Source organism: Prosopis cineraria, unplaced genomic scaffold (genome assembly GCF_029017545.1).
Source record: "Prosopis cineraria cultivar Desert tree isolate PC_DT_omini unplaced genomic scaffold, ASM2901754v1 PC3, whole genome shotgun sequence".
Taxonomy (NCBI): Eukaryota; Viridiplantae; Streptophyta; class Magnoliopsida; order Fabales; family Fabaceae; genus Prosopis; species Prosopis cineraria.
The window spans coordinates 8,271,954-8,344,042 of NW_026555334.1; the positions used below are offsets into that span (position 1 = coordinate 8,271,954).

General features: G+C 31.1%; 4 protein-coding genes across 14 annotated transcripts in view; 1 reads left to right on the forward strand and 3 right to left on the reverse strand.

Annotated features, from left to right (window-relative positions):
• Positions 1 to 4,009: 4,009 nt before the first annotated feature.
• LOC129305351 (NDR1/HIN1-like protein 6) lies at positions 4,010 to 4,497 on the reverse strand. Its single transcript, XM_054945404.1, has 2 exons — positions 4,168 to 4,497; positions 4,010 to 4,030 (listed from the first exon to the last, which is right to left on the reverse strand). Exons 1-2 carry the CDS (start codon positions 4,495 to 4,497, stop codon positions 4,010 to 4,012), a joined length of 351 nt encoding a protein of 116 aa, XP_054801379.1.
• Positions 4,498 to 11,064: 6,567 nt separating this feature from the next.
• On the forward strand, positions 11,065 to 14,578 carry LOC129306813 (uncharacterized). The gene is made up of 4 exons (XM_054947560.1): positions 11,065 to 11,382; positions 11,598 to 11,724; positions 13,432 to 13,600; positions 14,086 to 14,578. Exons 1-4 carry the CDS (start codon positions 11,146 to 11,148, stop codon positions 14,303 to 14,305), a joined length of 753 nt encoding a protein of 250 aa, XP_054803535.1. The 5' UTR covers positions 11,065 to 11,145; the 3' UTR covers positions 14,306 to 14,578.
• Positions 14,579 to 16,194: 1,616 nt separating this feature from the next.
• LOC129306812 (protein LNK1-like) lies at positions 16,195 to 29,968 on the reverse strand. Of its 11 annotated transcripts, none has more exons than XM_054947555.1 (10): positions 29,808 to 29,967; positions 28,258 to 28,335; positions 27,376 to 27,494; positions 24,592 to 25,124; positions 24,164 to 24,512; positions 19,539 to 20,213; positions 17,896 to 18,041; positions 17,118 to 17,253; positions 16,925 to 17,030; positions 16,195 to 16,466 (listed from the first exon to the last, which is right to left on the reverse strand). In XM_054947555.1, the coding sequence occupies exons 3-9, from the start codon at positions 27,397 to 27,399 to the stop codon at positions 16,938 to 16,940; spliced, it is 1,956 nt and encodes a 651-aa protein (XP_054803530.1). In that variant the 5' UTR covers positions 27,400 to 27,494; positions 28,258 to 28,335; positions 29,808 to 29,967; the 3' UTR covers positions 16,195 to 16,466; positions 16,925 to 16,937. The 11 variants fall into 11 exon arrangements, 9 of the variants coding, with proteins under 9 accessions (XP_054803530.1, XP_054803526.1, XP_054803527.1 ...); XM_054947551.1 differs by having other exon boundaries at positions 27,376 to 27,500; XM_054947552.1 differs by having other exon boundaries at positions 28,252 to 28,335.
• A 40,897-nt stretch (positions 29,969 to 70,865) lies between these two features.
• LOC129307233 (uncharacterized) overlaps positions 70,866 to 72,089 on the reverse strand; it is a 6,080-nt gene continuing 4,856 nt past the window's right edge. The window contains exons 4-5 of the mRNA XM_054948128.1: positions 71,933 to 72,089; positions 70,866 to 71,749 (exon numbers count right to left, since the gene is read on the reverse strand). The exon at positions 71,933 to 72,089 is cut by the window's right edge and continues 102 nt beyond it. Of these exons, the coding sequence (XP_054804103.1) occupies positions 71,642 to 71,749; positions 71,933 to 72,089 (265 nt within the window). The 3' untranslated portion in view covers positions 70,866 to 71,641. The remainder of the gene's footprint in view (positions 71,750 to 71,932) is intronic.

Sequence of the window (72,089 nt, forward strand, 5' to 3'; positions counted from 1 at the left end):
TCCATCATGACAACTATCACTCATGAATTTTCAATGCACATAACTTTTGACTTAAATCTTCGATTGACGTGATTCAAGTACTCACACAAACAATTTCATAATTTAGTTAATGGTTTTGGTCTCATGTCAATTCAACATCAAATGAAGAATTTAGATACCTAGAATCACAATTTCACATTTTGCTTCTAAAACCATCAACTAAATGTCCAAATCTCATACCATAAGTCATTAACCCACATAAGGGCTTGAACCATACTCAGTAAGTCTTAATACATTTGACCAAATAGTCACAAGTATCAAACAACTATTAATACAAGAACTGACCAATCAACCACCATAAGGCACATAAGGGTGAAAATGCAATTCTTTGCATTCAATCTAAATAATCACCCAAACATGTAAAACTCATTTAACTTATCAAAATATACTTATTCAAACTATCTTGGCATACTACCATGGTCAAATTAGGGGTTTGGACCCTACTATAGCCAAGACAATTTGAAAATGTCTAAAATCAATATTTAAGGCTACAATGCAAATGGATTTCAAATGAACATAAGTAAATGTGACAAGCTCCCTAGTTGGCAAATGCTGTATTCAAATTACACATAAAACTATAGACATTACAATTAACTATTTAGTCTCTAGCTTCAAAAGCCTCCCCTTTGCTCTTAGCTTGATCCTCACATATAAACATTAAACTACGAAAGTGAGATAAACATCTCAGTAATTAAGTAATTTAATCAAGCATATTAAAATGTGGCATTCACAACAATTAAGCATATAATATCACATAAGGTAAACTAACATTATTCACAATGCATGATTATAATGTATTTTGCATGATCAAATGTAATCGCCTTATACTATTCTTTATATCATTTGACTAAATCTATAGGCTATTGTCTCATATAAGTCTAGCCCATATGACTAGACTAGCCCTGCTCTCTAATTATGAGGAGTCACCTAGCTAAAAGCTCTCGTACTTACTGTTAAACCATATATTCCCCTTACTCGAATTTTGGAGTGTCATAAGTGCTCGACCCACATTGTCCAATTTAGGATTGGTGATGCCGAGCATCTTATCCAACCCATACCACACCATAGGTTTTTGTAATACTAAGCACATAAAGTAATAAAGTATGCCAACCATTGTGTGCAAATTAAGTGGAGGCAACACCACGTGAATTTTCTGTCATAATCTTTTTACTATGATGAGGTGAACTCCCACTCATTATGGTCATACAAATTTAATCAACATATGCAAATCTAAGCTCATATATATCATAGTAATTCATCATCCTCATAATTTCCAAGATTTGCATGCTTATCATAGTTCACACTACATTATAATTTACAATAGCTTACCATATAATCAATTTATAACTAATCTAGGCCCACAATTTATATTTCAAATACCACATAACATCTATATAAACATAATTATCAAACATTCATCACAAATATGCACATATATTTATCATATCTCTTCCAATATTATTAATTATGACCTTTATCATGTTAACACATTCATCTCAAGTTTAACATCTCATGTTCCAATATTATATATTCATCTATAAGCTCATTTTGCTTATCTTAAGACATTCATAATAATGCTTAAAGTGTAAATGTAGACACAATGATATACTATAATTAAATTTTTGATTATCTCAACTCTTAGTTTACTAACCAGGAGTACCTGTGAATATCAAACAGAGCCTCTAATAAACTTAATAACACCAACAATAGTCAATGTACAACAAACACATCAATAGTCATTAATGACTAATTATTCTTAAGTAGCTTTAATCAATGCCTAAACTTAAAATTTTATTGTGGTCATTTACCTACAACCATATTCATTTTTTAAGTTCCATTAGTTCACTTAGACTCTTATTAGTCTAATCAATAATACTAATAACTCATAACCTCCTTAGCTTGACTAATTAGCTCTAGAGTCTATCCCGAACCTTATTTTGAAATTCTAAAATATCATTAGCATCATAACTCAAAAATTAGACACTTAAATAACCCATTAATCCCATTAAGTTATAATTCTAGGCAAAATCAGAACCCATTTTTAGATTTTCAAAGAACTACCCAAAAATAATAATAAAAATGCACAAGAGAAGAAGAGAAGAGGTTGTGAGAACTTATCCAAGTGATTAGAAGATCTAAATACACTCAATTAGACATCAACAACAAATTCTAATAGAGCCTTCCTCATTCACCTTTAGACTCCCCCTTAACTGTCTAATTTTTTAAGTTAAACTGTGAATCTAGAGACTTAAAAATTGAGTTTTGGTTGCGGCCAAATACCAAAAATCAAGGTTTCAAATATGATCCATCCACTTAGGCCTAAATATGGCCCAATACCACTTATGATCCAATTATAAGCCTTAATTAGGGTTTGATAGACCCATTAGCCATCCACACACGTTATCTTTTAATTCAAGTTAACTCTTAATTATTTAATTTATCCTTAATTATCAATTAACCTTAGGTTAATTTCTTCATGATGTTACAGTTAGCCAGGCAAATAATGAGGGTAATTCTCTCAAATATATTTTTGCATTTACACAAATTTGAACATAAACAATGTTAAATAGCTTTTTACTGCATTTAATTCAAGATATATTTTTTGACAAATCATTGCATTTCTCTTGCATTAAATTAATTTTTATTTTTCCAATGAATTATCAAATTTTGATTGTTCAATAAAATGAAATTGATCAATATCAAAATTCAAAGAAAACATTTGAATTTCAAATTCATATTTACTTAAAAAGCTTTTAGTTTTATATGAATATTAAACCACAGGTGGCATTTATGATGAGGAAGTACTCCTTGACGAACCATGAACATTTGTGATCGCTTTTAATTAGTTAATGCATTGTCAGTTTATGTTAAAAAAAAAAGATCACCTACACATTAACAAAGGTTGGTCCAATTGATAAAGATTTAAGGCATAACTCATAAGATCATAAGTTTAGAATTTGGGCCATAACTTATAAGGTCATGAGTTTAAGTCTCACTGTCGATGTGAGGACTTCATTGGTAAATAACCTATAAGTATTTTTGTAAGTGTTCTTTGAATTTTGAGGCATTCCTTGGTCTTGATAAGCTCCCGACACTCAACTCACTTAAACTTTATGTAATAAGAAAAAAAAAATCATTAGGCAAGTTGAGTGTCATTGAGCCACAAGGGCTTAAGCGCAAAAATAAATCTTTGTTATATATAGTTAAAGAACTTTTATTAAAAAGTTTTTCTGTGCTACAAAAAGAGTTTGTAATCCCCATGGTTTTTTTTAGGGGGGTTAATTTCTACTGTTCAAAGCATAGCAAGGACAGATTCTTATGGTTCAATTAAAATTAAATGTGGTTATTTCAAATTTGGGAAACCCTTTCCCACAGCTCCATTGCGAACTCTAGCTGGGAATTTCCACGGTGCTAACAAGAACCGTGGGAGAGTTTAGTTGGAGCAATATATATAATTCATATGCAGTTCAATGCTTCTCATTTTGTGACAGATCCTAAAAGTGGTGAGCATGAGAGATTATTTTGGCGTTCAAAACATCAGCAGGAATAAGAGAATAAGAAGCCTTCCAGATCTATTTATTATTATAATATTGGCAAAAAAAGATATATTTATTATATATTTGAAATTTGAAATTTAATAATAACAATTTACAATATCTGCTCTAGATCGATCTAATGTTATTAAGTACGCAACTTAAAGTTGTCAATTAAACAGATAGCTCATTGGTTATAAATTTAGAAGGAGCTAGGTATACCAATAATTTAACCACAGGCTTTTACTTATATACACACGCACAGAGTTGAACTTTAATCTCATTAATAAACAGAAATACCTCGCATTATAATGTGCAAATATTCATATTGTGTGGCTTAAAATCATTTTTTCCAGTAGAAGAAACAACATATATGTAAACCAATATGTTTGCAACATTTAGGAGAGATGAATTCTACTAATTAATTAATTTTTTCTTCAATTGTATCTATACGCATACTGCAAAAATTGGGGGGGGGGGAACATAATCACTCTAATTAATTGTAGTATATATTTCAATGTATTGTACTTTTACAATAATAGTGAGGTTTTAAATCTACATTGCTCTGTGACGATGATGATAGAGATATACTTACATCACAAGTGATCTTCATCTTCATCTTCCACAACTTCAATTTTCTAACTTTAACTTTCACTGGTAAGCGAATGAACACTACAAGCGGGATTTTCCCATTTGAATACTTACCAGCATCATCGTCATCCCTCATAATAGTTTCTGCAAATACCTGAGACAATGCTTCTGATGAAGATCTGAGCACCAAATCAAAAACCCTAATCTCCTTCTTTCCATTATAAAACTCAGGAGGCAACCCACGTGCTATCTCTTGCTTGTCATGAGAAAGTGAAGCTCTTCCACCTTTTAAATAATAAAACCCTATATGACTATTAGGGTTACTAGCTTCCATGGACAAGTTGTACGTAACATTATCATCAAAATTATTCTGTGGTGATAAGTATTTTAGAGAGAGACTCTGGATGATGAAGGTGGGGCTTCTAGGGTTAAGTGAGAGGTAAAGTATACAAACAATGATGATGAGAAGCAGAATAGAAGTGATGAAGATGAGAAAGATACGCGACCAGGTGGATGAGAAGCAATGAGATCTGTGATTATTATTATGATCTGAATTGTGATGATCTGAAGAAGAAGAAGAAGAAGAAGAAGAAGAAGAAGAAGAAGAAATGCTGTTGTTGTTATTAGTAGGAGGCAAGACTCTGCAATAAACTTGGTCTGATGGAATCTGGACAATCCTTAGGCTTGTGATTGAAGCTGTGGTAGAGGAGATTGAGGTGATGAGGTTAGACGAAGTGGATTGTAGATGATGAAGGGTATTATTGTTATTATTAATTTTAATAATATTATTATAATTATCATCATGGAGAGAGATTATCTCATGATCAGAGTGAGGAGGAGGAGGAGGAAGAAGAAGAGTTTGATGGTGTTGTTCATGCATGATGATCCAAAATCGACCGGTTAGGGTTGCAGGTCCTCTATTCTGATTGATGGATGAGAGAGAAGAAGAGTGTGTGAGACAGAGAGAGAAGAGCGGGGGGAGGGGGAATTGCTAGTGGAACTACTAAATACTAATTAAAGAGAAGCTATGAGTCCTATAATTGGAAGGTTTTACTTGGTATAAAATTTTTAAAAAAGACAGAATAATAATATTGCAATAAAAAATAATTTTAATTAATATTTTATAAAATCAAAAACTTCTCATTAGATCATTAAAGGTAATAAGTTGAAATTTACTAGTGCACAACAAAATTATTAATTAATAGAAATAAAACCCTCAACCACGGTGAGAGAAAGTCCTTTAATTTGAGCTATATTTTCAGAATCAACTTCTTGAATGTACTTCAATCTCAAATTTTTAACTTTGTTTTAAAGAACTTTTTAAAAGTTTAAGATTGACTGTTAACCTTAATTAACCTTGGTTTTGAAACTGACGTAGAGGCATAATTGATTAGTTTAACTTGTCAAACATATGCTGTGAACATCAATTTTAAGATGGGAAAACTAATCTGTCCATCTTTATAATTTTATTGGATTTTTTTTTGAATAAGGTCCTTTTAATTGTTTTCCTTTTTATTAGATGCTTATATTTCATAGAGTTGAAGCTTTAATTTAGTCCCTTCCGTTAATGAATATTCCAAACGGCATCAATACATGTTGATAAAGGATGACATGAAGGTACCGCTACAATTATTTATTTATTTCTTTTGCCAAACTCACTTTCTCTCTCCCCTTTATATTTTATTGTGAGAGCTCACAACTGTCTCTCTCCTCCTTACTTCTCTCTCAATCTTTTCTCCATCTTTGAATCCTTCCTTGCTGTCGATTAGCTCCTTTAGTTCGTCCCACAATTTTGAACAATAGTGTGGAGGAATATAACCCAACTAAAGAAGTTGATAACCTGGATAACTTGACAGTTAGTTGTCCAGGTTATAATTTTTACTTGTCACGATCCTAAAATGACGTAGTTTTGGGAGGTTTTAAAAAAAAAAACAGAAACCTGAAATGCCTTCTCTTTCGCCTAAATTTCTCCCTCACTCTATCTTGGAAACCTTGCCGAGTCACCATCAAGTCTTTCTCCCACTGTCTAGCTTGTTTGAACTCTACCTCGCTGTAGAGTTTGCAAGTTCATTTTCATAGTCTCGCCATTCAATTTTGTTGTTTTTTTTTAGTGCCTATTGCCCTCATCTCGCTAGAGCTAGTTGCAATGGCTTTAGAACTACCCTTTCCTTAAACCGTGTCGACTTTAACTTGATCAACTTATTAATCTTCACTAAGTTAATCAAACCTTCAAAGTATAGGCAAAGAGGTTAGAACACATGAGAGAATTGAGAACTTGAGAGCTTTATTTCTTTGCTTCCTTGGCCACCATAGTATGGCATTATTAGCAAGGAACTAAGCAATGGTATGTACTTTAGTTTGATCATTGTTTATCCCCAAGGTGTTAGCATATTACTCCATTTTCCATAAGAAGTTCTCAACCTCATTGGCATCTCGTACATCCTTAAATTCCTTTAGGAAGGTCCATCTTCCCTTCTCTTACTTAACTATTTCCATCTAATAGTAGATTCCTTCCTTTTTTTTCCTAGAAAGTCTTGAAAGTGTTAAGTTGTTGCCGCATTGCAGTGATGGTGTGACATCCTCAATTTCAAAATTTTCAATTTCTAAGTGTTAAAAAGGGATAAATTAGTAAGTTTGGATGATTATGATTTAATGGTGTTTTTGAATTGCTAATAAGGTTGTTGGACCTTTAGGCAATTTCAAAAGTAGACTGGGATAAAGTTCGAGTCAATCGAGGTTGAGGGTGGCCAAAATGGCACATTGGCTTGATGTACAACATGCCACCACACATAGCCCGTTTCTAAAATAAATTAGATGTGAGCTAAGTCTAATTTCAATAGAGGAAGGGAAAAAACACAAGAGGTGTAATGCCCTTCTCCAAACAGTACAAACTCATGCACACATGGCAAACTTAGGTAACCAGAAGTCCTCAAGCTTTCGAACTACCAATTAATTATAGAACTTGTATTTGGTGCTCATCACTCGTGTTCATCAATCACGGCGTCAGTCCAAATTGATCTATTTTGTTCATTTAAATTAATTTTTAAATATTTTAAATATTATATTTATTAATATACAAAATGTAAAAAAATTTAAAATTTTAATAAATCAATTCAATATCAATATGACCAGCACATATTTAATCTAATAATCCAATTTAACATTAAAATTTTTATAATTTTATAATTTGACTATCGGAATAGACACTAGACAATTCAAATATACTCTAAATAACCTAATTTAATATTAAAAAATTTATAAATTTTATAAATTAATCATTTAAATGTATTATAAGTAATCTAGATTTAATATTAAATTTTTTATTTTTCATTTTAATAGATATAATATTTAAATTATTTAAAAATTAATTTAAAAGAACTGCAGGGATTATTTTAGGCTGAAATAGAGGCCAGGAAAGCATTGATGAGCACCGAATGCGAATGCTTAATTAGAGTTATTAAAATATAGAAAGTTATTATTATTAGAAAGTAGGGATCCAATAATCTTTTTTAAAACATAGTTTATACACTTAACTATATGTATCTATGCACAATAGAAGCATTAGCATTGCATGAATACCATAATATAAAACACAGGGACAAAATTGTAACTTTTGGTAAACTGAGATATATGTCATGGCATGTGTCACAAACCACTACTATAAAAAGAGCTTTTCACATCACTTTTTTCGGGCATTTCACATCCCTATTATGGAAGACATAGATTTAAGTAATATAGAAAGTTAACTTATCCACATCACTTTTATGAAGGAAGAATTCATGTTGCTTTTTGCAAAAAAAGGAATGTGGTTTCTCCTGAAACAAATATTAAAATAATTTAAATTTAAATATTTTCCATTCTCATTTTATTATTCCAGCTAGCTATAGATTTCACGAACCTAAAAAAAATAAAAGAAAAATAAAACCACATCAAAATTGATGAAGCAGCTAAAGATAATAAAAAAAGCTCAAGCAGAGATCATAAATATTTACAAAGAAGAAGAGTTTGTTGGTGAAAGTGACACTAACCAAATATTTCTTGCTTAGGGAAAGAAGAGGGGAAGCCATGGATCTCAGCCATGGGTCTCAAAGTTGTCTATCAAATGGGAGAAAGAGGAGGAGACGAGAAGAAGAGAGAGTTGTTTATCAAATGCTCACTGTTGAATGCTAGCCTTGGGTCTCTATCCAACTTGTCAGTTGTAGATCTCGATGCTGTGAATCTTGATGCAATGGGAAGGAGAAGACAGAGTTGTTGTGTGGAGAAGAGGAGAGATCTGCAATGGGGAGGAGAAGAGAGACTTGTTGTCGTCGAAAGAAAAGAGGAAGAAGAGTTAGATTTCAAAATACAAAATGATAGAACGTGGGAGGAGCTCAATCTGATTTAAAAAACCGATTGAAATTCACGTCGTTTTTGAAGAAAGTGATGTAGAAAATGTCCAAAAAATTAATAATTTAAAATAATTTATTTTCTACAATCCACGTTCCTTTTTTTTTTGGTAGTAAGTTATCCATGTCACTTTTTTCAAAAAGGGAGGTGAAAAATTTTAAAATTTAATAATTTAAAATAATTTATTTTTTATAATCTATGCACTTTTTTTAAAAAATGAAGTGATAATCCATGTCATTTTTTTAAAAAAGTGACGTGAAAAATGTTCAAAAATTAATAATTTAAAATAATTTATTTTCTAATATCCACATTCTTTTTCTTAAAAAAGCAACGTGGTAACTTACCCATGTTGCTTTTTTAAAAAAGGGATGTCAAAAATGTTTAAAAATTAATAATTTAAAATAATTTATTTTTTACAACCCACGTCCATTTTTTTAAAAGCGAAGTATAAGTTATCCATGTATTCCACGTCACTTTTTTAAAAAAGAAATGTAAAAAATATTTAAAAATTAATAATTTAAAATAATTTATTTTTTATAATCCATATCTCTTGTTTTAAAAAAGCGATATGGATAACTTACCATGTCACTTTTTTAAAAAAGCAATGTGAAAATTTTTAGAAATTAATAGTTTAAAATAATTTATTTTCTACAATCTTTATTTTTTTTAAAGCAACATGGTAAAAAAATAGAGGCGGTGACAATTTTGTAAATAAATGTTGAATATGTAAGACTATCAACGTTACTTTTTTAAAAATGTGATGTGGTAAGTTATGTATGTCACTTTTTTAAAAAAGTAACGTTGATAGTCTTAAATATTCAACATTTATTTACAAAATTGCCACCGTCTCTTTTTTTTATATCACTTTTACAAAAAGTGACGTAAAATGTATATTTTTAATAGTGTATGTTGCAGCATATGATACAAATCCATTAATTCTGGTTATATGTCATGAGCAGTGACATGTCAACATGTGCTGCGGCGCATATGATAGTTTTTCTGTCGTCATGATAGTTCATTAATGTGAATTTTCGACATGCGTTATTTTTAAATATGATATCTGATTAGGGTGGCTTAAGTGCCCATATAAAGCTTGTTTTAAAATCAAACTAATAACACATGTTTCATCACAATTCGATATTTCTTTTTAAAATTGGACACTTGGATGCAATTTGACAACTTAAATGTCATTTTACCACATCCAAGCATCCTCAAATCAAACCTTATGTCATTAGCTGCTAACAAGGAAGCGACTCATCCAATAAAATACTTTTCACCTAATTGACCACACACATCATCAATTTTGTCATTATACATAATTTTGGCCACTTAATTGCCCTTCTTATACAAAAGGGCCTATAAAATATCTCAAAAATATATTTTAATCTTGATTTTTAAACTTTAAGAGCCCCTTAAAAAGTTAGGTTTTCTACAATTTTTTGAGTATCCTAAATATATATTATGCATTTTTTATAATATAAAAATAATTAATTTTAAAATAAAAATTTATTTTTAAAAATGGACAATATGGGTGTTCATGCTAGTCTAAATAAGCTTGAAGAGATTATTGAAATTAGTCTTGGCTATTTGAGCTGTTTTATAATAAACCCAACCCAAAGCTAAGCCCAAATTTACAAAAATTCAAATTTTATTTCAAAATTAGTTATTTTTATATTATAAGAAAATGTAAAACATATTTTTGAAAACATTGCGAATCTTAAAGTCTAAAAATTAAGATTAAATTTTTTTTGAGATATTTTATAAATATTTTAAGTTGAGAGTTTTTTTAACTCCATGTCAACCTATTTTTACCTATTGTAGTTTTTTTTAAATTTATTTTGTTTATTAAAAAGTCCAACTCAGCACAAACTTAATGGTGATGGTGAATGTTAGCAATTTTAATTCTGTTTGTGTGACGTCAACATTTTTTAAAATTATAAGAATCAATGCTGTAAATGAAAAAAAATATAAAGACTTAAAACGCTTAAAAAAGTAGACAGAAAAATATAAGAATCAAGAATAATGTTTTGTCTATTTTTAATAACAACCTTAATGCTTATACGTTTTTATTTGAATCATCAAGAATACTTAAAAAGAAAAAAAAAGCATGTTTTCTTAGTGCCGATGCAGTATGCACAGCCCTCTTTTTAAAGATGATGTTTCACCATGGCCTCTTTATTAAAAAATAGTTTTAATGAAATAAACCTTTTTGATGTTGTATTATATATTTTCAAATTAGTCATCAATATAATAATTACAAGATGCTCACTTTTATTTACTATTAATATTAATATTATTAACATTCAATTTAATAAACAATGTAAAATGTAATATTTATTTATCAATTATAAATAATACTAGTATAATAGAATTGATATAATATGATATAATATTTATAATAATAATCACTTATCAACCCCAAACAATTATTATTAAAACAATTAACAAAATTTTGTTTTTTTTTTTTGGTCTGACCCCAAAAAATGAAATGTCAACTGGACTATCACCTTGTGCATAATTTCTCGCTAGGTCTTCAGTTCTTCAGTAACGCTGTAGGGTTCGTTTTCTGCTAAGTTCGGAGCTTTCCGAAGACCCAATGAGCTTGGCTCTTCTCCAAGGCTATTCTTCGGCCGAAGAAGAAGAAGAACAAGGAACCATCGGTAATGGGACCCATTATCAAAATTCCTCGGATGACGACGGCGGTGTCGGCGACAGCGACGGCGGCGAAGCCTCCGTAGCTGCTCACCCTTCACTCCGCGACAGATCTATGTTCGACCTTCCACAACCTTCCGCCGCGCCCGGACTTCCCTCTGCTTTTGACGCCTTCTCCGAAGTAATTTTGACCCTAATTTCTTTCTTTTTTTAAGGTATCGTTTGGTTGCAGTGAATTATCTGTAAAATGCGGGAAATTGGAAGTTGTTATTGTTCTATTAGGGGGATAAGATACAGTATTTTTGTCTTCTCTTCGTCTGGAACACGGAAGCAGAAAAAGAACCCTTCAATTTTGTCATTTATTGAACATCTGATTGATTCTGTTCCATTCTGGAGGTTTCTGGGCCGCCTCAATTTCTGAACAATAGCGTAGAGGAATATAACCCAACTAAAGAAGCTGATCAACAGCAAGGAAGGCATGGTGGCCGGAGGCATCGCAGGGAGAAGAAGGATTTACCTTCAGGTAAAGTGCAGTATTTATTTTTTGTTTTTGTGGGCTCATTCATATCTCAGTTCGGATTTTGGATTGTAATTTATGTTTATCAGTGTTTCTTTAGTTCTTTATTAGAATGCCTACAAATAGGCTTATTATCGGAATTATTAGGATATCACCCTTGAGTATTTTGGTGTATTGAACTATTGTATTTTGGGTATTTCATTTGTCATTATTCAGTTTCTTTCGTTCCTCTCATACATCACCAGTGCATTGACATGCTTCGCTTCTGACATCTTTACTTCTCTTATTGTGATTTACTTCTACAACGGTGAACTTTAAAAGCAAGTCACTTTGTTAAGCAACTATTAGTTTTGTAGTTATAGCTATAAAAGCAAGTCAATTTATTAAGAAGATATTGATTTCTACGTCCAGATTATGTATTTTTTTCTTAGAGCTTAAAAGTTTTTAAATTAAAACAGTTAAAATTTCAACTGAGATGCTTATAAATCCTTTTACAGGTTCCTGTGTAATAAGCACTCATCTATAATGATTTTTTTTTTTTTGCTAACCATTTTAAAATTCTAGTTGATTTCATTGTGAACCCCAGTGTCCTGACAGTTCTACTTATCTGCCCCTGATTGCACAATTTGGTTTCTTTTCTTTTTTTGAAAAATTATACTTAATATTATTGAGGCACAAAGCACGATACTGGTTGGGTTGCACTCGTGTGAATCAATGTAATGGATTTTCTAGCAAAGCCTACATTTGCTCTATTAGGTCTTAAATTAATGTCAGATTATATTTTCCCCATATAGTTGTGGGATTCGGCTTGTTGGAGTTCTTTTTAATATGCTGTGGATCTTTTCGGACTATTTGGAACGCATTTTGTCGTTCCATTTTTGAAGTTTTGGTTAAAGGAATTCTATGTAGGGAAAATTAATTTGACACTTATTAGAGGACATGATAGAGTATTTGCTGATATTGCTAGAAAATCCATTGCATTGACACAAACATGCCACAATCATATTATCTACAATTTTTCAGATGAAAAATCAACTTGTTCTATCACTAGTAAATAAGTATAATGGTAAATACATGGCAGTTCATGGTGAAACAAACTAGAATTAATAACTAGTTGCGCAAAAAAGTCATTATAGATGATGAGTCATCATAAGATGAACACGTAAATTGGAGAACTGTTTCAAGTCAATATTTTCTTTTGCTTCCTTTGTTTCGTTATTCTTATTTTATTGGGAAGCCTTCAACAAATTTTGAAGATATTGTTTCAAATGCTAAGGAGTTACCCTTGGAAAATGCTTTTGGCGACAATTGCTTTAATTTCTGCTAAATATTTGTGCTATGGATTATGGAAATTGCCAATTGAGAGGGATAGGTTTATTCAACTCTGCCTATGTTTCATAGTTGCCTCTGTTGAGGATGATTGTGTTAAGCTTTCAACATCTAAAATAACTCTGTCAAATATATATGTTATAAATCCAAGACACAACCATGTTGTGAGATCAATCCTTGTAACCAACTTCACTTGGTGAGGTGAAGTTTATTATTGTTGTAGTAGAGAGACATGATCATTTGCTAAGTATTGTTACATTAAAGTGACAAGTTAATTCAGCCTGTACTTCATTAAATACAATGATATTTAATCAGTTTCTCCATTTAGTTATAATTCCTATTGAATTTTCATTGCAAAAGGATACCATCAATGCTTTGTTTTAGGTGCTGTGGTTGAGGCTAAACCTCAGCTTGTTGGAATCCATGAACGAGTAAGAAGTGACATCAATGGTAGTGAACCACCATTGCCAGCTGCTTTGGGTGCATCATCAGGAGGCAAGAAGGTGGCAACTGCAACCAATCCTAATGCCGAAGATGCTGCAGACCTTTTGAGGTAATACATGGTCCCCTTCGTAACTAATGCAATTTTTTTTTTTTTAAGGTTTCTCTATATTAGTGCTGAATGTAGTGAGTACTTAAAGCACTTAGCATTCCTGTTGTGAAAGCGTTCTAAGTAGGCATATTTTGGAGACGACATCATCCCTAATTAAATCCTCAAAAGATGGCATCATCCTTATCACCTTCGTACTCCGTAGATTTTGTTGCTTCGTACCCACGATTATGAGTTGTCTTTGGGGTATGGAATTGATATTGACAGCAACCAAAATAGGGTTTTGACAGCAACCAAAATAGGGTTTTACTATTTGGAGATGCTCAAAATAGACACAGAGAAGACATCGACTTGAATTGTAGAACGAATTGAGGGATAAGCTGAAGTGACGTTTCACTTGTGATCTAGTCTCTTGTTCAACATGCATGCATGTCCGAATATATGCCTCTTCTTTGGCTTCTAATATGAGAACTTGGCTTTTTCTTTAGAATGTGCTTGCAGTGTGGGATTCCCAAGACATTTTCCGGTGCACGAGGAATGGTATGCCCTGTGTGTGGCGATCGCCCTCCGCAGGATCCAAGCGTGGAGTCTAAGAAGAAAGGATCAACTATTAAAGACAAGGAAAAATCCAAAAGGATGAAGGGCCAGTCATCTCATGCAACTTGGAAAAGTGAAACAGAGATGCAGTTAAGACAGCAGTATGATTAACAATATCAAAGGATATCAAGATCCCTACTTAATGTACCACCATGCCACTGAGTCTGACCACATTGTTACAACTGGAATACCATTTGTGGTCAAGAGTGTTGACAAAGAATCGAATGAAAGTAGTTTAGGCTCTGTAGTTTACCCTATGCTTGTGTACCACTAATGATGAGTGATGTACCTTTTCTTGATTGTAGAGTTGCATTGCACATATTGGTTACATTACACCATATATTGGTTTCTGGCTTGATGATATGTCGAGTATATATATATATTTTTTAAAGGGTAAAATATAAGGTTATGGCAATGCTCTATAGAAAAATACCAAACAGACTGCTCTAGGTACTTCTATTTTCTTTATTGATTCATTCCTTTGTAAAGGTGGTATCATAAAATCATCACAATTGTTTGCTTCAATGTATCAGTGACTTTCCAATTCTTGATCAAGAGGTGTCTAATTTCTTCTGTCAGGGTTTGTATTTGACTCCTAACATTGTCTTTGTTAGTTATATTCACTGCTTCAACAGTCACACGCAACCATAACTTTGCAAAGGCCTATTCCCGGCAGAATCTGAGCCCTTGAAGAGTACCATTCATCTCCATGACAAGATGTGTAGCCAAGTTTCTTCGTGAAACATATACAGTTTCCCACTAAATCTTTGACTTGTCTTCCACAAATAACTTCACCGACAAACTTGACAGAACCATCAACATCTAGACAAGCACCATTCCGTGGTGACCGGCTATCTATGGAAGTAGATAGTCATTTCCAAGTCATCGTCTCAGTTCTACATTTTGTTCTTCCCATGCAGCCGGCAGGCATTTGAAGATCAAGGAAATCTCTAAGTGTAGTCAATTAATAAACGCCTGCGCCTAGATTACTTGTTATATATATATATATATATATATATATATTTGTGTTTGGGGGTCTTCCAATAACTCCGGAAATTACAGTGGCTAAGACATATTGGCAAGTCAAATCAGCTCATGCTATTGCTCGACGGAATTTTGTATTTTTTATTTTTTAAGCATGAATAGTAGGCTTTACTAATTGTAGAGTTTATCTCTTCCAAAATACGAGAGCAAATGGTCAATTTTTTTAACTGAATTACTATACTCACAAAAAGACTAAGATTCATGCTTTAAATAACAAAAACCTCCACCACTCATTAATTTTAGAAACATTTGAATGAACATAGCTTAGAATTCTTGAAACGTTCGGTTTGATTAGTAGTGAATTTGTAACTTTTCTGCGTAATATTTATTACACTTTTATAATTATTATTTAATTAATATACTGATGTTTATTTTTTTTTAATTAACGACATAAGTATAATCCCGGTCTCACCCAATTATGTTGGGTTTTATATTTCAAAAAGGTGCACAGCAAAATTCATTAACCAAAAGGGGAAAAGCGGTAATTTAACACTTTTAAAGAGATCAAAGGGTTAGTTAGAAAAAAAAAAAGATCGAAGGGTCAAGTAGGGAACAAAATGTATTAAAGGCATAACTTCATATTTGACCATGAGTGAAATTATTTTTGGAAGAATTACAGTAAAGTTCCAATCCCTAATGAAAAAAAAAAAATTATTTCCCCAGTCCCATTTACAGGTGACTAGGATCGAAGGGTAATTAATTTTCATATTTGGGACCTATATATAATTCTCCCTTAATTTCATTGATAGTCACGATGTTTGTTTGCCTCCATGACACACAGATTTCAACAATCTAATCATGCACTGATATTACATGTCATAATTAAATTACACTTTCAGTTTCTCGAATTGACCCTAAATTAAAAGCATTTGCTGATAATAGATATCATGTTAACACAGATTATGGTTACGAACTAAAAAAATGACGCAGCAAAATATATACCAGAAGTCATACACTTGGACAGGTAAACTTAGCATTGGGACAAAATGCAGAACATGAAGAACACATGGCAAGGTTTGAGTTCCCCCATGCATCTTGTTCAAGAGCAGTGAGTTCCTCAGGAATAACATGTTTTGATGATCCTAAAACTATAGGAAGAATAAAACTCCAAGTTGCCACAAACGTGCGTAAAAATGGAACACACCAAAAAAAAAAAAAATATATGAATGAAACCTGTCAAACCATCAGGTGGAACAGTCATTTGTGTGATCCCCAGGAATATTTGTTCCTGCAATAACGTCCACTTGATTAGTGAAACACAAATAACAGCAGCCTAGCTAAGGGGAGAAATCTGGTGCAATATATGAGGCAGCTGAAGCAGCTTACATGATACCCCTACATATAAGTCTCTTCCGATGGGTCTTTGATTTGAGACCTTTTACAAAATCTAATAAATATTTGACTCAATTCCAAATATGCCCTAATCTCTTTCAGTCAGCTTAAACAATGAAGGCTAATTCTAGAAGTTATAAAATTTATTGATAATTAACTAATTTTAACTAATGTCTTTGATCTCAGTAAAGAAGTTAACAAGGCATCCAAGTATTTGGATGGTTTGTACAACATCTACAGTACAGCACGCGAAATAACACATTAACAAGGCATCCAAGTATGCCAGCACATCATCATTTATAATGACATTAAATAAGACGCTATGCACCACAATAATGATAACACTAATCTCACTTTTCTGTAGGCATTAACCTCCGAAAGTTTTTTGATCCGCTCCATTAATAGCTTCTTCCTGATTCTCAGTCCCCACCGGTCGATTGGTCACTGACGGATGCATCTGCTGTTAATCAAACCCTGGAAATGAGACTAGCAGCAGCCAATAACAAATATGTACCTTATTGAAACACTTCATATACACATGAATTACCATAACATTAGTTTTCAAAGGTAAGGTATCGTCAAGAGGCAACCTAGATGGATCAGAGGGCCTGTGAAACAGTAAGTGTGCTATAGACCGATCAATGGGATTGGTGTCAGTTTCCAAATCCATAAGTCCAGTACACCTGCATAGGGCTATGTGTTAGACTTGGCGGAAAGGGTATTCAATCAACATTTAAAATACCAATGGATATCCAAGCAAACTAGGGAAAAGCATGCAGCAAACTACGTACAAGCTTCCTCCCAGATCAAAAATGTGATTGTGCCTTTTCTGTCCCTTCTCTTGAGAAAATTTTATTTCCCAATGTATCATGATTAGTAAATATACTTCTAAACAAAGTTAGATATGTACCAAATCTCACACTATCATAAACCGAGTTGAGAGGGGTACACTCTTTGCCCTCAATACCCCAAAGAAGACTAGATTTTGCTGTCAGCGGAGACTACTCCTTGTACATCACCAAAAAAGTTATGTATATAGAGTGGCATCATTGAAATAATCCAACACCTGACATTTACTCGTGACATTGTCCTTCCTCAATCTCATACGTGTCATACTCCATTTTATTAAGATTAGTGTGCTATTTGAAATTTAAATGCTACATTTTAAACGAATCACAGGTGCCAGAGAAGCATAAAGAGGAAATCCAGCAAATCAGCTAAACTACCATAACTGGTAATTATGTCGCATCAGTGTTCTAACCATCGTGCTGGTTCTCTAATAGAGGAATATTGACCTGAGTAGACAAGAAGACTTAAGAAACTACCTGCTTGGGTTCTGCACCATAGCTTTGCAAGCTTCAACACCTTCTCCAACGCTACAACTTGTGTTTGCACAAGCATGTCTTTGTTCAGCACTCTTAGCCAAGCGATACAAACTATCTCTTAGGCACATTTTGGTTCTAATATCCAACTGCACTCAAGCAAATTTTGTCATGTACAAGAATATGGTCAACAAATTGGTAAGTTAATATCAGTGATTCTGACGTAGCCAACAAACTGATTGGCACTGCAACATGAAGTACTATCCTAATTTTTTTGCTTTAACAAAATGTAAGGAAACTCTCTTAATGTATATCATCAAGACTAAGACTATGTAAACTGAAGCGCACCCTTTTAGAATAAATTATGCAAAGCAAAACACCATATTTAAACCAGATTGCATAGTGATCAGAAAATAGTTGTTTTAATTAGCTTGCTTCTGTCAGGAGGAAAAGCTTGCTGCAGAGAATTTTTTGCCTAAAATGTCTATATTTCTGTTCCCAAAGCTTTTTCACTGCAATCCTGTAAGGAATTTCCAACGTAACAATTCAACTCCAATTCTAAACCTATTAAATATCAAGGTTGAGTAAGCACACTGACTAGAAAAAATTAACATGCCACCCTCACTTGTACATGGATGATCTACCAACATAATCTGCCTAGTGTTTTCCATGTCACACAAATGGTCTGCAGAGAAAAAATCCATATTGAGATCCCAGTTACACCACATCTCATCAAGGAGAGCAGTCCCTTAACAACGTAGGAATTGTGGCCTCATCTCCGATTTGTCACTAAAGTAAAGAAGCCAAAGTAATGAATCTAAAGGAAAAAGTAACCCCAATGCATTATGGTGTCTTAAAGATCAGTAACTTATGCAGTGCTTCACGTTCAATTGCATCAAGGCTTCTGCTATGCTACAATGAGTGCATTGGCTGGTCCTCAAAATGAAGACAACAATCCCAACCTCAAACACCTATCATCAAAAAATTCTACGACTGGAATTCAACCTCATGCCACTCGACTCAAAAGTGATGAATCCCAGAGAGGAGTCAATCCGTTGAGTTAAAGGTTTGTCTCCTTGATTTTCATGCAAAGCATTGTGATTTTGAGTAGACAATGAGATCTTATAAGCTACAAAACTCAAGGTTTTGGTGAGATTTTGCAACAATAAATTTAAACATGTGCTCCTCAAATACTTGTTCTGGAACAACCATATGCTACAGCAACATTGAGGCCGACTACATAAGTTGTCTAAATTGATGTTCATCTTCACACAGGTTTAAATTTTAAAGAATATCAAGGTTTGTTGTGATTCTTTCTCTTTTATCCTTTACCCCTTTTTCTGATATATGATCCTTTATCTTCAACTTAACAATTCTAACGACAAAACTTATTGTCCAAATTTACAGCCCGCTTAAAAGGGAAGTTCACCAGTGTGAGATGAAATTAAGAAAACCATATTTAGAGCCCCCATCCTTCTTTTCCCCCCTTGATCACCTATAACACATCTTATTTGATCCTGAATCATTAAAATACTGTAGAAGTTAACAGCCCAACATGAAGAATTTCATGAATTCATATTTACAACATTTAAACGGTTGAGCAAAATTAGATTTCAAGTGCAAAGCATGTTCATAAATTTCAGTACCTGATCCATGACCAGTTGTAGCTGACGAAAGCTAGTGGCTTCAAGGGAGATTTCCTCCAGTGCAGAGCTCATGGATGAACTTTCCTGCACATTTGATGAGTCTATTTCCGGCGAAAATCCTATGCTAACTGCTCCCACTACACTATGACCTTCATTCTCATTTTCAAACTGGTGCAATTGCTGTTGAGCTGAACCTGGACTGCTAAATGGTACTACAGTCACCATATTTCCCTTTTTTGAACTCTTAGATAGTGCCAGTGCATCATAGCTGTGGAATAACTTTTCTCCCTTTTCAATTGTTTTTAAGGAAGCACCTTGCGTGGAATGACCATGAATACTGGCCATGTTTGATGCAGATGATGATACTTGTAGAGGAGATGGATTGCCTTCAAGATCAGATCTGGATCCAGATGAAATTGGAAGGAGAAAAGTGTGATTTGGTCCATTATTATAGTCTGGAACTTTCAGGGGAACTTCTGTCTGTGTGCCTGAATTAAGGTTTCGTTTATGTTGCAGGGTGCAAGCATAAGAATTAACCCTACTGGAAGAGGCTTCACTGGCTTGTTTCACATCTCCATATTGAGCCGGAGGAGGAAATTGATGAAAAGAATCACCATTTTCCAGGCAGTCATCTTTTATTATTCTTTCAGATGCCTTGGACAGCTTCCTTTGCATCTATGATTCATGAGATACAAATCAAGAGACAAGTAATAACACTGAGGATTGCTCAAATTAAGCTGACCAGGTATTCAGACACGATCACCGCTAAAAAAATCTACACTGCAAACCAGATAAATTTAACAAAACACTAAAAGAAAAAGGATCAATTTTTTTTTTTTTCATATTACAGAAGATCAAGCCCACTTTCACATTACCAGTTGCCACAGCACAAATGCCAAAACATGAAATGATATAAGCACAGAGCAGAAGGAGTGTTATTGCTTAATTTCCCTTCATGACACCCTACCAATTATAGTTCCAATCAGGATTAAAAATTTCCAGTTATCATAGATCCCGCCTATCATCTCATCAAATACATAGAAAGACTGAATAAGTTAGAAACTGCTGTTGATTTAGAATTTCATACGATGATGGTATTATTAGAATAATTTCACCTATGTTTATAGCCGGTCCTAAACCCACATAAAGGAAGAGGGTTGTGTTAGGCTATCAACAGCCAACATGAAACTTTAACTATCATGAACATGGACAATAGACGTTATAATGCTAATGCTAGGTCGTTGCCAATAAGTAACGCGCTGCATGGCTCGAGTACAGTGATAAGCTAGAGCTGCTGTATCGGCGCCTGGATATAGTGTTAAATGAGTAAGGGCTATTGTATTATTCTAGACGTGCGCGGCTAAAAAAGTTAGTCCATGAGAGCAAGATTAGATTTGGTACTTGGAATGTTGGGATATTGAATTGTAAATCTATAGAGGTTGTAAAGGTTATGATTCAAAGAAAAATCAATATCCTATGCCTGCAAGAAACAAAATGGCGTGGAGAAGAAGCTAGGGATATTCAAGGTTCCAAACTTTGATATACAGGAAAAGTAAGCACATGCAATGGAATAGGCATCATTATTGATAAGGAGTGGAAGAAGAATATTGTAGAAGTTAGCAGAATTGAAGATAGAATTATTTCCTTAAAAATGATAGTTGGACGTGGGATTGTTAATATTGTTAGCGCTTATGTGCCTCAAGTTGGAACAGAAGCTAGTATTAAAGAATTATTTTGGGAGAATTTGGAGGAGTTGATTCAACAAATATCACAGAGTGAAAAGATTTTTATTGGAGGAGACTTTAATGGGCATGTTGGGAGAGAGACTGGTCAATATGCGAGGGTGCATGGTGGTTTTGATTTTGGAGAGCTAAACAATGAAGGACAAACTCTTCTTGATTTCTCGTTGGCATATGATTTTAAAATTGCCAACACTTGTTTCAAGAAAAAAGATGAGCATCACATCACTTACAAAAGTGGAGCTTCAAGATCACAGATTAATTTTTTTTTTAGTTAGGAAAACGGATAGAAGACTCTGTAAAAATTGCAAGGTGATTCCTGAGGATGCTGTAACGACACAACACAGGGTCCTTGTTCTTGATATGTGTATTATGAGTAAAACTCATAAACATTGACAAGTAATAGCGCCAAAGATTAGGTTGTGGCAATTAAAAGGTAAAAAGCAAGATATTTTCAAGCGAAATCTTTTGGATAAAAGAATTTAGGAATCTAAGGGAAGTGCTAACATCTTGTGGAAGAATATGGCTAAAAAGATAAGGGAGGTTATAAAAATAGTTTTGGAAAAATCAAAAGGTTTTGGTCCGAGAGATAAGGAGTCTTGATGGTGAAATAATAGTGTATAGGACAAAATCAAACATAAGAATAATTTTTTTAAAGCCATACATTTGTATAACAATGAAAAAAATTGAGAAAGGTACCATAAAGTTAAGAAGGAAACTAAGAGAGCTGTGAGTGAAGTTCGTTCTAAAACTTTTGAAAAATTTTATAAGAGCCTTAAGACAAAGAAAGGAGAACGAAACATTTATAAGATTGTTAAGAGTAGCGAAAGAAAATCAAGCAATTTAGAACAGGTAAGATGTATAAAGAATGAAGAAAGAAGAATTTTAGTTACAGCTGATGAAATTAAAAATAGATAGGAGACTTACTTTTTCAAACTTTTCAATGATGGAGAGGGTTCGTCTAATAACTTGGAGGATTTAGTAACTCATGAAGGAGAATAAAATTCGTCATTTTATCCAATAATACGTGATAAGGAGATAAAGGAAACTCTTTAAAAAATGGCAAATAGTAGAGCCAACGGACCTGATTGTATATCTATTGAAGTGTGAAAATTTTCAAGTGAAGAAGGGGTGAGATGGTTAACTAAATTTTTTAATGTGATTTTATGGTCCAAGAAAATACCTGACTACTGAAAAAGAAGTACATTAATTCCTATTTATAAAATAAAGAAAATATTCAAAATTATACTAACTATAGAGGATTAAACTCATAAGCTACACAATGAAATTATTGGAAAAAGTAATTGAGCATAGATTGAGATTGGCAACAAGTATTTTCGAGAATCAATTTAGTTTTATGCCAGGTAAATCGACAACAGAGACAATTTATTTACTAAGAAAATTAATGAAAAAGTATCGTTGTAAAGATAAAAATTTACATATTGTTTTTATTGATTTGGAAAAAACATATGACCGTATACCAAGAGAAGTACTTTGAAAAGCCTTGAAAAAAAAAGGAGCATGGATTGCTTATATTAAAGTCATACAAGATATGTATGAGATGGTAAAAACTAATATACGAATGTCTATTGGTCAAACAAAGAACTTTTCTATAAATATTAGACTACATCAGGGATCATCTTTGAGTCCTTATTTGTTTAACTTAATCCTAAATGTTTTGAGGGAAAATATTGAAGGAAAAATCCTCAAATGTATGCTCTTCACAGATGATATAGTTCTTATAGTAAAGACAAGAGAAGAAATTAATTGTAAACTTGAATTATGGAAGAGGACATTAAAATTAAAAAGTTTTCGTCTAAGTAGGAGTAAGACAGAATATTTACATTGTAGATTTGGTAAAAGACTAGTCAACAATAATTTGGAAGTAAAATTGAAAGATCAAATTATATCTCAAGTGAAAAAATTTAGATATTTGAGAGCCATTATTTAAAATAATAGCGAAATTAGTGAGGATATTTCACAAGCTGAGTGGTTTAATTGGAGAGAAGCTAAAAAGTTATTAACAACCGTAAAGTGCCTAATAAACTTAAAGGGAAGTTTTATTGTATTGCTATCACACCGACTATGTTATATAATAGTAAATGCTTGGCTCTAATGGGACAACAAAAGTATAAAGTTGGAGTAGCAGAGATGAGAATGTTATAATGAATGTGCGAACATACACGTAAAAATAAAATTCAAAATGAACACGTACGTGAAAAAATGAAGGTAGCACCTATTGAAGAAAAAAAAAAAAAAAATCGTTTGAAATGGTTTGAGCATATACAAAAAAAAACTGCGGGAGGCACCAATAAGAAGACTGAAACATATAACTTTGAACCCCATTAAGAGGGATAGAGGAAGGCTTAAGAGAACATTCTTGAAAGTTGTTGAACGTGATCTCTTAATTAATAATATTTTTAAAAGCTTGGTAAATGATAGAGCATAATAGCGTCTTGCAATTCATGTAGCCGACTCTATCTAGTGGAATAAAGACTTGTTGTTGTCGTTATTGTTGATGGTATTATTAGAATGCATAAACCAAAAAAACTCATCGAGATGGATGAATATTCTCAGATGAACTACAATGCAATACATAACAAATACCAACATGGTTCTACTGAGATATCAAGCACAATCAGTTCTTCCCCCTTACTTTGTAAAATACATCTGGCCAAAAAAAAAAAAACAGATACTTTGTAAAATACTTGTATTCTCAAGATCTCAATGATTTATTTCACTTTTGGTAACAATTATCGCCATATCAGGGGCATGTGCCAAAATCATTACTTTTAATCCCTTTTAAGAATTGTGCAGGACCCACATGTCTAGTTAAGTAACTATTAGAATTCAGAAAACAGGAAATAAAATGAATTTTGCACCAACCTTATCTTTGAACCTCAAGTTATTTGTATAACCAGAATTCATGTCTAGTTCATTTAACATTGATAATTGACCAGGGACAGCATCATCATCAACATCAATTTGACATCTCAATCTTCTATCAACAGGAGATGGCTTTTCGTTGAAATCAGCAATTGGCGGACCTTCAATATCTGGTTTGGAATCAATTTTATAATCTGACATAATTTTCATTGGATCTGCTTCAGCACATGAAAATTCGAAGTCAGACTTCAATGCTTCATTAGATTCTTCCGTGCTGTGTGAAGATGGGAGCCAGCAGAACTTTTCTTCGTTATTAAGATTCCCCATTCCAAATGTTGAGTCACAACTTCTGCAATTTTAAAAGTGACAATCAAACAGAGGTAAAGGTGATAAAACTAAAACTTCAGTCAAGTAGGAGAAATCACTACCTAAACATCCGGACAACATCTTCAAAGTTTCCAATATCAAGCCACCCATCATTATCAAGAAAACTTAGTTCATTGTCAGTTTGTGATGTGTGGTTGATCAGATATTGACACACGCTATCATCTTCAACTACATGCTTGTCTCCCAAAATAGTATCATCAGCACAAAACTCACTACCATTAGAACCCATATTGCTGCTCTTGACACATCGATCAGACATCCCTGTATCATCTGATGCTAGTCTTTTCACCTCTTCACTTGTCTCAGCAGTGCATGAAGGAAACACGCCTTCAGGTGTTTGAGACCATGAATCCTTTTCCAACATCTTTTCCTTCTGAGACACTAAGCATAATTTCTCCTTATCATGAGTAGTGTGGCTAGTAACATTTTCAGCACTTTTACTATTATGGAATTCTTGGAAGGGTTTCTTGCAGCTATTGCCCTGTATTGCAAACTGTTCCTTACGTTCATCACCAGCATGGGGCACTATATGATCATCATTCTCACCAAATTCATCCCACACATTATCTTCAAGCTGTAATATCACAAGGACAAAACAAATATTTAAAAAATTACTCACAACAACCTGGCATCCTAAATGCTTAAACTATTAAGAATCCAAACAATGAATGGTTAATGTTAAATATTATATCGAAGAAATTTATAGGCCTTCACTTGACAGATAAGCTCCTAGGTTGTTATAGTTCTTCAAAGCCACTAATACCAAGTGGTCATAATTTCAATATCTCCCCCAAAATTCATGTGAAAGAAATCACGGTAGTGGCTTGGCTGAGGTACATCAAGGCACCAAAGGTTTGAGGAAGCGTTAAAGGAGCACACGATGTTGATATTGATGAACCATAAGCAAACTTCTATATGAGCAAATACCAGCAGAAAATTGAAAATTATACGGCTGAACTTGATCCATCTAAAGATTTGACCATAAGCTTCTACCTTGCCTAAAATAGCAGCCACTAGTATGATTTTAAACTCAGCACATTGGATAATACTAAGTATTTCACCAAGTCGCAAGAAACTTCAGCTCAAGAGCTTCAAAATCTAGTGATGGGCTATTGAGAGCCTATGTTCTAATAATTTTACAATGCCACCATAACGCCAAACGATACTTTCTCATCACCATCTGCTAAGACACAATCTCTAGTATTCTTTTAACCTCTTTACAATTTAAGTATTCATTCCCCTTTGATTTTTGAATAAAAAGGAAACCACTTCCAGAAGCAAAACAGGGTTCCTTAGCAATAAATCACTGAAGCAACTTCCGAGGAAGGACACGGGGCATAAAAAAACAGACATGTTGCTGGTGTTCTGAAAAATACATTGTCGGGCATAAACGAAAGAATACTTTCCCAATTAAAAGACATCCTCAAACCGCTTCTTCCTTCCCCAAGGTTATTTCGCCCTCACAAATCATGCTTGAATAGAGGATCTTAGACAAATATTATGTTTATAGCTTTGAATGTGCGATCAACATGCAATTCAAGGAAATCATCATTGTACGTCAATTTCATATATATTTATATAGATGAATTAACCATTGTTATCAAAATAAAACCGAAACAGTCAGTTCAACCAAAAAAATTGATAAATCAATGTTTCAACCAGTTCAAAACCTTTACAGACCCAATCATCTTTGACTTGGCTGGTTCAAACTTTTACTTTAATTTTTTCGATTGTTCATACAAAGTTACATTATTTTTAGGGTAAAAACTTTTTCTTACTATATTCATATGTTACATAAGTATTATTCTCGTACAAATTTATTAACAACAACATGCTTAATGAATACTATGATTATTGATTACTACTTGCTTATTTTGAATTTAATTTTTGATTATGGATGGATATTAACTTGTTTAAATTTGAATGAGTTATGAAATTTCTAATTCATAGATTTTGATGTTTCTTACAAAATATTTATTAGGGAAAATACAATTGTTGGTCTCTATACTATTAGCGTGTTTTCTCGTCATTAGTCTCTATATTTTATTTATTTATTTTTTTTTCTGTGTTGGTCCTAGTCCCTTAAGGCTGATCCATCTACAACTTTAGTCCTTATAGTTTTAAAAATGCCCATAAAGACCATAAACTACTTCCACTATCCTCCCCTTCACTATCACTACTCTCATTCTCCCAATCCATATTATACCTTGCAACAAATTAGAAAGCTCAATAATCCTTCTCAATAGAAAAACTCACTAGGACAAATCTCGTGTCAGCACAGACAAAAGCAACGCAATCACAAAGACAGAGCAATGAAGATGAACTCAAACAACACAATGATTGTGCCCAACAACACGAAGAAAAAATAAACTCTAACAAAAAGATTAACGAAAAATAACGATCAATGGTCATATTTAAAACAACAAGGATCAATGTTATAGATAGGTCAAGCTTAAGGTACTCAGAGCAAAAGGACAAAATTATAGAGACTAATAACAAAAACATGCTAAAAGTACAGAGACCAACCATTGTTTTTTTCCTATTTTCCTACTTATTATATATAACATCAAAATTTAAAATATATAAATTTAATTATGAATAGCTTTTATCATGTTCAAACCTAGTAACCCCAAGCAAGTGTCTTAATCAATCATGACAATTGTAGTTTTATAAACAATGGAATTGACCAAATAGTATCGTGGAGAAAATGGAAATTAAACACGGAAATAGTCAAATGAAAACACATACTTCATACAAAGATTAGATAGTATTTAATTATTCCAACTAAATTCTGGACATCATAATTGAACTGCAATGCTAAATACCTCGTATGAGCAAAAGTTTGACATTCCTTCTAGATCCTCTATCCACCACTGAATACACAATCAACTAGTTGGTCTAAGGCCATGTTTCCTTCGGAACATTCATCAGGAAAGGCGCTTCTCTATCACTTAATCACAAAATATAACAATAATAAGATAAGATAATAAATGTCCGAATTTTAAACAATCAACTAAGAAACAAAACTGCTTGGTTTAATTTGAAAAGAAACACATTCCAAGCTACATGCCTGTTTAAAAATTTGCATTCAAAATCAAAGACATGATAAGTGTGAGTGTTTGTAACTCATAATTCTTGCACAATGGAAAGTTTTGATCTCAATATTTTCTTTTTGTATATATTTAAAACTAACACATTTTTCCATAGAATGCATGGAATAAGGAGAGTGCAGATAAAAAAAGGAAGGGAATGTTTATTAAAGTAAAAACAAAAGAATACATCAAAATGCTTTCGTTCCCATTTCATTCTCCTTCATCCAAACCTACCATTAAGATATGGCCTTCCCTATACCAGTCAGAAGCCACATTTCCACTTTGTCTAAAAATTATGAACAGCAATACCCAATGATACCAGCATCAGTCATCCCCCATTTGGTATTTACAATTGAAAATAATATTGCCCCAGAAATTAAGATATACAAAGTCTACTATGTCCCTATTAATATTTCTCATTACCTTTTATTGGTTTTTTAACCTAAAAGTAAAGGTATCATTTTTCTCTATCTACAAAATCACTCTTTTCTATTCTAATTTTCTTTCCCTTTCATTTCCATTTTGTATACTAAACATTTCAATAACACAACAATTAGCATTTAGCACAGTGTCAGCGTCGTGACAGTCAAATTCCACTAGTAGCATCACCTTTACCATCTTATTGGCAGCATGCAAAGATAATACCACCACATATGTTCATCACCAGCAACATCTTCACCAAATTTGGAAAATCTAAATATGAAAGCAACTAGTTAAATTTACATATAAAAAAAGGGAGAATTACAGCTAACTCCCTCTCAAGAGAATTAATCATGGATAAAGACCAATGCAGAACAGAGTGTTGTTAAAATGCGGCACATGACTTATTTTTGCTTGAACAGGACTTGTTGTTTGTCCTTATCTGTGATTAATTTCTTTGAGAGTGGCTGACTGTAATTCTTAAAAAAAAAAAAAAAAGTAACTAGTGAAAAACGTTCATTTTCAATTTCAGTAAAACTCAGCGCCACCCTTTTTTATTCTAGAATTACAATACCAAACTATTAGTGACTAAAATAATGGGCAGTATGTCTCAAAGTTATTAAAAGAGCCCAAACTCTTCCTGATTAAAAATTCTATACAAAAATCTCTATAGATAGTACGTTATCGAATTATATATTAGGAAAGAATTTAAACATATCCTACTCAAAAGTTCAGAGAAAAATCAGCTTGGCATGCCAACATTAGCTTAAGAAATTTGCAGAACAAGTGACCAACCTTGCATTGGAAAATGAAAAAAATTGGGTCATATCAACTGCCAACTAAAACCTAAGTTTCATCCCTTGATCAGGATAGAAGGGAATCATACAACGCAAAACACTTGTTCTCTTTCAAACGTTAGGCTTGAACTAGAGTCTTTGTGCCCTTAGAAATGATAAATCTTCTGGACCCATTTAGGCAATTACACTACCTTGCAGTGTGCACATCCTAGTGTGAAAGCGGTAGGATGAGAATATAAAAATTTTAATTAAATGACCAATTATCCAAATACACAAACTTGAATAACGCAAAAGCTTGCTCCAAATTGCAAAGATAGTTAACATCTGGAAAGTTCCTCAAGGCAATAAATTCCAAGTCTCAATGTTTACAATTGGAGGTTCATTCTCACCATTTCCTTACAAAATTCTTCTTTTTTTAATTGATATGTCCACGGTTAACGTTGTGCGATTACGAACAAGTCAGATGAATCCAAACGTTAAAACATCCCAACATCCAGGAAGCGGATTATTTAAAAAAAAAAATTCTGATATAAAAACTATCATTGTCTGTCCTTAAAAAATTTTCATTCAAAGACTGCAAATTTTTATTTGGGTCAAAAAGACTGCACATATTGAATTGGTACGTTAAAACGAAAGAAAAGCTATTAAAAATCCCGGGGGGATGGCAAGAGACCGAAATCAAGTGATAAATAGCTGCAGAAAAAACATGCAGTAATGAATCCACTCAACCCTAACTAGTTGGTTTCAACCAAACACAGGTGAGTAAGTTTAAAAACCTCCTTTCAAGTAGAACGTAAAAAGAACAATCAAGAAACTGTTTATAATCAGTTTGTGTTTCTATAAAAACAAAACTTTAAAGAGAGGAGGAAAACAAAAGGAAATGAAAATGATAAACAATCAAATTAATCCGAAGTAGAACGCCATGAAAAGGAAAGGAAGATCTCTCACTCTCTTAACTGCAACCTCAATTCAGAAATTACAGAACCAGAACACAGAACTGATATTCACCACAGAAGAGAGAACAGCTTCAGCTATTTTGACCTCGCTCGAGTAGGGCGGGATTCCTCGGAGCTTCCAGAGCTTTCTTTCCTATCGGATCCAGCAAAAGCCTTCAGAATTTTTTTTTTATTTTTTTTTTTGGTTTAATATTTATATCTATATTTATTTGTTTTTTAAAAATTTATAAGGTATCACGGAGAGACTGACACGTGTGGAATAAGTCAAGACAAAACAAGGCAGATATCAGAATTCGTGGACGGGAGGGGGCGCTAAGATCCGATCAGTTTCTACGATATTATTGGTTCACGTATGAGCAGATGTTCCCTCGGAACACGTGTCCAGGGATCATTCGTCACCGAATGTATTTGCGTGGCGGGTTGCACTGTAAACCGAAATGTAAATGAAATGTTTATTAAAAAAAAAAAGCGATATATATAAAATTAATTGACGGTTGGTCTTTATTTTTCGGGAGAATTTTATTAAAGTTTTTTCTTTGGCTGTAACATAATTTCAATTGAAAGTAATAGAATTTTAAGATTTCATTGCAACTTTGGAGGATTAAAATGAAATAAAATTTTTTAGTTAAATGATTAAAATGCTTTTCTTATAATTAATATTATTAAAATAATAAGTTAAGTTGCTATTTTTACAAGTAATATTATTAGAATAATAATTTAGGTTATAATTTTTATAAGTAACATAACTAAATAATGAGTCAGGTTACAATTTTTATAAGTAATAATAGTAAAATAATAAGTTAACTTATGGTTTTTACAAATAACACTGTTATAATAACAATTAATTTAAACTAGATGCATAAACAATTCATATGAGAAAAATGAATAACTAATGTATCTAAAATAAAAACTTGTTATATGTAAAATTTACAATTCTCATTAACAATATAATATTATTATGGATTTATAACTTTCATTCCACCTACGTTTGTTCTTTATTTTTTCATATACCAGTTGTTTATTTTTCTTAAACAAGTTATTTATATGCCTAGCTTTACTTGTTTATTTTTATAATGATATTATAATATTAATAAGATTAATAAGAGTTACAATTTTATTTACATTAATTATTATTTTATACATTAATTATTTATTTCACCACGCATAATAAGATCATTTCAATCAATTTTTTAATATTATTTCAATTCCACATATGGGTAGTGAAATTTTATAATTTTAAAAGTTTGATTGCAATTAAGTTAGATGAAGGCAGCCTCGCTGAAATTTTCCCAACAATCAAACTAATCATATTTCTATTTTTTTATTTTTAGAAAATTGAGTTGTAAGTCCTTCTAGTTTTAATCTATTTTTTGAATTAAATCACGTACTTTATTTTATTTAATAAATTCCTTATAATTTAATCATTTAAATATTTTAATTCTTAAAAATAATTGATGATTGGTTAAATTCTCCAAAACAAAATTAATTTTAAAATTTATATAAAAATTATTTAATACTTTTACTTGAAAAAACAAAAAAAAAATACTACAACGTTAAAATTTTTCTTAATTTTTTGTAAAAATTATATATATAAAATTTATTTAGAAAATATAACTTAATTGTATAAATCTTGGGTTATAAAAATTATATAATTAATTCTAATATTATATAGAGCTTTAATAAACATATAAAAGTTTATATTTATATTTATTAAAAGGAAAAATTTAAGGATTTAATATTTAAAAATTAATATTTTTAATTAATCAAACTATAAGGGTTTGATTAAAATCAAATAAAAAAAATTAGAAGAATATGCAAATTAATTTGAAAATATAAATGATTTACAACATTGTTCACAAACAACATTACCATATGTATTGATAAAATAATGACTTAAGTACTGCTCAAAAAAATTTACAAAACTTTTGACTTTTTTTAAATTAATGAACTTATTTTAAGTATAATCTATATATCTATATATTTATATAAAAGTAGAACCGCAAGTAACATTTAATGATGATACAGATCTAATTATATTATTTATTTATTATTTTTAAAAATATATAAAATTTTTAAAAATAGATAAAACTACCTTACCTTCAAATATCTCCCCATTATCTCAATTAATCTTCAATTGAAGTATTTATATTAATTTTAAATTTAAAAAATAAATAAAAATATCTCACTTCAAATATTTTTACGTTATCCCAACTTCTTATTAACTTATATAAAATATAACTACAAGTAGCATTCTGAAAATGATGTGTCCCTTATACAATTTTGATTATTTATTTTTTAACTTTTAAATATAAATAAAACTACCTTCCCCAAATATCTATATAATATCCCAACTTCTTATTAATTAATTTATTATAATCTCAAAATTTCTAACTTTAAAAAAATAAAAATTATTTATACCTTTCTCGTCTCAAAAATCCCTCTATCGTTCAAATTTTATAACTTCTTACTCATAATTATCAATTTTAATTTTAAAATTTTCATTTTAAAAATTATTGAAAATTTGAGATTTTACTTGTGAACATTTGTTAAAACTACAACTAGATTTATATTTAAATTTTACAATATTAGTAGAACCATAAGCAGCATTCTCTAAATGACATGTGTTTTTGATGTAATTTTGCTTTATTTGATTTTAATTTTTAAATATAAATAAAACTACCTCACCTCTCTAATATCTCTCCATTACCTCAACTTCTCATTAATTTATTTATTTAGAAATTTTACTTTCTAATATAAAAGAATAATGAAATCATGTATATCCTCCTCATCTCCAAAAAAATCTATCTATTATCCAAACAGACCAACTTCTTGCCCATAATTTTAAATTTTAATTTAAAAAATTTTGATTTTTAAATTTTTTTGTTAGATTTTAATTTATATTTTAAAAATTTCATGAAATTACTCATAATTTAAAATTTAATTTTTCAAAATATTAGTATAATTTTAATTTGATTCTACTCATAATTTAAAATAAATATAAAACTACCTCACTTTTAAAAATCTCTACATTATTTCAACCTGTCAAGCCACATTAGTTTTAAATTTAAAGTTGAATTTAAATTTTTTAATTAATACTAATATGTCTAACATGGGTAGTGTAGTTATATGTGATAAGGTGGTTGCAGAATGAGATGTTAAATAGTGTTAGTTTTACCTAACATGGGTCAGTTGCACTAATTTTCACTTATTATGCAAATTATAAATTTATAACTATCATATTCATTTTATAACTCTTGCAGTTTGAAGGTTGTGGACTACATGCCTTTCTTTTTGTGACCATTGATGGAGACCAGCCATCTTCTATACGTTCAAAGGTAAAATTTTCTATTTAAATTCTCAAATTTCTCTCTCATTTTATCAAACAAGATTTGTTTTTTTACTTTCGATGATTTCGTTTTCCTGTGCAAGTAAAGTTTGTTCTGAGATCTCATCATCTATCATAAAGACTAAAATAAAGATGTCAAAGTCATAATTTCTCAAACTTATTGTGAATTTCCACCATTTTCCTTTAAAATTATGTGACAATTTCCTAATTATAGTTGTTGTTGATGCATTGAAGATGGAGATGAAGATGACAGAGAAAGTACTCAAGCTTTGCATCACATGAATGCATGTCCATCTTATTCTATAACTTTGGTTTTATTTCCATTCAACCATGAGTTTGAAGATCTGGACTTGGATCATATTATTCTTACAAACTTTATTCATATACTTATTTTGTCGATTTACATGTTATTTAAGTGATTGTTAGCTTTGTATTTTGGTCATTTAGATAGAAAAACAAATAAAATTTTTTGCATATTTTGCCACAAATGAAAATGAAGAAATGGATTTTTTATATTAGAAATATGTCTTTTTACTTTATTATCTCTATTTAAATTCATCTTTAAACATTGTTTGTTGTACTGATTCCTTCAAGTTATTTAAACATTAGTAAAAAATTATTTTCACATAATGACATTTTAGATTTTTAATTTTTTAATTATTATTATTTATTTAAATTATTTTTATTTTTTTAGATTTCGTGCATTGCACGGGCCACATACTAGCTTTATTATAACAATTGAAAAATGAATTTATAATGGAAAGAATGACATCAATATGAACATTAGTCAAGAATATTATTAGTCCGTCTTTTAATATTTTGCAGATGTATATGCAATTGTATCAATTTTATATTTTATTCATTTATAATTTAAAATATGTAAAGTTGTGAAATAAATTTATTCAATTTAATTTTAAGTGTTGTCATATATTAGACAGATTTAAATAATAAAATTTACTAAGTGAGCACAATTGTAAAAAGACAATAACATTATCTAGTATGGACGTCATGTGTTGCACAATTTTGAAAACCATACAAATGTAAGAGAAATTTTTTAAAATTTGATCTTAAACTAAAAATTAAAAAATAATTACATGATGAATTTTAAATAAAGATATATTCAAGAACTTGGATAATAATAATGAAATTGCGACATTAGACATATGAAACATTTGTTTGAGTACATCTTTAATTTAATATAAAATGAAGGGCAATTTTCAAGGGATATCAAAGTTTATTAGTTAGATTTTTTTTTACCAATAAAGTTTATTAGTTAGATTTGATTTCTTTGTTTGACACGAAACTTACTCCATTTGACACGCAAGTAATATGTAGTTTAAGAGCTTGACATGAAACTTTCTAGACAATTGTATTTAATATTTGTTATTGTCTGGTTTGAAAGAATTAGGTTTGCATTGGCAAAGGAAGTGTGACGTGGAAGTTCTTACATTGACAATATAGCAACTTTCAATGAGACAAATGACTCGAATGATCTCTGCTTTCCTTTTAATGACCTGACCTATTCGCTTTCAAAAAAGCTGTCTACCAGTTATTTAGGAGTTCTCTAGGAAGAGACGGAGCTTCAATCACAATAATCCAAAGAAAGTAAGATAGAGCTCTAAATGACTCAAGATGGTGCGAATAGCTTGATTTTCTCCATATGGGTAAGCAAATTCTAGACTCGAAGAGTTCAATCTTTATTAATCATGAGTGGATTTTCTCCATATGGATGTGAGAAGCTTTCTTTTCTCCATAAGGGTAAGCACATATGCCTATGAGAATCATACATGCAAGTCTTAGATTTCTGATTTTGATGAAAAATAGGAATAAATGATAGATTAACCATATAAGGAGATATTTCTTCTCTTATATAAATCTCATAAATGTTGATGATAAAGGAATGGATGTGTTTTGAAGCATACAAGTGGGTTTTGAAGCATGCATCTTTCTTGCAGAAATGGATTTGCTTTAAATCTTAGTCTTCAAGATTTGTTACTAAAGAGATATTATATATTAATTTTTTGTATAGATCAAGTTTGAATCATTTAAGGGATTTTAAGTAAAATATGTCAGAAATCAATCATCTAAGACATGAACTAAATATTGCATTAACTAACAGTGATTGGGTTCAATTTTTTTCAACACAGGGGAAACCAACTTTAAAATAGAATTGCGCCAGAAGGTTGTATGATTAGGCGGTACGAAGAGTAAACAAACACCAACTGAAAGGCTTCATTCTTGAACACAAATGTTGCCATTAAGCATAAGGTACAAAGAACCAAACCATTTGAGTTTTAATATAGTTGACTATAAGATAGATAGCTATATCGAGATGTAGAAAAATTTCATTATACTTAGTACGCATGGATCATATTTGAGTTATTAGACTTAATTTCATGAATTCAAGGCTTTGAAGGTAACTAATTTGTTAGTTTAGGATCATGTTTCAAGGATAGGTTTAATCTTTACTAATTATGAGTGGATTTTATCCGCATGGGTGTGAGCAGCTTGATTCTCTTCGTAAAGGTAAGCATATATGACTATGAGAATCATACATGTAAATCTTAGATTTATGATTTTGATGAAAAACAAGAATTAATGATAGATTAGTCGTATAAGGAGATGTTTCTCCTATTATATGCATATGGGAGATGATGATGATAAAGGAATAGATGTTTTGAAGCATACAAGTAGGTTTTGAAGCATGCATGTTTTTTGCAGAAATGTACTCTTTAAATCATGGTCTTAGAGATTTTATACTGAAGAGTACTTCTATGTTAAATCTTTTATGTAGATCAGGTTTGAATCATTTAAGGGATTTCAAGTAAAATACATTAGAAATAAATTATCAAAAGCCCCTCCCTAGTTTTTCTTTTTTAATTAATGTTTTCATCTAATCTGGCGAAGGTAGATGATTAGAAATCATCTCTTATTGTCATTGCAAATGAAAGTGCTATTAGGAATTGTTGTCAAAGCATAAGGAAGGGCAAACTTCCTTTAAAGGGATTTAAATCCATATGATGGATATAAACCTCATCACCTGTTCTTGAATCGTCTAGTGTTAGTCCCCTCATAAAATGGTCTTCGAATGATGTTATTTACAATCTTGTTCCATTGCAAAGACCATTAGCTTAGTTGATAATCAGTATAAGCATGACTGAAACACTAACTTTAAGGGTCAATTTGTATGGAACCATGCCATAACACTCAATTGTATTAAGAAACTCTTTGTTTTATATGTTATCAAAAGAATTTGAATCTTGGTCATCCTTGTGAATTGTGTTTGAACTAAAATATGTCACTTCTTCACCTAAAAATTTTGAACAAATGTAGTTATTTAGCTTAAGAACAGCTTCTAGTGTTGCAGCTAAGATTGCTTGGTCTATGAAAAAATTTTCTTCTCTATAGATCTCTTCCAATGTTGGGTAAGTAGTTTCAACATTTGTCTTTAACAGGTTATGTTATTAAGAGATCATGAGGTATATTTTTTTTTGAAACACCATCATTTGCTCTACCAAATGTTCCATCCCCTATACTAAGAAGCCAATTTTAAAAGGTTTTGATCTTGTCCTTATGCAACGATGAGCTATATGTACTCAATCTCATGTTTTTGTTAGCTTGTATATCTTATAATAATACCAAATATATGAAGAACTTATTGAGACATTAACAACATCTGCTCTATCACCGCCAATTATCATTGGAAGAATCTAACTAAAATCACCATCAAGCACAACTAACTTCCCCTAACTAAAAATTTGATCACAATGCATAATATCTTTCAAACTTTATCAAATGCCTTTAGACAATGTTTTTTAATCATAAGAGCTTCATCCCATACAATCATATTAGTGTTTAAGAGAAGAGTTCTAGTAACTGTACCGTGCATGATATTACATGTAGAATCGTCACTTATATTTATAGGGATGGAGAACCTAGAATGAGTTGTTCTTCCAAAACGTAATAATGTTGCCACAAAGCACTTGATGCAACATTTAATGTAATATTTTTATTAGACCTCATATATACTGTTAGAGCATTCTATAGAAAAGTCTTACCTATTCTCCCAAAATCATACATAAAGAAGAACCCATCCTTTTTTTCCTTTACAGCTTTTATGATGTTATCATAAATTATCCTTTGCTTATCTGTCATTTTGTTCTCAAATGTAGTTCTTTTTTGATTGTATTCATTAGAATTAAAGCTTAATTCTTCCGTTACCAAATGATTTATTATGCTATAATCAGTCACAATAGTAGGCTTAGGTAATGTAGGATAATCATCTAGTGATCTTCCATTTTGAAGGAGAATATTATTTATCTCTAATAGTGCTACATTTTGTCTATCTTCATCTAAGAACATAAAACCTATAATATTGAGATGTATATTAGAAAACTTTAGCCTCTACATGATAGTAGAAGATAAGGTCATAGTAAAATTAAATTTAAATTAGTTAATATTGTAGTTGTTAAGGTATTATTTTTTATTATTAAATTTCAATTTCAATTTAAATATAATCAATGAACATAGGAGGATATTTTATTGGTTTAGACATAATGTATCTTAATCATGTTGACTTCCAATGTGGGTATAGAACATGTCCTCATATATTAGATTGGAAGTTTCCTTGCAAACCTCTTATGGCTAGCTAAGATGATTACTTAGCAATATGTTTGTTAAAAATCTTCTTAGATAATGACCAGATGCTAAAATTGAGACTTCTTTAATTGCATTAGTGTACTCTTAATCATCATCTAGCAGTCTTAAAGCATAGCATGCAGCTTTTTATTTTGGGTATGCTACATCATTAACTGTTTTGATGCTTGAAAAGATGCTGGCCCTTTTACTTTTGTCAGAAGACAGCAAAAGAAAAAAGATTCACTTTGTGACGGCCATGTGTGTGCAATTCTACCAATGGAGAATCCTCTTTAGCGTGACTTCCATTTCTTTATTTTCTTATCGAACACATATGGAGCAGGGAATTCAAAATAAGTTAGAGTTTTTGCCATTATGTCTTTTGAATTTAAGTTTTTCTCCATCCAAGCTAGAAACATGGTTTCTCTAATAGTATTTTTATTCATTAAACTTTGAACACTTGAACTTGCCTTGTATATGACAATTTGCTTGTCTAGAAAGTCGTAACTTAACCTCTCCATAAAAGGGTACCTATGGTAAACGTTGTTACCAAAATTTCTCCATGTTCCCTCACAAGATGAAATATACCTACAATTTAAGTAGTATGATATTTCGTCAAATATTGCTCTAGAGTTGTTGTCATTATTTTTATTGTACATCCCTGCTATGACATGGTGATTCCCTTTGCTAACATATTTGAACAAATACTTAATTGAAGTAGATTGATTAGTCTTCTCAACATTAATATGAGCTTGAAACATCTTCAACAACTTTAAATTGTATGGGACAATAAATCTGTCATCTAACACAACCCCTTTCTTGACAATTCTTCTTCCATCATTCCTCCTCTTGTAAATTAGGTAGCCTTTGTCATCAATAATAGTCAGGTTAATAAATTTTTTAGGAAAGAATTTACTACGTCTTCCTTCCTTCATGCACGGAGATCTTAAATTCATGTATCCACAAGGTTCATGAGTCATGTAGTTGCTAACTAAATCATACAGAATAAGGTCTTCATCTTTATCAAGTATTTCAGCTGAGATGATGTTGTCGACCTCCTTAACAATATTATTTTGTCTTTGTTTTCAAGGAACAGTATAATATGAGCATATGCTAGACCCCTTTCTTGGAACTTAATGGCATACATATATATCATTATTTTAGAAGTTAGTGCATGGTAGGCAAGTAAGCCCAAGCATAGTAGCAGCAGCAACAACAGCAGTAGCAATAGCAATAGTAGTAGTAGCAGTAGCAGTAGTTGTAGGAGGAGGAGTAGTAGTAGTACAGCAGTCGTAGTAACAATAGTGGTAGTAGTAGCAGTCGTAGTAGTAGTAGTAGTGGCAGTGGCAATGGTGGTGGTGGTAGTGGTGGTAGTAGTGGTGATAGTAGTCGTATTAATAGTGGTGGTAGTCGTAGTAGTAGTGGTGGTGGTGGTGTTGGTAGTCGTAGTAGTAATGGTGGTAGTAGTGCTGGTGGTGGTGGTAGTAGTAGTTATAGTAGGTAGTAGTAGTAGTAGCAGCAACAGTAGTAGTGGCAGTCGTAATGGCAGTGGTAGTAGTGGTGGTGGGGGTCTAATAGTAGTAGTAGCAGTAGTAGTAACAGGAGTAGGAGCAGGAGCAGTAGTAGTAACAACAGTAGCAGTAATAATAGTAGTAGTAGGAGTAGGAGTAGAAGGAGCAGTAGTGGTAGTAGTAAAGTCGCAGTGGTGGCAGCAGTGGCAGTGGAAGTAATGGTAGTGGCAGTAGTGGTGGTAGTGGTGGTGGTGGTAGTAATCGTAGTGGTAGTAGTAATCGTAGTAGTAGTGGTAGCAGTGGTGGTGGTGGTGGTGGTGGTGGTGGTAGGTAGTAGCAATAACAGCAGTAGTGACAGTCGTAGTGGTAGTAGTGGTGGTGGTTGTGGTGGTGGTGGTGGTTGTTGTTGTTGTTGTTGTTGTTGTTATCCCTTTAGCCCCTTCAGCATTTGGGTTCATAACATTAACCCTCTTCTTACCCTTGCCATCAGAAAGTTTTAAGAACTGAAGTGTTGTAAGTTTTACTTCATCATCAACCATTATGTAATATGGGTATTTCTTGGATCTTGAAGATTCTGAAGGTGTTCCTACTATACCCTCTGATGCACTATTAGTTGAGAATGACTAAGTCCAAAATGAATCGTTATGTGTGTGATTTTTTATGACATATTTCTACATCATTACCAATAATTCATGCTTGGTTCTTATTTTTATAAATTGACATGTGGTCTTCTTGGAAATAGATAATGAAATGAAAGAATTTTTTTTTTATGTTGGCACATATTTTATAATTGAATTAACAGAAAATCATGACCAAATATAGTACCAATTCATAGGTATAAGTGAATTTGTTTGTGATGTCAACGTCTTCTACATGCTGTGACATGCTAATTCCAGCAAATGGGTTCTGAACGTTGAACTCTATAATGCTGAGTCGTTCAAGCATTTTCCTTTCATTTAAGATGTTGAATATCCTTGGGAAGGAAGTAGACCTCTTTGTTTTGATGGTAAAGAGACTCATTTTTCTAAATTTTTATCAAATAAACAGTTGAAAAGCATAGTAGAATGTCATATAACCTTATTTTTCTTTGTCAGTAAATTTGATGATATTGTCTCGACAATTCTACAACAATCCGATTAAAGAAGACAATAGAACAATAGTCAGAATCGTCACTTACTATGTAATGTACTCTAAACCTATTTAAAGGAAAGAACTAGGTTATTTACTTAATTTGTTAAATACGATATGTCACCACAAGTAATTAAAAATGATAGAGCATCAATAACATGAAATCAAGACTATAATTTAGCTCTAATGTGGATAAGTTTTTTTACATGTTTTGCATTAAGGTTTTTCCTTTTCATTTTCCTTGGGTTTGGCATCACATGGGCCACATCCTTCATAGTGCCAAGTTTGGGAAGTCTTTACTTTTGTAATCTTACATTTTATAACGACTTCACATACCTTATACATATATATGGTAAAGATCAGATGTCATTTAGTGTGTGTTTTATTTGGATTTTTTTGTCTATATATAAATTAATGTGAAAACATAACTGAAGCATGGCAATATAACATTTTAAAAATTAAAAACTTTTACACAGTCAAGGTCCCTCAATTTTCATATAGGAATTCTGATAAGACAAGTGAGAAGATATTCTAGATTGAAGTAGTCTATGTTTTCAAACGTAACTTGTGAAAATGTTTGAGACAATTCTTCAGAGTTTCTTGCATTGTAAAACAATATATGTTCATTAAATAATATCATAGTAGATGTATGTGAAGCAAGAAGATACAGGAATGAGAAGAGAAATATATGGCTAGCAAACTTTCAACCACATCAATAGGTGGGTTAAAGGGCACACGAGCTGCTATTCCATAGTTGCTTAGTTGAAGCTTGTCTAGTTAGAAAAATAAAATAGTAGATGCATAATATGTAAGATATATATAAGGATCTAATGAATGGTATATTTTAAATTATTCTTGTAGAAGCGAACAATATATAGTTGAACGACAACAATTATGGGTGGTTTCATTTCTAACATTTTTTGCATTGAAAGCATTATATGTACTCTCGCCGAATAAGACAACATTAATTGACCTCTCCCTATATTTGTGCTGAAAAGTAAAATTAAGATGAGTTAAAAAATTGTTCATTGGCTAAGATGCTTAATACGAACAATATAGAAGATAGAAAAAAATGTTGTGAATGAAAGTTTCTCACTCTTGATTAGCAGTTGTGAATGACAGCCTCTTTTATGATCCGAAATGTTGCCAAACCCTTGAAGGAAACCTATGACATCAGTACGATTCTCAAAAAAAAGTAACACTAAATTAATTAACATGAAAAATCAACTAGAGATTAGATGCTTACCAACGATACGGTCGATGTTTGTTTTGCATTTTTTCATATTTGCTTTCTTGATTATATCTTTTATAGGGAAGAAGTTGAATCCATAAGGAGGAATTTTTGCATCATTAGCATGGACAAATGCATTTGCATGAAAATTTATCTTCCAAGGATATGTGGTAGTCTTGTTGTCCTCGTTATTAGGTAGAACTTTAAAATTTTCTATGAAGTATACTTTTCGCTCAGCAAGTTCAGTAGGGAAGAAGTTGAATCTATAAGGAGGAATTTTTGTATCATTAGCATGGACAAATGCATTTGCATGAAAATTTATCTTCCAAGGATATGTAGTAGTCTTGTTGTCCTCGTTATTAGGTAGAACTTCAAAATTTTCTATGAAGTATACTTTTCGCTCAACAAGTTCAGTTTCAAATTGTTTGACTTGATTCTTGGTCTAGATAGATGCTTGGACTTGTACTCCATGAAATAACAATGGAAATCAAGGTAAATGTTAGTTTAACTGAAAAAGAGTGAAAAAATTTGTAATGTATGAATACCTTCTCATCAATAAGTAAGAAACATGTTCTATGTGTCATATAGTAGGTTTTTCTGCTTCAGATGCCACTTTCTCAACACTCTCACAAGAATACATCATGTTTCTTGAGAATCACTAATGTCCCTCAAGTAGTCATAATCATCAAATGAAAGATCTTCAACCATATTAATCATAGATAAAAATTAGGCTAACCTGAATGAATTAGTGGCCCTTTGTGTGTGTGTGTGCGCGCGCGCGCGCGCTGTTAGTGCTTTGGGAATAGGCTGTGTGTGAAGGATTAGTGCTTTAGGAATGACAGATTGAAATTCTTGTCAAAATCTCAATAATTTCATTCAAAAAGGAATAATAAACGAATAATAAAGGATCACAAATGATGGGATTTTATCATAAACTATGGGGATTTTTAATGGCTGAATGGAAGAAAATTTGTTGAGAATAAATGTTGATTGTCAACGTGGACTTACTATTACATTCAAGGAAAAAGCACTACTGCTAAATGAAATTTTCAAAATAGAATAATAGGAAAGGAGTACTAATATCATTTTTTGGGTAATTTTTTTAAAAAATTAATACATAATATTAATTTAATGTCATTATTATCAATTAATGATTTTTAATAGTAATATTGTCATTTTCTCTTTTAGTTTTTAGTCACATAATTTGATTTTCTGCAATTATAACTATTAGTTATAAATAGTCATTGATAAAATATAAGTTATGGTGATTTTGTGAATATTAATTATGTTTTTAACTACTAAATAGTAATAATTTATTTATAAGCATTTATTTTTATAACTTTCAAACAGATGACATTGATAAAGAAATTATTTAATAGAAATTAAAAAAATGACCAATGAGGACAGTTGTATGGGAATATAGAGAGAGTAATGCATTTTGGTGATTTTGTGAACATTAATTATGTTTTTGTACCTAATAAATAGTAATAATTTATTACCATTTATTTTTATAATTTTCAAATAGATGATATTGAAAAAGAAATTATTTAATAGAAATTGGATGCTAGTGTACGACAATGGAGAGATAGTGAAATGCATTTTATGTTATGAAGATGTTATAATAAAAAAATAGACCAATAAAAAATCATAATAGACCTTATAATACAATTGTCTAAATAATGAGAATCAACCAACAGCCCGAGCAATCAACTTCTTTCTATAAGATTTGTAAAATATAATTGATAGTTGATTAATTGATTGATAGTTGATGATTGAGAACCTGCAATAATATATTTGAAGGAAAAAAACTTTGAATGAGCAGCTAATAATCATAATTTATTCAAGCAAAACAATAGTAATCATAACTTATACCTTTAACTAGATTTAATGCCTGTGTGGTGCATGAAAATGTTTTAGTATATAAAAGATAAAAATAAAAAAATTATAAAAATTAAGAAATAATTTTGGAGTGCTTGTAATATAAAATAAAATACATTGTCCTTCCTTTATTTTATTTTAATTGTATATACTACTTTTCTATTTTCATAATTTATACAAGCCTCTCTTAAAATTAATAGATACAAATACAAATATTTTTTATATTTTTAAGTTTTCATTTTCATCTATCTAGTTGATAGTTAAGTCACATAAATTGAATTAAAATAACTTTTCTAAATATAAATATTATCCAAAAATTATTCATATTATCTCAAAACATTTAAATGATGTATGATCTATAGTGTTTTGATGTGCTTTACTATACATTAGATTGATTATAAATCTTATTTTTTATTATTTTAAAAATTTAAATATATAAATTTCTAAAATAATATTTCAAAGGATAAATTGGTTCATTGGCTGAAAAAAATCTTATACCCAAAAAATATAAACTAAATTCTTAAAAATTTGAAATTTGGATAGTTCACATTGATATACAAAAGGTTTATCATTGATATATAGGTAGTTTATCATTAAAAATTTAAAAATTTATAAAAAATTTATTATTGACATGTTATTGACAAATATAATAAATAGATCATAATATAAAATATAGTAATGTTAGATTGTTTGTTTGATTTGATCCTATAATATGGGTTATATATACAAAAGCCCCTATTTCAAATATGTATGTTAAAGAACCTAATAGAATATGGATTTTTTTTTTGGTTAATTAATGGAATATGAATTTAATATAATAAGAGATAGATTAATCAACATAATTTATGCTTATTTTTACTTAAATTTATATTTTTAATAAAATAAATTTAAATTATTTTTAAAAAATTAAATTTATATTTATTCTACAATTTATTATCTTATACATACAAAATTTAAAAGTAATAACTTATTTTATTTATAATTTGTTATTTTGAGTAAATTAAATTTTAAAATAAAACTCATCAAGTTTCTTTGTACTTTTTATACTTTTTCTAACTAATTTTTTTAATTTTATTACGTATTTAACACCTATATATATTTTTACTAAAAATCTTATATCCTCCGTCAATTTTTACTATGGATCCTACATAATTTTTTAAAATATAAAAATCTTATTTTTTACACATTATCTAAATTTTTAAAATTTACAAATAAAAAATATATATAGGGAAAAAATTCTCCATATGAAAATAAATTTTATCAATTAAATTATGAGTTCTGCATTCATCCCACATTTTTTTCTAATACTATATGCCACACGCACTTTTCTTTACCATGGGTTTCATGTACGCTCACTTTTTTTTTAAATTTAATCAAGACTTTCTATTTTTCCCTCTCCTCTATTTTATCTTAATTTCAAATATTTCCATTATAATTTAAAAAATTGGCTAAATTAATTCTTTAATCTTTTAACTATGTACAAGTTTTCATTTTATTTTTTTTATCAAGAAAAATCTTAAAATTTATCAATTTTGTTTACATTTTTAATAAGTCTTTAAATGTTTTTAAATATACATATTTTAATAATATATTTTTCTCTCTCTAACATTTAATAGAGATTAAAAATAAAAATTTGTGATAAAAATTTAAGAATGTAATTTATAAGTTAGATAAAAAGATCGTTTCTCTCCGTCCTATAAACAAGACCAGAGAGAGTAAGTGTTATTTAAAAATTATTTAAGTTACCCTCAAAATACTAGACTTATAAGATGAGGTATGTATTATTTATAGATATTTTTCATCCTATATAAATAAATATTAATTAAATTATGGGTCCTGCATTGGTCTCACTTTTTTTAAATGGTAGGTCACACACCAATTTCTTTTTTTTATTATGGATCCTATATCTATTTTTTTTTTGACAAAATATCTATTAACTATTTTTTAAATCAAATTTAAACAAAAATTAAAAGATAGCAAAGCACTGTTACTGTATATCTACGGTATTTTGTCATGCTTTACTGTATATTATATGATGATTAGCCTATCTAAAAACTTAACTTAATTTTAAAAGTAAATTACACCATTTTTGAAAAAAAATTAAAATCTTGTACATTTTTTGCTTCAATATTTTTTCTAATGAAAATCACTAATTTTAAGAAATTTGACTAAATATGATCAATTACCTAATTGCAAATCAGGCCCAAAACAATTACCCAATTCTAAAATTGTAAAATAACTAAGTATGTGTAAAAAAAAAATCCCATTTTTTAACTAATTTTTCATATCTTGTCCCTTGTATTTATTGACCTAAAATTCAGTAAATTTATTGCCTTTTTCTCACTAGATTTTGCTAATAATATATATTTTATTGATAATATAGATTTTGCTGGTATGAAAATTATTATTAAAAGATGCTTATATTTTAGATGGGTTAATATGCAATTTGAACCCTGAATTATAGGTTCAGGGACAATTTGAATGTTAAACTTTTATAACATACATTATAAACTCTAAACAATTAATATTGATAAAATTTTAACCCCACCATTAAATTAAACTAAATGTCTATTATTTTTCTTAAAGATGGGGCCAATGTGACATTTTTACCAAATTTAACTCTCACTCTCTCTCACACCCTCCTTTGAGAAAAATTATATATTACGCCCCATTTTTTTAAAAAAATAGTGAATGTTTGCTTTAAATTAATGGTGGGAAAAATTTGCACCAATCTTAATTGTTTATAGTTCAAAATTTATATTATAAAAGTTTAAGGTTCAAATTGCCTTTGGACTTATAGGTCAAAGTTTAAATTACATATTAACCTTATTCTGAATCGAAAAGAATATATCATTACTTCTTTAGTGCTATATAAATATATGCCAAAAACTTATATTTATTCACACACAACTCATATTTAAAATAAAATTACTAAGAACTAGTGGTGATGCATTTAAAGGAAAAACTTTGAATAAGTAGCGAATAATCATAATTTATTCAGGAAAAAAATAGTAATTAAAATTTATACCTATAATTAGTCTATCGTATATGAAAGAAAAACTTAATTTAATTTTAAAAGTAAATTACACTATTTTTTAAAATATTAAAATCTTGTACATTTTTCAGTTCAATATTTTTTTTATGCAAATAACTAACTTTAAGAAATTTGACTAAATATCATCAATAACCTAGTTGTAAAATTGTAAAATAAAAATAAAAATTTGTGCTCTCTCTTGTAGAGCTTTGCATCTCTCTCTCTCTAGGAGTTTCTTGCCAACCCTTGTGGCTGCATCTCCTAAGTGTCTTCACTACCTACTATGTCAAAGTGTTCTTTTCTCCCTCTTCCCTCTTCTCATCATCTTGTTCTATTTCTTTTAATTCTTTTCACAGAAGATTGGAGGTATGGAGGTCAGGGGGAACGATGGAAGGAAACGAGGACATCTCATGCTCCTCAGGTAAGTGCATTCATCTTGCCTTCACAAAGTAACTCAAACGAGGTGGTTAGGGTGTTCTGGTTGGTCGGATTCTTACAACTAAGTAGTTGAATCATTCGACTACTCATCATCATTAGGCTTATGAATCGTTCAGCTGTTCATAATGGATAGGGAATAAAGGAGGGTGTCAAAATTATTGATGCTTGTAGGTAAAGGGAAATTGATTAATTTGCAGTTGTGGGATGATCTTATAGTAATGGATGACATTTGTTTTCACTTAACTCCCTTTTAAGTTCAATTCCATAATTTGCCTATTAAGGATGTGGTTTGGCATGAGAAACCTGAAATGGATCATGGATGAACATTTTGGAAGAAATTTTCTACAGGCATGCATTGTCATTGATGTTAGCAAGCCAATATTGTCTAGGTTTTGGTTTTTTAATGACTTTTATTATTAACCACACTTTAATAAATTAAACAAAGGTAGAAGGATCAAATTTAGCCAAAACACTTTATAAAACACATTTGAAAAAGGCCCTTTACAATCAATTAAAATCATATTATAAAATATTACGGAAACATGGAAAAAGAATCTAGCATTAAAATCAAGTCAAAACGGGGTAAAATAGTCATTGCAGCAATTCTAGATACATCTATGACAATAATGCAACCATCCATTATAACCCATAGCACAGAGACCATTCAGCATAGCCAAACCCAGATGACACGTTTGTTGCAACCAACAAGACATTCCGCCGCGATGTTCATAGGATTACAACACATATATGTTAAAAATTAATTCTAATTTTCAATATGTCTAATTTTTAGCTTGGACCTCTAATTATGATAATTTAAGTGCCTACTTGTAGATAAATAAATACTCTAGCTAATGGCTTTTGTTTCCACTCAATCTAGTACCAAATGAGAATCTTAGAACACTTGGTACTAAGACATGCATTTATATTCATAACACCACAACCAAGTGTCTCTCCTCTAACTAGCCATTAGCAAAGGCTTTCTACATGCATTAAATACATACATGTATAAACATATCATATATTATATTAATCATCAACATCCAACATCATACATTTGCATAGTTGACTTTCTTCTAAAAACATGAAAGGCCAAATAACCAAAATGCCCGAGTCAATACTAAGGGCTGCATGCAAATGAGAAGTAGTTAACAAATTACAATTAATCCCTAATTGGCAAGACATATACTCAATTACATTACAAGGTACTCAAGACTTTACAACTACAAAACTCTAGTTCTTGGCCTCAGAGGTCTCCCCTTTTCCCTTCTCTTTATCATCTCTGGGAAAGATGTTAACAAATGAAAGTGAGATTATACAATCTCAATAACCAAAAAAACTTGATTAAAGTATAAAGTGTGGCAATTCCAAAGCAAGTAAAGCATAATATCAAATATGGCAAAACCTTACATTAACAACAATGCATTATTATAAAACTAGAATTTGGTACCCGTGCATTGCACCGGTAGTTTCATGGTCAAGTATTAATTCCATTGAGTGGCTAGATTCATTATTTATTTCATTAACATCTGGTAAATCATGTTAGGTTTTAATGTAAACTTGAGAAAGAGGTTTAGTACCAGACGTCTCAAAAAATTGGCTTAGTATCACACGTCCCATAAAAGAGGTTTTGCATTTGCTACATAGTATCATTGGGGGGAAAAAAGATAAAGTACACGGTGTCTATACATCATCTTCTTCGCTAGTTATACATTTCCAGTTATCATCGTTTATGGTATCCGTAATAGAAGTCATAAGCCTCTCAAAAATCATGTTAAGTGGGTGAGTATTGAGCCAATTTATAATATCTAAACGCATGTCAGATAATTGTTCTTGTTTAAAAAAAATAAAAAGAAGTAACCATGCAAAAGATAGTTATTTCATATTAATCGTTCAGCTCATGACTAAGGCTTTAAAACTTAATAAATAACTTGTAATGGTAAAGGCAGGTATTGTTAGTCCAACCCATTCTTCTTTAGTTTCATTCTCCCAATATTTTAAATAATAGGCAACATATAATCCACAAGAAAAGTTGTGCATATTTTGTCAACATTATTACATAAAACCTTTTTCTAAGTTAAGTAATCAATTAGCATATTCCAACTTACATATCGGGTTGGGTAACCATCTTTACGATCTTGACTTCCAAGTCCATCAATTGACTGTATGCATCCCTTTTCAATTTCTTTAATAGCGCAATAAATTTATCCTTCTATCAAATTAAATGAAAAAATGTCAGTAATAATGAGAAATCTTATTTAGAATACAATGAAAATAGTTCAAAGTTATACCATAACTTGAATCATCATGGGTTCTTGATTTGGTCTTTCTCCTTTACTTTCATTTGTTTACTTCTTTTCTTGTTTAAGGTTATCACTTACATTAGGGTTAACCACCATATTCAATGAGTTCAACACAAACATTTTACCTATTTTAGGTTCCAACACATAGCATGACCAATGATTCTTTACATTTAAAAGTGCAAAAATGAATCCACATTCTGTCATATTATATCCCACGTATCTAAGCAATAGATTCTCTAAATTAAACTCCAATTATAATGAATATGGAGAACAAATAGTTAGAAATTCCAAGAGTGGAATAAAACATACATTCTATGATTTTATTATTGATTTGATACAACACATAGTCACTCACTATAAAGAAGCATTAGGATCATTTCTTACTAAGAAATTAGGGTATATAATATGTCTTTTCACATATTTGTGTTTTACTTTCTACTCTTCCATTAACTATCTACCCATTAAAGTTATCACCTACCCAAAATAACATAATTACTTGTATGATTTTGAATACATTGTAATTCAAGGAAATTTATATAAGACAGGCATATACTATGCCATTTACCAATCTTTTCGATCCAAGATTTTGACTTTCACCCCTTGTCATGTAGTAATTATCAATCTCAATAGTAGTCCTAAAGACTAGGTAACAGATGTTATTTAATGATTTCTTATCTACTTCTTTTCAATTAAGAAACTTACTCATCTTTATCAATTAATCTTTTTCTGGCTGTGCAATACTCATAAACCTCCTTCTTTGTTGGATGCATGATCTCTACACATTGTCTTTTTCTTGCCTCTTTGTGTCTCGTGTCCTCATTTGAAGATAATTTCACAACTAATACCAACTATGTTTGTAATTGAGTTTCTCCTTCTCCTTGATGTTTTTAGCATGGTATATTGTTCCTCTTCCCAAACATAATAACAAAAACATATATATAATATACAGTGGTTAGTTATCCAGGATGAAATTCATCAAATTACCTAATTGTATTTCTTATTTTTGCTGGTGTTCTCTTCCATCAATGAACAACCCCTATTGGAGATTGTATTTCTTATTTTTGTTGGTGTTCTCTTCCATCAATGAAAACCCCTATTAGAGATCTTACTGTACTGCTCTATTGACTTCTTCTACCACCAAAATTCATAGTTTCCCTCATAATCATTGTTGGCAAAGCCAACATAACTTGTCTAGCCACAGGCATTATTACATATTGGTTACCCCTCCCTCCAAACTCACATGTCATTGACTTGTCTTTATCATTCTTTTCAACACTTTTGCACACAACTTTCTTTGTTGACATTTTTTCTAACTTATCATGTGCAATTTTTTTTTCACATGCATTTCTTGTTCGTTTTTCTCTTTTTTCATTTTGCCAATATTGCATTAACATCTCTCCTCTCCTTTCCACATCTTCTAATTTGACTTCTCGATACCATTTTCTCTTCCCTCTATTTCCTTGTTGAACATCTTTTTTTATTCAATTTCTTGAGTATTCTTGTCCCTAAATTATTTCTTCTACATCCTCCCTCAAATCCTTTTTTTGGATTCCTCTAACACAATCTAAATCTACTAATTGTTGCACAAAATCAATCAAAGTTCTATACAACTTCTGAACACCCTATATTAATACATGAAATAACAACCCATAATGCCATTACAATCACACAATATTACACTATTTTTTATGGTTATGTAAACATTTGAATACTAGCCAGATCACAAAATACTGAGACCGGTCACAACTTCATGGAAAACCTATTGCAATAATTTCCCTGCAATTGTTCTTTTTCATATTAAAAAAAACCCTAAAACAAATTACGACACCAACTCTCTAACATTATTACATTCAAGTACACTAATCATAATCAAAACACTAATCACTTGAAATAAACCATAACCTAGATGAATTTGTAATTTCATCAATAGTACAATAATTTTTTCCATGAAGAAACACTCACCTTATAATGCTAGAAAAAGAGTGGAACAAACCTTAAGAAAAAAGATGAAGTTCTGAATCCAATCATATAATTATCATCCTAAAAGTTATTTCTTTTTAGTTAATATTAGTTTCTTAAATACTTGTCATTGTTTATAAAAGCATAGGTACAGAATAGACTATGTGTAGAGAGTTGTACCTTCTCGTCTGCTATTCCAATGAATTGCTCCAACTATTCAATCTTCCAATTATTTCTTTTTTTCTTTTAACTTAAAACATGTAACATATTTCTTTCACTTTTCTACAATCCTATTATGCCCTCTTTTTTCCTATTATCTATGTTTGTTTCTCCTTTAGAATTTGATTTATACATGGAACACAATACAACTATTGCTCCATGACAGAAAAATAAAAGACAAAGATCAACACAATAAAGACACTTGTAGATTACTTAAAACTATTTCAAAATTAAAAATTTCAATGCATATATAATAAGGCCTAAACAAATTACTGTGATGCCTTCTCCTTTTTCTAACAAAATGCTAAAATTAAATGCACACAAATGTTGATCCTAACAAATATGAAACTGGTTACCACTATACATTTTCTCATACTACCTAAGATCTCTCTATATGATAAAGCATGCATATTATAACTGGTCACCACTACATAGGGTTTGTTTTAAAAATCATTCCGCATAATTAAATCTGCCAGACAAAAATGTCAAAAATATCCTATAACTCTCCTTCTCATCATCACTTCTCAACAATGAAAGTTTGATAAAGGGTAACAACACAATCTAACAAAATGCTAAAATTAAGCACACACAAATATTTGATTCTAACAAATATGAAAGTAGTTACCATTACACATTTTCTCACAGTACTAAGGTCTCTTTATATGATAAAGCATGCATATTATAATTGGTCACCACTACATAGGGTTTGTTTTAAAAATCATTTCACATAATTAAATCTACCAGAAAAAAAGGTCAAAAATATCCCACAACTCTCCTTATCATCAATACTTGTAAACAATGAAAGTTGACCTTTTATAATGATGGCACAAAAATATCCAAATAATTAAAATATGAAAGGACTGCAATCTTTTTTTTATAGAGAGACTAAGATACCTAGTCAATTGACATGATTATACTGCTTGGCTAACATGTGAAGAGGACCTAATGTCCTAATCAAATAATGGATTCATTCTGCACAAAGACAAACATGTAACTTAGAACTAACTTGCTAGCCTGAATAACTAAAATTATTTAATCACTAATTAGTAATCCAAAATATTCAAAAGTCTTTTGTTGCACTTGTAATTATCCATTTCATATTGGTGTTTTGTTGGTTAATGTTTAATTTTTCCTTTGGCCAAAAAAATACATTAAAAAGTCTTAACTGGTTAAATAAATAACTATTAACATGACTGTTAGTCCTTATTTAGTAAATCACTTGCTAGCCTAAATAATCATTATCATAAATTCACTATTTAATCTACTCTGCCATTTTAATGCATTGCCTTTTTAATATTGCATAGCCTAAATGACTATTAACATTACTATTAGTCTTGATTCAACAAATAAATATATACTAATGTTGCTTTCAATTAAAGAACATTACTGTTAGGCGCAAGTAAGACATATAGTCTAAATCAAACCTCCCCTAGCATATTTTTTAACCCTATACACACATTTTATTTTCCTTCATTAGTCTTTCTATTATGATTGCACATTTCTCAGCAGAGCTATAGGGTAAGTAAGAAAACAATGATCACTAAATTCAGACTGGTAATCATCTTCTATGTAATTGTCACTCATACAGATTGTATAGCTAAAAAGATATCTTAAGAAAAAGACTAGGTTTAATCAAAATTTTAATCGAGTTCTATTATTTCTATAAACAATTTTAGCATGAGCCTTTTAATCACTAATTTTATATCTCTTTGATATAGAAGGCAGAATACAAGCTTGAAATTTGTTTACCTTTACACGTGCTCTCAGACTAAGAAGAAAAAGAACTTCTTAGCTAAATTAATGTTAATGAAGGATTTGAGAAGAGGATTCGAGATTGCAATGGAAGACATAAAGGAAGGAAAAGAATAAAAGAATGTCACTAGAATTGTACATACCTCACAAATGATGCAGTAAAAGGAAAGGGGAGATTCAATGAAATTGATAAAAAATGGTTTTATAGAAGATGTATGAACAGGCAATACCATATATGCATAATACAAGCAAATAGACACCATAAATCTATGCATTATAAATAAATTATGGCACAAGTTGCCATATTTTCAAAGATCGAAGAATACCTGTTGAATGAACAAAAACACAATAAGGGAGCATAAATTAAGCTTGATTGTGCCTTACAAATAATCACAAAGGCTTCTAACATACCAAACTCTCACCTTCTCTATGTCTTCTCAATAGCTTTTAGCCTCCTAGGTGTCTTTCGAGATATGTTAGAATTCACTAAGGTGACAGTAGAAGCAGTAACCACAACTGCATCCAAACCGAAAGAAATGAGGAAGGCCATTTACTACTAAATAAAACTAACTAAAGATAAAAGGGAAGATGTAAAACCACACAAAAAATATATATTATATATTAATATATAATAATATAGAGAGGAAAACTAACTAACTAGAAAATGAAAAAATAGCAATAGAAAGTGAACATTCGCCAAGGATTGCAAGGCCTCTAATTTTATAGTAAGATTTGTTAACTTATATAATAAATTAGTAAATTAAAGAAACATCATAGAGAAGATAGCATAATTGCAGAGAAAGGACTTGTGCAAATAGCAAAGGTAGAAGACACCTCTCTTCCATAGGATTGCTCATGGGACTTAAATATGCATGGGAAACAAGACACTAAAGAATCATTCTTGAATTAAATTCCCTTGAGCCTATCAGCTATGTGAACAATGAGACCCTGGAATTGCATGATGATCAAGGAGTTATTAATGAGATTCAAAATCTACTGAGTCCTTAAACTGGATATTTCTCTTTTACATCAGAAAAAAATGCCTCTCTCTAAGAAAAGAAAAATTAAGAAAATGAGGTGAGGCTGTGATGGAGATGAAGTCAAAGACAAGGTTCTTTGTAAGGGAAGGATGAAGCTTGATTTATAGGAGTGAAGGTAGAGAGAAGGTGTAGCAATCACAAAGTTGAAGCTTGATAGTGGTAGGCACAACAAGAGAGAAGGTGAGTAGGTAATAATTTCTTCTGAAGGATAGAAAGATCTAGAATGGGAAAGGAAACATAGAAGACCAGTGCAATTTTTCCTAAAAAAATGACAAGTGAACAATAGGACCCACATCATAAGGGCATTTAGGAGAAAACACTATGAGACACACTTATTAGACAAGGCTAATAAGGTAAATACACTGGTGATGAATAATATAATAATGAAAAGGTTGATAGACTTTATAATATATAAGATGATTCGCATGATCAAATGCAATCATCTTATTCTTCTCCTTATATCATCTAACAAAATCTATAGGCTATTAATTCATATAAATTCAACCTATGTGACTGGACTAGCCTCGCTATCTAATTGTTAGGGGTTACTTGGCTAAATATTCTCATATTCACTCTCGAACTGTTGATTTTTCCTTCTCCAATTATGAGTTGTTAACATTGCCTGACCTATATCGTCCCTCTAGATATTGGTGATATAGAGCATCGTGCCTGACCTATGCCATACCTACAAGTTAATGACAATACTAAGTACATGTTATTTAATAAATATGCTAATTACTATGCACAAACTTAGTAGAGGTTACATGATCATGCAAGTTCAACAAACTAATACACAGGTATACCCTTATTCATATCTCAATAATTCAATGATTTCATAACTCATGAACTTGCATGCATTTACTCATTATATAAATCATCATACCCAATCAAAAGTCACAATTTTAAGATCATAAAGTCAAGACATGCTCAAGTCAAGCTTATCAAATTCATAATCACATATACATGTGTCACATATTCCCATTAACTAACCACTCCAATATAATAGCAATAAATTTCATAACTCAAGATAGCAAACCATTAAAGTCAAAAAGGTCCTACTAATGCTTCTATCACATTCTCTATGTCGTCAATCAACATGAAATTACAACTACCATATGCAGTTATGTACTCAAATTAAATTTTTGGTTACCTCAACTCTTGACTTTACTACCCCTAAGAGTGTACTTTAAAATTTTGAGGAAGCTTTCCAACAACCCAGCAAGCTTTAAAGAATCACTCTATAGTTTAGGGTTAACAAACATCATTAATGATAAATTGACATTAATTAATGCTTAATCATGATTAATGCCTAGTACCCTTATTAAGCATGATTAAGGACAACCAACTCTAATACTTACTTCCATTAACTTATTTAAATTCTAGTAAGCTTAATAAACACTGTTAGCTACCCTTATTAGCTTAAACTTAACCGTAACATTAGAGTTAACTCTAAACTCCTTATTAATGGCATTTAATTGCTGTTCTACTAAAACCCAATATTGGAAAAGTAGAAAACCATCGTTAAAGTTAAAAGAAGTCATATGGATGGCTGGAACTTAGCTACAAATTCAAACATAAATTTTGCTCCCCTTAAACTTGCTAAAAAACACATAAATGGGGTTAAAGCAAGAGAGATGAAGCTTACCCAAGGAGTAAATAGTCCCAAGAAGCCTCCAAATTTCCTCCAAGATAAACTTAATAGAGCTTAAGCTTCCTTCTCACTCATACTCGTGTTCCCCTCTTATGAATTGAACAACAAATCGAGTCTCTATGTTTTTAAACTTTGATGTTTCTACCATAGTGCATAACATCATTTGTCACTACAAATTGTCAAAAATGATAAATCCTACTAAACCCTGCTATTTTGGGCCTAAGGCAGCCCAATAGCTTCTAACGCCCCTTTCTAAACCTCATATAGGACCTAATAGTTCTAAATGGCCACCTAAGCTCCCTAATTAACCTCTAGTTATCTTAATTAACTAATTAAATTCCTCAATCAATTAATTTAACCATTAGATTAAATTTATAGGACTTTATATCTCGGCCTAACAAGGATGATGTATAGGCCTCGATTAAATATGAATGTCTTCTTAATTTATGCTATGGCTGTAGTATTTTACATTATGAAATCAGAAGTTGCAAAAACTCAAGATTATATGACATTGATGAAGCGAAGAAGTATAGTTTTAGCTCTTGGTTATCTACCCATGTAACCAAAAATTAGGAAGAGGATCTAGTTTAACACAATGACAGGTGGTTGGAAGAAGATGGATTGATTCCTATGACGGCATGTATAAGTCCTTTACACAATACATGTTAGGATGTTCTAACAAAATTTCTATTCACTAAGTATATTGTGCAGCCATGTTAATAGCAATATGGAGAATAATTAAAAAGAGCATAGCAATGTAAAGTAATAAATTTCTCCTATGTGTTAGGCCATTTCTAAGGCTAAGCCTAATTTTGTTTGTTTAATTCCCTCCTATAATAAAAATGGACTCTTAGCTTATTATTAGGCCTAAAGTAAAGATTATAGTATCTCAGTTCCCAAGTTCTCTAGTAAATTATATTTTAAATGAGAAGACATGTTAATTGACTCTAGAAAATAACTCAAAGGCAATAATACCTTACTCACCTATTTCCCTAATCTCAGAAGTGGCTCACCGTCTTGGCAAAGTTGATTTGAAATGATTGGCAAATGAGATCATTTTACCTCTTAAGATAAAGTGTCAATGTCTATTTAAAAATGATAGGACTATTATAGTTGAGATTTAGAAAGAAATTAAGCTTGCCTTAGCTTCTAAGAAAAAAGTGGGCAAGCTTGCAAAGCGTTCTTCTCATACGAGTAAGAATACTTCTTTGATTATTTTTTATTTGAATATTGGCAACTTTGATACTCTGATTAATATATCAATCTTTACTGAGATAGACTTCTCAAGTAAGTAGTTTTCATTTAATGTTAGTTCTAAAGTTATTGTTAATGATCTCTCTACTAAGGGCTCTAATGGCTGGCCTCAAGTAGCCACTAGGTAGCCATTAGCAAGCTGACATAAATAGTAAAGAGGAACCAAGCTTGTGAATATATAATACCATACTAAAAGCTCAATAAAAAATACTAGACTAAGAGCTCAAAGTTGGATGCACACGAGAAGCCAAGACTCAAATAAAAACTAAGAGGGGATAGGTTTGGGAGATTAAGACAACTAAAATGTGAGATTAAGCTATGATGTCTTGCTAAAGAATGGGGATGACTTACACAAGGAGGTGAGTAGAAGAGAAGCAGATTGACGAAAGTAAGAAGTGAAGGCTAAATGAATGAATTAAGGGATTTAAGGTTATATTTTTTTTCCTTCCCTTCTCAGCATAGATGGGCTCACTTATAATGTGGAGACAAATCTAGTTTGATTTTTAAGTCTAAGAGAAGTTGGGTAATGTGAATTGGTGTGTATGTGTGTGCGTAAGCTTAAATAGACTAGACTTTAGCCTTTATTAGCCAGCCTGTTTAATCTTAATTCACCATCTTATGGTCTAAATTATAAGTCCAGCCCTCTTATTATATAGGTACTAACTAGCTTAGCCATATTCTTGCTTTAAAGCATTTTAAGGAAGGGTTTTACACCCTTAAAAGCATAAATAAATTTCAATCCTCACCAAGGAACTTGAAAAACTTTGGAAGTAAGAGGAAACATATTAGTGGCAGTGGTCTAGGGTCAATTGGCTCTCGGGAGGTGATCTTAACACTAAATCTTTTCACTCCTCCACTACGATAAGGAAGCAATGAAATCAAATGGTCAAACTAAGGAAAATTGATGGCTCTTAGTGTAAGGTCTCCCTTACTAATCTCCAATTAACTTTAAAATTGAGGTAATCATGATATTAACCTAAAAGGATTATTAAATTTGTAAATTTTACAATTCAGTTATCCTAACTTTTTTAAAATTCAAAAATCAAAGTTGAAGATGTATGTGAAAGTATAGGATATTTCAAAAGTTAAAGCATTTGCAATAAAGTTGAAAATAAAAAATAGTATAGCAAAAAATAAAGTTAGGCCACAGCTTATTTCATATGCACCATGGCACATTTGCCTTTATGCTATATGCCACGGCATATTACACAATTTTGATAGCATTATTGCTATTATATGACAACAATTGGGGTGAATTTTTTATGCACCCCATTTCTCTATTTAATGTCTAATTGCGGCGATCTATGTGTCCATAAAGAACTTTATCCAAGCTCTAGCTAATATGTATTTACAAAGAGCTTTCTCATAACTCTAGCTAATGATACTAATTTCACAATTAAATAATTTTTCAGTTAAAAATTAGACACCCATCTCTTAGCTTACTCCTTTTTACATTTCAAGCATAACTTAAGTGCCCAACATTCAAACCAAGTACTGAAAGCATAATTTACACCATAGACCAAACTCAATGGACTATAATGGACTTGTATAATATACCACATTATAGATTCAACACATCAAACACATTTTTAATGCTCAACCCCCTTAATCACAAAAATAAAAAGGGGAACCTCAAATTCATAACTCACATAAACACTCCACAATAATCACATTTTCCTTGCTCCTTGCTTGCAATAATATTTTAGCCTTTTCATAGAATTTATAATCTATACATATACATCCTAAGGCCCAAATACACAATTAAATAATGCAAGTAACCCAATCACATGTACTTTCCTAGTTGGTAATATCATATAAATTATACACATAATAGTAATTAAAATAAACAAGGCCTACTATTTAGGATAGAATCTTAAGCCTCAAATTATTTTCCTTAATCGTGTCCTAGTGAGCTAGCTCCTATAATATTAAAGAGAAAGGGGTGTATACAATCACTCAGTAATTAATATATTTTCTAACTTATGCTAATGCATTTGAATTAATCTCAATGCAAGAGGCAGTTAAGCATTTCACTCGTGTCATCCACATTTAAATCCCAATTCCGAGAGTCAGAATATAATTTTCTCAATTTCACAATATTCATTTTCACAAATAGCTATATGGATGTCACAATTGAGATGTTAAACTCATGTTATCACATGTTCTTAAAACAAGAGACACAATACAGATAACCATATGCCCATTATCATAATACGCATGATCACACCTCCTTTATATTCTTCTTATGCCTCTAACATGAAACCATGGGCTATTACACACTGGGATCATCTATTTGATGGGATTACCCTAGCCATTTATACGTGAAAGCTACCCGGCCAACGTTGCTTATCTCACTTGTAGTTACGATGTTCCTTAAATCTCACATAGTGAGGTGTCTTTTCCCTTAAAATAGCTTTCTCGTCAAATAAGTAAAAACAAAAATAGGTTTGAGTCCCTCATCATACAATGGGAGATCTCTCATTGAACAAGTGAGATAATAAATATAAGTAAATCTAGGCAAACCATTGAGTTCTAATGGTAGCCTTATCTTATGGATTTTAGTTATCTACTCCTTTTTCTAGGTAAACTCTCACCTCTCATGATCATGTTGTGCATAAAGATACAATTTCTCGTAACATGCAAGTAATCATTACACAAGCATACTTAATATTCTCATCATACTCACATTGCATATGTTCATCATACATATATATAATAACACATCTTTGAAATCCATAACACATTATGTCATTGAACTCTATTTACAAACATTCACGGAACTTCACATGTCACACAATCATTGAACTCCTCATTACACACATTTCATTGAACTCCACCAACACATCACATTATTAAACTTCACTTGCTAACATTCATAAAACTCCACATAAACCATGTCATTGAACTCTGCTAACACTATTTCATAAAACTTCATACGAATCATGTCATTGAATTTTATAAATACTATTTCATAAAACTTTACACGAATCATGTCGTTGAACTCCACAAATACTATTTCATAGAACTTCACATGAATCATGTCATTGGACTCCATAAAAACATAATATTTGATTTTTAAATATTTTATGCCACACTTGCATGTCAAGTAATTTCACACATTTCAATTATAATATTTAAATCAATATATCAATTAACACACAAATGCATAAGAAATATTTTCAAAAGTTTACCCCTTAATCACACTTTTAAAGCTTTCACAAAGTTTGAATAATGCTAAGTTATAATTACTCTACATTGATTCACACCAACAATTTGTCAATAATCTCCTTAGGTTAATTTCTAACATCTAGTTCAACACTTAACACTCCCAAAATTTAATCTTCTCATATACAAAGGTACCCATAAAATTTATTAACTTTCTCAAATTCACATTAACTTTATTAAACTTCTAACTAGCCATTAATAGCCTCACATTGCTCTAACCACCTCATTAATAGTGGAATTTTTGGATATTAATAATACCCCAACTACCAAGACGCACAACATCATAAATTTTTGGTTTTAATAACTTTAAAAACTATTATTAACTTTATCTAAGTTAATGGATTCAGATCTATAGCCTCTATGGATTGAAAATTATCTTTTTTTAATAAACCCTAACTCCCAATCATTAAGAAAATGCAAGAGGAAGTAAGATTTAGGTTTAGGGAATTTACCTATAGTTTTTAGAAGCTTCAAAATATTTCTAATGCTTCCACAATCTAAGCCCTAGCAGGGCTCTCTTAGTCTACTTCTTCCATCTTGCTCAAACCTCTCTTGTTTTCCTTAATTTTTTGTATCAGACTCGTGTTTGATAAAACTATAAATTTGACAATACGCTATAGTGCATGTACCACATGCTGTGGTAGGTGGTACAGAGAAGCCTGATTCGTGACCTAATGACTTGTGTGTCATGGCATGTGGCACAAAGTCATTCCTCTTTATTGTTCTCACTTTTTGACGTCCTAGTAGCCCGCCTTCATTCTTGACTTAATCCTAAGGCTGAAACCATAACTCAAAACATTCATTAGCTCTCTGTAACTAAACACCATATAAATTTATTTAATTATCCTATTTACTCAGCTAATTTAGGGTTAAATTTTCCTAAATGTTACACTTGGGCGGAGACTGAATATGAGATTAATGGAGTGGTTCATCATTTCTACTATACTCTCTTTGATAGTGATGGTGTGCATGATTTGAATATAGCCTTGACTTATATAGTCCCTTATATTAATGATGAAAAAAATAAGTGGCTGACTTTACTTATGACTCATGAGGAAATTTAATTTATAGCTTTCTAATTGAGTACTTCTAAAGCCCTAGGTCCTGATAGATTCAATGATCACCTCTACCAACATGCATGGAGTGACGTTTATGACTCCCTTTACACTTTTGTCCATAGTTTTTTTTATTAAAGATAAACCTTTAAGGACCTTTAATGAAACTAGTCTAGTCTTAATTTCAAAAGTTAATAGGCTTGAAACTTTAAGACAATTTCTCTCAATTAGTTTATGCAATTTTGCATATAAAGTGATTTCTAAAATTTTAGCTAATAGGTTTAAGGGGATTCTTGATTATTATATCTCCCTAAATCAAATAGCTTTTATTCCTGGTCGATTGATTCATGATAACATTATATTGGTGCAAAAGGCCTTTCATTATCTAAAAAATCATAACTTGGCTCTACTTATGAACTTGCTTTAAAAATGGATATAGACAAGACTTTCGATAAACTTAAATGGAATTTCATTAAAGGTGTAATGCTCAAATTGGGCTTCTATCCTATTTGGACGAAATGGATTAAGAAGAGTGTCACCAGTTTGCGTTTTAATATTTTAATTGCTAGAAAATTTGCTAGTTGCATTTTGCCTAGTAAGGGGTAAGGTAGGGAGATCCTTTCTCCCCTTATCTATTTATTCTTACTTTGGATATGTTATCATCAATGCTACATTTTACACTAAGGTAAAAGATTTACAAGGGATCAAATTGACTCATTATTACCCAATACTATCTCATTGTTTCCTTACCGATGCACTATTTTATTTTTTTAATATGTGTTGAAACAATTGTAGTCTTATTAAGAAACTCTTGCACACTTACTTTATTGCATATAGCTTGGCCATTAATTTTGAGAAATCATCTGTTTTCTTTTCTGCTAAATCCCTCAAGTGATAAAGGAAGATGTATATAGTTTTCTTCATATGCAAGCTATTTATAATCCAAGCTATTACCTAGGCTTAACTTTTTTTAGGGGCATTCTAAAGTTGTTGCTTTTGCCCATGTCAGAGATAAAGTAGGGGAAAATGTTCATAGTTAAAAATGCAAGGTTCTCTCTTTTGAAGGGAGGTAATGATCAAATATATGCATAAATGCAATTTCTATTTTCCCAGTGACTTGCTTTAAATTTCTCAAGCGTACTTGTGTAGAATTGGACAATTTGCTTGTAAATTTTTTCTGGGGTCAAAAGGCTATAGGTAATTGTATCTATTGAAAGGCTTGGCATAAGCTTTTTTACCCTAAGAAGGATGGCAGTCTTGGTTTTAAAGATTTTATGACATTTGATGATGCATTGCTTGCTAACACTATTTAGTAGGTTTTGAACAATCTTGATCACCTATCGGTTCATGTTCTCAAAAGTGTATATTTTCCATATTAATTTTTCTTGAAGTTGTACATAGCCTTCTTGCTTCAGGGGCTTGGAATAACCTCTTTACTAGACGTGGCCTCCCCTTAAGTGATTTTTGTTAGTAGATTAGCACTACCTCTTGCATTAAGGTTTGGAGTGACCCATGGATTCCTAACTTAAAGGACAAGAATAATGCCCTAATCTAATCACAATTAACATCGTTAAAGCCATAATCCAAGATAATTAAGGGATTAACTTAAAAGAGATTATCAAGTTTTGTAATTTAAAGTAATAGGATCTCAAGTTATCATGATTTAAAATAAACAAAATTATTTATTAAACTTTCAATCAGAGTAAAATAGTTTTTCAGAAGTGTGGAATATCTCAGATGAGTAAATAGAGTTAAAAATAGTTGAAAAACATGACAATTAGAAAAACAAAACAGTACACCATGACTTGTGCATAATGCGTCGCAACTTACCACTTGTTGTGCCACTCGCCACGATGCAAGCACCATGCACCGCGGTGTGTTGCACAATATTAGATAGCACAATTGCTATCATTTGACAGCAATTTTATGTAACTTCTGACATGCATCATTTCTACATTCGACGTCCAAATGAGATAATCTAAGTATCTACGAAAAGCTCTTTTCGTAAACTAGCCAATGGCATGAGTTTTACTTCCAACACATAAGGAAGTTGGATACTATAAGGTTTCCCTTAATAAATCATAATAGACTCCAACATTGAGGTAATTAAGGGACTAAACCCTCACAAGATTACCAAGTTTGTAAAATCACATAAGTAAGAAGAATTCTCAAATCATTTACAATGGGATCCAAAATTTCAAAATTAATAATCTCTAACAAACACTTGATATGCTCAAATCAGAGTTTTAAAACAATGCAGAAGCTTAAAATCACATGGGAGCCAAAACATTGAGTTTTAAAACTCAATCTATGTTTTATACAGAAAATGACCCATCTGTCATGGCTTAAGACATATGCACCATAGCTTGCTTGCCTCTATGCCATACACCATGGCGCATTGCACGAGTTTAATAGATATCAACTATCAAAATAACAACACAGGGAGTGAACTTTGAATGCTTCCTAAATCTCCATTCGATGTCCGATTGAGGTGGTTTCAGTGTCTACATGAGGCTTTCTCTTAGCTCTAGTTAATAACACATATTTCACATTTAAATTTATTTTCTACAAAAATTTAGACCTAAAACCCATTATATCACTTTTTCATGCAAAACCCACAACAATTGGTGTCCCAACTCAATCACAAGTGCCAAAAGCCTACACCGACCTTTCGATCACATTCAGTGGACTTTAGAAGACTCGTGCAATGTACTATCCACAACCAAAAATATATAAACCTCAAAATCACAACTCAACCTAATTTTATAAAATACAAGGGGGAGGAAATTCATGCACAAAACCTCATTTTCATTTCAAATCATTTAAAGTACACATGTTTCTACTTGCACAAGTATGTTGACCCTACCCACGGGTTTGCAACCAAAACTTACTAACCCAAGACACTAAAAACAAAGATATATGCTATAATAATGCAAGTAGTACAAAATATCATAAGAAACTTAGTTGGCAATTGTATCAACATTACATAAAACAACAAAGAGAGGCATACAAAAGGATTGCTCTACAAATCTTAAGCCTTTACTTGTTTTCCCTAACTCAAATCCAATGAGTTAGGCTCCGAAAATATTAAGAATTAAAGGGTGAATATAACCACTCAATAATCAAGTTTCACATAATTTATACATTTTTATATCAATTGTAAATAGATGCAAATAGGCAAACACATACAAATATAGCACATAAGATAAGCATGGCCACTGCTCACAACACTAATAACTATATGGTCTGGCCTTAAGCATAGATAATCTCATTAAATGATAATTCACATATTGGGTCGCAATAATACCAACCATGCACCCCTAATACATACTGAACCATAATACTAATAACCATATGGCTGGATTTATATGTATGATCAAATGCCACCCTATACCTTCATGTTACTTCTGACATGAAACTGGTGGCTACGTCCTTTACGGACTAACCCAACTTTCACTTGTGAGATGTTACTGAGCTAAAGTTAACTCACTCACTTATATAATCTGGTTTTCCCTAATACTAACAATCATGAGATGCCATACCCTTAATTTAGCCTTATCATAAACCGGTGAAGACCAGTTAAGTTCAAGTTCCTCATAGAAAAAGTGGGAAATCAAATATGAGATAAGGGCTACCTCTCAATTCTAATGGTTAGCCCAAGGCAAGTTTCTAATTCCAATAGTCACTGTCAATATCACATGAATTTAACCATCTATTCTTCTTCTTAGGCGAATTCCTGCCAATGATCATACGATACATGTATAACACATATTCATGCAATTTAGTCATCAACCACATACCAGAGATTTACATATCCATAATCACATATTCACTTACTCCACGTGCCAAATACCATATTATCATCATTCATAATAGCAAATCATTAATCAAAATTGTTGCTCACTAAATGTAAACCTATATAAGGTTCGCCATTTTCTTCTAAAATCATTTCTCACCAGTTTATCAATTCATCACCATTTCAAACATGCCAAATTTTGCATCAAGATTTAGAAATATAAATCACATCCCAATTCAACCATTTTAATAAACAAATAATTAATATTCAGCTATATCAATTAAATTTTCCCTAGTTACCTCAAACCTTTGAGGGATCAAAGGTTTACCCCTCACAATAATCATTTTCAAAGCTTCTCACAAGTTTGAATGGTGTCACAAGATTCACACTACAATCATAGTCAAGAGTATCATCATAATCCTATTTTTAAGGATTTACCAACATCAATCTCTACATATCTATTCTATCAATCTTATAAGTCACTACCTATTCATAGCCAATAGGTTCACTAGGTTCCATTAACTCACATTACCACTAATGAGTCATTAAACCACCATTAATAAATATCAAATTCTCCCAACTACCTCATTTATATTGATTTTTAGATATTTATTACTCACATGAACCAACCACTTCAACAATCATTAATGTTGTGTTCCAATACCTTAAACAACTTTTATTATACCCATTTTAATCAATGGGTTCAAACTCATAGCTCCTATGAACTGAAAACAACTTCCTAACTCATACCCTAACTTAAATATCTATAAATGAGAGAGAGAAGGGAAGAGAGATGCATAAATTACTTACCTTGGGTGTTTGGGAGTCTCATAACATCACCAATAGGAATTAATGTTATGCCCTAGCAAAGCCTTTAATGTGCTCTTCATGTTTCTCCTTTCCTCCTCTCTATTATTCACATATAGAAATGAATTGATTAAATTATGATTTTGGCCATGTGTCACTCGCCGCGGCACATAACACAAAGATGTATGTTGCATTTAAATCTACCTCTATGCATCATGGTGAATTGATCACACACTGCAGCATGTGGCATAGCAGGCATTCCTTCATGTTTTCTTTCTCTTTCCATGCCCAGGTAGCCTACCATTTATCCAAACCCACTTTTAAGGCTGAAATCACAATTAATTACACCAATTAGGCTCCTCTAACCACACAACTCATCAATTCATTAATTATACTCATTTAAGTTAAATAATCATACTTAATTTTCTCAGATGTTATAGACACCTAAACACATTTTCACAACTGTCACAACTAAAAGGTGTCCAAAACTCCAAACATATGCCAAAAGCTATTCTTAACACTCAAATCATACTTATTAGATTTACGACAACCTGTATAACACACTACATGCACATATATACCACCATATTAAATTTTCACTCCTCAACCCCTTAATACCAAAAACAGGAATGAAAGGTTTTAATATTGCATTTCATAATAAACCATCATAAGTCATAGTTATCTAGCGTAACCTTGTGATAGTTCATAAATTTTAAACATTTTTACCTCTCTTGTCTCAGCCTTTTAACACTTGTTTTGATATATTTTAGGAATAATTTGGTGTTAAAGGGCAAGGAGATATTTTTAGGGAATCTTTGGGATTCATTGCAAATTTTGTGATATTTTATTGAATATTATTTTTAATTCCCTAAAATATATTGAATAAATTAGCTCATTGGCTGAAAAAAATTTTGTGCCCAAAAAATATGAACCAATTTTTTAAAAATTTAAAAATATGGCTGATTTACATTGATATATAAAGAATTTATTATTAATATACAAAGGGTTTATCATTAAAAATTCAAAAATTTATAATCGGCTTATCATTGATATACAATAATATATTGTTGACAAATATAATAAATTGGCCATAATGTAAAATATAAAAAATGTTGAGCCATTACTTAATTTGGTTCTATAACATGAGCAATGTCTGCAAAAACTCCAAATATATTTTGTATTGATTTTATCATGTTATGTGTAGGTTACTAGATGGAAAAAAGAAGAAGTAAGAGGATAAATTGGAAAATTTCCTTTCTCCTATTTTCATTTCATTTTTTTTATTTTTTCTCTATTTATTGTTAATATTTTTTCTAAATCATTCTTGATTCTTTTGGACTTCCATTACATCTTCTCACCAATTCCATTTCCTACATTTACCACTCTTTTAATTTTTCCACGTAGCAATTCATTTTTCATTCCATCAATTTTGAAATTACCACTCTTTGGCTAATTTTTCAGATCTGGAATTAATTTCCATAAAATTTTTTTTAAAAAAAAGGATCACAATTCACTCCAATCCATGCTGAGGTTGCTCTTTAATTGCCACTACCTCTTCTCCTTCTGAATTCAACAATCACGTGCTGCACACTTTAATTCTTCTCTCCAATCTTTCACAATACATTCACGATTCCTATTCACTGATCGCACATTCATTTATTCATTCCACTTTCTCTTCTTTCTCTTCGTCCTTTTCTCTCTTCTTTTCCACCTCTCTTCATTTCTCTTCTTCTAAATCTTGTGCATGTCCTCCCTTTAAATCCAACTCTTAACCAATTGAAATCCTCTCTATTCGATCCTATTAAAATCCTTCCATTTCAATTCGATCATCTCATTTCCTTCATCAAGACTCTTACAATTTGATCACTTGATTCCCAGGAACAAAGTGAATGTGCAAGAGTTCTTAAGCTTCAAGAGGCTAAGCAATTTTAATTCTAGTTTCTTCTCTATTCTTGTTGCAATTTTTTAAAATTTTCTAATTTGATTTGGGGTATTGTAACTAGTATACTTTATGATAGATTTCAGAGGAGGAAACATACTTGTTATGTTGCTCTGATGGAATACCAAATGTGAGAACAAAGTCATAGGTATGTACTCGATTCATGTTACACGACAAATACACCCTGAGAGAGAAAAGAAAAAACACAGAGAGGGGAGAGAAGTCTGGGAATAAATCATTTTAACATATACACATACCAGTCATCTAGATAAAATCACCCATATTAGGACGTTACCTACAAATGCGTGTAGACAATTATAAAACCATTCCCACTCTAGTTCAAATAGAGGGGAGAAAATTACATCTGATGCTCTAACCACATTACTCATTGAAACTCTAATCTTCCCAATATTATGATAAAATCCCTACTCTAATTGGGCTTTCATTTTTGGACTTCAATCCACTAAAGATGAACAACCTAACACTTTAGTGTTTGATAAAATGTTGGAGATATTTGATTGAAGAAACTTGTATTTTGGCTATTGGAATGCTGGATTCTTTGCTAGAATTTTGATCTTTATTGTTTTATTCACATGCTTACCTTGTTATAGAATTGGTCCAATATATTAAATAGTGTGATTTCATCGTTTAGTAATTGAAAACTTGATTTGGAGTAAATCAATTGGTTAATTTCAAATTTGGTACTATTTATGGTTATTTTTAACATATTCATTAACAATTTACATATTAGGAACTCAATGAAGTAAGTCTAGTTTGTTATATGTTTGCTAAAGTCTAGGACTGTGATGACTATGCTTGCTAAGCTCAAATGGTTGTTTGGGATACATAAGAATAAAGAAAATGAAAGCTTAGCCAATTCAATAATTGTAACAAGGATTGCATTCCATTAAACTTTAAGAAATATACCATTCATAATTGAACACATACATTCATTTTTCAATAAAAACTGGAAAGCACAAAAATATTACTCTAGGTTATTTTAATTGCATTTTAGGTAATTAAATTAAAACTCTTTCATATAGTTTATATAAGTAGAAATTAGTTTTAAAATCAATCTCAATTTAATTCGTTGGAAAGAATAACTTGAGTTGTACTCTATACACATCGTGTCATAGCTTAGTTAATTTGAGACTGATACGATTTGGGTTTATCACCTTCTGACATGAATTAACACCTTTTCTAGCTAATTCGAAAAAGCAAAATTACAATTTCAACTTTTAAAGATTAAGGGATTTACGTGGAACTAATGTAAAGTTGAGGGACGTTTTGAGTATTTTAGCCTAAATATAATAATTAAATAATCCTCAACGAAAATCTCAAAATCTTTTATTTTCTGGGAGAGATGGAGAGTTAAATAAACTATTTTACCTAATTATCTATTTATGTGAAAAATAAAGAATTAAGCAATTTTTTAATGGGTAAAAGTATATTTTTATTTTTAAAATATTCTCTGAGAGGCGCGTAGTATTTTAAAGTATTTGTTAGAGTTTTTATCCTACCTAAATTAGAACATTTTCTATCCTGCTGTTAAATTCTTAGAAACGCCCATTAGAAAAGGTTAAATTGAATTGAATTCTAACTTAGCAGACATTTTTGGGGATTTAATGATAAGTAAAGGATCCTTCAATTTAATTACTTTAGAAGTGAAAATGCTCTAACAAATATTTTAAGATACCAAATGATCCTCAGAAAATACGTCAAAGGAAAAAATTCTCCTTTACCCTTTGTTAATTACAAACTTAAGTCATAAAGATTTAAATTTAAAAAAATAAGTTATTTTTCAAATTAGATATAAATAATTTAATTTCAAATTATTCAAGAAATAATCAAAAAATTAAATTAAAAATATTCAACATCATGCTGAAAACTTACTTACCAATAAATCACAAACAAACATAATTGAGTGGAGTGGGAAAAAATTACACTTCAAAAATTATTCTAAATTTAATTCTCACTAGGCTCTATTTTGTGTTTGTTGAAAATATAGCTTATACTAAAAATTGAACCTACTGACTGGTTGAGGGAGTTTAATTAACTTATTTTAAAATCTTAAATTTAAATTTTAGGATATGCAATTGTACTAAATAAATATATTAAAGATATTTTTGAAATATTCATAAGGCCTTTGTTGATAACAATAATCCCATACAACGAGAGTTTAGATTAGATTGGGCTAAAAGTAGTCTTTAGGTTTCTCCAATTACCCAGCCATGAAATTAAAAAGAAAAATTGAATTCTTATATGCTTTTAATTAAGGCAACTGTGTGCTGGACAAATATTTGTTGACAAGAAAACACTTTTAGTGTTCAAAATTGGATGATACGCTTCCTGGAAGAAAGGTAATAATCATTTGGTCACTGATTTTGCTGATAGGCCTCCAAAAATTGATAATAACATCAAATGGTCACTTTCAGGCTCCACCATCAAGGTACTACCAAGTTATAATCGGACTAAATCGGTTATTATTCCCTTTCACAATAATTAACAAAGCAAGTTGTTTCTTGTACCCTTTTGATGCCTTATGGGACAAACTATACCTTGAATTAGTAATTAATAAATTAAGAATTAAGTTAAAGTATCTAGCTTGTTTTTCCCTTTTTTTTGTAATAACTCAACGATTAGTTTTATTTAAAAACAATAAATTACATAGGCCAAAGAAAAAGTCATTGGATTTTTTTCCCTGTTGATTTTGCTAAAATTATGCTAATTACCACCCTATTTGTAGAATTCATATAAATCTCCACAAAAAGGGATAAATTTCATAAAAATTTTCTTGAATTCTGTAACAAAATTACAAAATTATTTTTTATTTTCCAAAACCAATGCAAACATCAATGGAAAATAAAGAGTAAATTATACCACCAACTCAAGTTGATATGATTGATAGGACCTCATGTCACTTAAACAAATAGTAATTAGAAGTTTAAATCATAGTCCCAACTTATTGAAAGAAATCTACTGTTTACCCTCATTCCTCCTATCTGAATGTTACCTTGAGGTGGAGTCTCCTAAGCCCACATCTTTGAGATGCAAGCATGTGTAAGCATACACAGGTTAAATTAAAAGATATGGGCTTTGGATGGCCGCCAATCGTTAGGTGATTTTATTCAGTCCTGCAAATTTGGCAATGAGTAACTAAAGGAGATATCAAAGACTAACAAGGAACACACACCACCCATTCCTTTGTGCACAAAACAGAGGAAATAATCCTCATAGAGGAAAGTGTTATCCTAATTAATATTATATATACACCATCCACAGTTCCATACAGAAAGGGGAAAAAAGCATAATTAACAGGATAACAATTTCCAAAGAGTTGTTGGAGATACAGATATATAATACATGCGCAATTCTTTAAAAAAAAAAAATTAGGAGTAGCAAAATTGTCCTCTTCTCTTCCACCACTCCATTCTTTGACCTAAACTGCCTAAGAAAAATGCATAAGCACTTCTGAAAAAGGCTAACAGCTTTGAATGGCTACCAATATCCCAACTTACAGTTAAATAACCATGCAATGCATATAAGTGTAGTAGTAGAGGTAGATTCCAACATGCTTTTAGCAAACTAGAACAACAACAAAACTTCTTGTGAATGGCGACAAGATACATCATTTCTTCAGAAGCTTCTGCGAGAAAATCTTCTTCGAATATGGGCTGTTTCGCGAAATCGCTTTGTGTGACTCAATTGTATCAACCAGTATGTTATGCACATAGCCCTGGTTTAGGAGGAAAAGGAAAGCATGAGAAAAGGAAACCCCACATACATGTACACTTCTTATACAATACATATTCAGCTGAGATATAGCATACCATGATGTCAAACTGATCAAATTCATGGGTTTGTTGAATCACTTAAATGATAAAGCCTTTACAACAAGTGGTCAGTCTGTGTTACAAACCTCAGAATGTCGAAGAGCTGATTGAATGACATAGTTTGCATGTGGGTCTTGAAGCAACTGTTCGAAATGAGGAGCTGAAAGCAATTCATGGATGACTCGTGCACGATGTTCATCATTGAATACAGCAAGGCATTTTTCAACCACATGGCTGCTGAAC

Coding starts and splice junctions, on each gene's coding strand:
- LOC129305351 (XM_054945404.1), bottom strand. CDS start 4,497: ATGGAAGCTAGTAACCCTAATAGTCATATAGGGTTTTATTATTTAAAA. Junction 4,031..4,167: donor AGATGAAGATCACTTGTGAT/GTAAGTATATCT, acceptor CAATTTTTGCAG/TATGCGTATAGATACAATTG.
- LOC129306813 (XM_054947560.1), top strand. CDS start 11,146: ATGAGCTTGGCTCTTCTCCAAGGCTATTCTTCGGCCGAAGAAGAAGAA. Junction 11,383..11,597: donor CTTTTGACGCCTTCTCCGAA/GTAATTTTGACC, acceptor TCCATTCTGGAG/GTTTCTGGGCCGCCTCAATT. Junction 13,601..14,085: donor GATGCTGCAGACCTTTTGAG/GTAATACATGGT, acceptor CTTTTTCTTTAG/AATGTGCTTGCAGTGTGGGA.
- LOC129306812 (XM_054947553.1), bottom strand. CDS start 27,399: ATGTCAAACTTTTGCTCATACGAG. Junction 24,513..24,591: donor GATGTTGTCCGGATGTTTAG/GTAGTGATTTCT, acceptor TTAAAATTGCAG/AAGTTGTGACTCAACATTTG. Junction 17,254..17,895: donor ATGGTGCAGAACCCAAGCAG/GTAGTTTCTTAA, acceptor AGCCCTATGCAG/GTGTACTGGACTTATGGATT.